The 72089-nt window shown below is 42.3% G+C and overlaps 1 long non-coding RNA gene across 1 annotated transcript; it reads left to right on the forward strand.

The window, feature by feature from the left end:
* The first annotated feature begins 26772 nt into the window (after positions 1-26772).
* LOC143419461 (uncharacterized) lies at positions 26773-34628 on the forward strand. Its single transcript, XR_013099440.1, has 2 exons — positions 26773-30307; positions 30609-34628. It is a non-coding gene; the product is annotated as an uncharacterized LOC143419461 (long non-coding RNA).
* The last annotated feature ends 37461 nt before the right edge of the window (positions 34629-72089 follow it).

Below are 72089 nucleotides of genomic sequence, written 5' to 3' on the forward strand. Positions count from 1 at the left end.
GGTCTGGGTTGCTCTGCTGCTTTAGGAGGATGTCCACCCATCAGGTCATGTCCTGAAGCTCAAGAGCACTCAGGCAGCAGGACAATGACCCCAAACACAGCAGAGATCCACGGGTGAGAGAACAAGCTCCATACGGAGGCGTGGAAGCTGCTGTAAAACAGCTGAGGGACCTTTGAAATGATGGTTTTGACTTCAGTGACATCCGGTAAGGTCACGGCTGTAAAATGCTCTGACGGCTCATTTCTATCCATAAAAACGGAGGCGGTGTGCGAGCTACAGGAGGGTGGAGCCTGCTTTTATTTCACCTCTGGATGTGACAGACGCGATCAGCATAAATGCTTTTTAAGTTACAGGTGAATTAACTGCAGAATCTTAATGCTGATAAAAAAATCCAAATAAATCTGCAGTTATGAATGTATTTAAATGGTCCCATCTGTTTTCCTGCTGAGCCCTCTGAGGTGCAGAGCTGAAGCGAACAGTCGGAGCAGGCGGAGGGGAAAAATACATTTCATTACTTTGCTTTGTGGCATTTTTTCCACGTCATTACAAAGCAGTAATGGGCGATCACAGGGAGAAACAGATTGCTCCGCTACTCGCATCCAACAGGCCTCATTTTAATGTGCCACCATTACGCGACTCACTGCTTTGTTACAGTCGAGTATGAGCGCCTCCCTGCCTCCTCCCTGTTTTTATGAATCTGTATAGAGAGAGTAGACGTTACTTGGATCTGACACGAGACAAATGTTTCATTCAAATGTTGCTTTCGCATATTGTGGAGGAAGTAATGAATTCCTGTGCGGCGGCGGCGGGCCCGGTTCACCGTGTCAATCCTGAGCACGCCGCGGGCACAGCTCCACAGCAGCAAAATTAAATTTAATGTTCCATTCGCTGCGGGAAAGGTGCATAAATCAAAGCTTTTGATTTGCATGGACTGTGGCGAGCCACCTCATCCCATGCAAAAATAAACCAGGACAGAATATGATGTCACGGCAAAAACAATGTAATCTCAGAGCCACTAATAAAAACAAGCAACAGGCGGGGCCGTTTAATTCAGACCGCTGCTCTCATGTCAAGTTTATTATTAAAAACATGGCTCCCGCCTGCCCTCTGCTTTCATTTAAAGGAGGAAAACGGCAGCTGCTTGAAAAGTTTAATTTTGCTGCCCTGAAGAAAGAAAAATGAAAGTTTCAACCTTTCAATCATCAAAATAACAGAAAGGAGATGGTTCAATAAGAGCATTTCAAAATAAAAGCCTACAGTCGAATTATCATCTACTGATTATTTTCATTATTGGTTAATATTCACAGTTAGTGTTGGAATAATGAAATAATAGTTGAAATTCTCAGATAATTATATGTAAGTGTTAGATATTAATTCAAATTGTGGAATACCAGATTAACCCATACGGAAAAGAAATAGTAAAAACTTATATGTGATTTACTCATGAAAGTGGCCACTTTCGCATTACTTTCATATATTGTTTTAGTAAGTATCCAAAACATACAAGTTTCATTATATAATTTTTCAAGGGATCTTATATCTGTTTTCACTCTTGTATGCTTTTCATACAAGTTTCACACAAGACAGATACAAACTTTATAAGATTTATATATATCTTTTCCATATGGGAACTCTTTGCTAAAAGTTGAATAAATCAATAAAACATATGCCACTTTTGGCAAATTATTAATTGCTGGACAGCAAGCTACAAAATAATACTGATTACCCAAAATTATGAACAAACAAACGTTTAACCAAACAGAAAAACACAGCTGGCAGATGGTACAAAGTGATTCAGACCTCAACAAAGTAAAGTTTCCTCAGTCCCTCATTCTGTGCTATGACACATGTTTCTCTCGTAGCATTACTAAAGGGAAGCATGTAATGCAAAAACTACACATACATCTATACCACATTGTGGATGATATCCAATTATATTTATCTAAAAATCTGCATTAGGAGCAGCATGGAGTCACGTAGAGGAGTTTCACCCTGGAGACTCGGGTTTGTTTTTGTTCACTCTCTTAGGTTTTACTTGGTTGTTAGATTTAAGGACTGAAAACTATTTAGGAGCAGTTCCTGATTAGCACTGAAATAGACCGCTCAACGGAGCTAACAAAAATAATGTTATGACTAAATCTAAAAATCTTTCATTTCCAGTTTGCTGTCCTGCCAAACTTATTCTCATCACAGATCATGAAATAATGTCAGAACCAGCCAGAAGACGGTGGTTCACCTCCTGTTTGGACCTTTGTGTTTTCTTGGTATGGATTCAGTTTAAGTGGACAATCATGGAATAAAATGCAGAGAAAACTTTAATTCATACTCAAACATAACTGAGCTATAACAAGCTTTGATCTTCATGTATTGAAATTACACTCATCGTGGGATTACGACTGTCATTTTCTAACAGATATAATCAGATGATATTTTTACCACGTTTCTGTAAGTACGCACAGACGGATGAATCCAGCGATTATCAGGCTGATCTTTGATGTTTCCATTCCTGTAAACTAATGTCGAATGGCTCTGCATGCCCTCACCAAATTACACACACACACACACACACACACACACACACACACACACACACACACACACACACACACACACACACACACACGTCCGAAGGCCCATTAGGAATCAGCCCTGATCAATACCCAGTGAATTAGAGTGCTACTGATCTGATTAACTCCCCATTATTTTCTAGCAGGCGTATTCAGGATGCATGATGAGGAAATATCCCACTTTCTTTTTCTTTAAATGAAACACACTTTGTGGCCCACGCTCACTTTATGTCCGATTCATCTTCCCTGATGGCAAGGCGAAACGAGGGTTCAAGACGACGTGTTCCTCCTTTAAGGGTTTTACAAGTTTCCTCTAACAGCGTGTACGAACGCTCCGATGTGGATGGATGAAGAGCGGCTGATGGCTGATTCTCAGACTCTAATTAAGGATGCAGATGTCTGACTTGCAGCAATGCAGTGAAATGCCACGCGGTGGATTTGTTTTGCCAAAGGAATGTGCAAGATGACTAATAATAAGAATTATTGCTTTCTGAGATCAGAGTATTAGGAAACATCTATTTTATCCGACTGTTTCAGATACTTGTTCTTGATTACAGTCTTTTTGAATATGAAGAGGCCAAACTCACAATTTAAAAACTTTTTCAGAGATTCTTTGTCTAATTTGAATGAAAAATAAGTATTTTCTAAACAAAAAGCAACAGAAAAAAAATTTGTAGTTTAACATGTATTATGACAGTGTATGGATACCCAAAGCCCTCTGAAGTTAGTACTATTTATCACACAGGTTTCTTAGAGCCATAGTTGGGAGTTAAATAGGTTAGACGTAGCAAAATCTTTCAAAAAGGACGTGTTCATCTTCAAACTGACTTTGATTTTTCAGATGACTAATGAGTAGGGATGGGTACGGTTCTGACATAAACGGTAGTAACCAGACCGAAAAGCAGCGCACATTTCGGTGCTTTATTTCGGTGCTTTATTTCGGTGCTTTTTTTACCTGAGCTGTGATACACTTCTAGCCAATCATTTTACATTTCCGAGGATAGTAGGCGGGGCCAGGTACATACGTTCTTTTAGAGCAGAGCTACAGATTAAAAATGCCCAAGGCGAAGCGGTCAAAGTCTGGCTGTACTTCACAGCAAAAGATGCAAACTCAGCAGCCTGCAACAAGTGCTTTAAGCTGATACTGTGATACTGTCAAAGGAGGTAACACCTCAAATCCGATGAAACACCTGGCGACGCATAGCGTTTTTTTAAAAGCCGAGAAATGCGCCGTATTTGATAGCTTGCTGCGAGACCTCACGCCGTGCACATCTACTGCGGGTGGGTTGCCTGTTATCGGACCCCGGAGTTAGCAACATCCCCCAAAAACACGAAGAGGAGAGTCCTGGCCCCTAGCCCTGCCAGTGTAGCAGAAATGATGAGGATGATGATGGCAGCAGCAGTCATTCTTCTCTGCGTGAGTAGCTTAATGTTGTTCGTGTGTAATTTACGTTGAGTAGGCTAACCACGTTATTACATTAATGCAGGTAAGGTGAACTAGCAAACACCATCATAGCTACATGCGGCTGTCTTCTTGTTTGATGGCAGATACTCCCTTCACCCTGGCCAAAAAGGCTAAAATGACCAAAGAAAAAGTGGAAAACAGCTAAACATGAGAGGTTTTTGGACAAAGTTTGTGTTTTTTTCCCCATTGTTTAAGCACTGCTTCCAGCCAAGAGTGATACCATATATGCCCTATAGCTGCAGAAAAGGCTAACATTGTTATCTTTTTACAAAAAAACAGTTAAACATGAGAGGTTTAGGACAAAGTTTGTGTTTTTTCCATTGATTAAGCACTGCTTCCAGCCAAGAGTGATACCATATATGCCCCATAGCTGCAGAAAAGGCTAACATTGTTACCTTTTTACAAAAAAACCAGCTGAACATGAGAGGTTTTTGGACCAATTTTGTGTTCTCCATTCTTTAAGCACCGGTTTGAGCACCGTTTGAGCACCGGCACCGTTTCAAAAGTACCGATTTGGCACCGGTATCGGATAAAACCTAAATGATACCCATCCCTACTAATGAGGGAATATTTATAGACTTTCTTTATCTTATTAGAGTTAGACACTTAGATTGTAGGTTAGACTTAAGATAAGATTACAGTTTGCGTTAAAAATGATAAATTTACTCGATTGTCAAACACTTTCCCTTCCTGGAGTGTCAAATAATGCACTTTTGGCAGATCGCGTGGAGATGAGAGGAGTGTGGACCCAAGAGCAGGCACTGACGACTGACTTACTGAGTGAGAGCTTAATTTACAGTGGGAGGCGACATACAAACAAAAGCAGAGAATGGCAGTAACTTAAACTAAACTGAACTGGGAACGCTAACAAGAAACATATAACCAGAGACGAAGAACTAGGAAAAACCTGCAACGCAGCGGGAACAACAACAGGGGAATGCAGATGAAACACGGGAGATTTCAAGTAGGTGAACCAGCGACAAGCAGAGGAAAACACAGGGCCTAAATACACAGGCAGGACAAGGAGAGGATGGGGAATGGGTGGGAACACACCTGGGACAAATCAGACATCACAAGAAAAAGGAAGCAAAGCAGAATACACTGACATAAGATAAGGACTATCAAAGTAAAACAGGAAGCACGAGACATTCGCAAAGACGCAGGATCAGAGACACGGATTTGACACTGTCAGTGCGCCCCAGGGCAGCTGTGGCTACAATGTAGCTTGCCATCACTAGTGTGTGAATGTGTGTGTGTGTGTGGGTGAATGACTGAATGTAGTGTAAAGCGCTTTGGGGTCCTTAGGGACTGAGTAAAGCGCTATACAAATACAGGCCATTTACCATTTACTGAGACATGACTGACTGGATATGCAACATGGAACAAGGTGACCAAAACTGTCTCACTGTCACACATAAGCTGTTGGCCAACAGCAGACTGCAGTCCTGTTTTAAAGACCTGGAGCCATTTTTAAATTTCACTTCCTCTTACTGGTTTGGTCACCAAAGACTTCGTATTTAGTAGTGATGGGATTTCCGGCTCTTTTTAGAGAACCGGCTCTTTCGGCTCGGCTCACTAAAAAGAGCCCGAACCGGCTCTTCAGGTTGTTTTGTTGCTTTAAATAATTTATTATTAACAACAATATAAAATTTTGCACAAAAGGAATTACTAATGTAAAAAAATGTGGTTTTATTTATATATGTTTATATAGAAATATATGCGGTGGCCCCTTGAGACAAAGAACGTACAAACTTGGTACTTGCTGGCTTGTGTAGCCACTAGGTAACAAAAGCTCAACACTGCGCCCAGCATCCTGGAGCACTTCTGTTGTCTTTTGTACGTGTTTCGGAGTTTTTACGTGTTTTGGAGTTTGTATGTGCTTTGTCTGTAGGGGCCACTGTAAATATACTTTTATTTATTCACTCCACAAATAAATCATATAATACAAAAAACAACTATTCACAGTTCAACTTTTAACTATTTAAATTTTCAGCTTTTTCCTTTTAAACAAATTTAAAGTGAAACAACACAAAACACTGCAAACCACAACACAATTAAATATAAATTAAAATATGAAAACAAAAAGAACATGCATATTCTCTGTCATATGGACCTACATGAATAAACTTTCTGTATCCTTTATCATCTGCAACTGAAAATAGTTGTGGATAATTACTATACCTTTCTAATGTGACATTGTTGTCCCTGGCTCTCTTTCTCTCTCTCTCCCTCCCACTTTGTTCCTGTGCTACTGAGTGTAACTTCCGCCCCTCCCCCCTCTTCCCAGTGCAAAGCACAAGGCTCACGTGCGGAGTGAAGAGAAAAAAGTGCGAGAGAGAGGGTGAGAGAAAGAAAAAAAACACGGCTCGCGATAAGGAGCCGGCTCGCGTCGTTCACTTCAAAGACCCGGCTCTAAGAGCCGCTTCGTTCGCGACCGACACATCACTAGTATTTAGAGTTAGTCTTTGAAAACCACTCATTATAAAAATGACTCTGGATTAGCTGCTAAGTATAAGCCAAAACCCCACTAGATTAGACCTAGTGCCTTTTTTTGTTTTTTTTTCTTTCCTTTTTTTTCTTGCCCGTCGCCCGTTTGGTTCTTTTGCCATCAGAATTGTTGTCTAAAGGCAAAGAAAGATGCCCAACGGATTTACTTTACCAAATGGTCTATTTGATTCACCTTTGCTTTTATTGTTTATTTTAATTTATTTTCACTTGCTACACACGGGACAGACATGACTGGGGAAAAGAAAAGGGAGAAAGAAAGAGGGAAAGAAAAACAGCGGGGAAGAGGAACGGTGATAAAGGGCAAAAAACAAAAACCAACAAGACAAACAGACAAAAAATACATATATCAATCACCTGGATCACCTGTTGAGAAAGAAAAAAGGGAAAACAAGCAAAAAAAAGAGAGCAATATACTAAACAACATCATCGCCAATGTTCCCTCTAAGCTGCGCACGTGCGCAATTGTACACTGCTGGCACGTCTCTGCGCAGAAAAAATCTGCGTTGCGCAGAAAAAAAAAACTAACCTGAATTGAAATTAAAGTAGATACGTTAACAATTCTGGCAATTCTGGCAGTGTTAGTCAGTAAGTGACTGGCTGCTCCAGTATGGGAATGATGCCACCTTATCCCATAGTCCAGCCAATCACGCGATTCACATTTGTATATATACGCAGCTAATCAGCGTCGTTGACAGGCTATGACAGCGTGCTTATGTGCCGACGCCGGTGTTTTAGCTAGCAAAGCGGCTGATGTGGAGTGAAGCCACATTAATGACAACGTGTACAACCATTGGAGATGTGAGCAGGACAGACGGAACAATTGACGGAAAAAGTGTGGACTTTATACCAGTTTTTAAATTGTGTTGATAGGCCACGTAAAACCAGAGTTGTGATAAAAATATCTGCAATGTTTGGTTTTCTTCCTGAATACTGTCGTTGTTTATATTTACTGCGGGGAGAAACGGTAAAAACTGCGTTTTATACGGAAAACACTCGAAAGCCTGGGAGCAAAAACAAAACCAAAAAACCCCGCCCTTTCCTATTGGTCGAAAAATGTACCATGTCGACCAATCAAAGCATGGCTTTTAGTTGTTTAGGGAGGGGGAAGTTTTATGAGCGATGGCGGTGTTTTGACATGTGAGAGATTTGCGACGTTTAGCGCAAATCTTGCGTAGTTAGTGTGTTTTGTTGTGTAGTTCGTGTGTAGTGTAGTCAATAGTTTTGTTGTGTGTGTCAGAACAATGAGGCGACTGCTGAATGTTACAGGTGTTACAGGATTGATACATCTCCTGTTGCCAGGCCTGCAGGTATCAGGCTGTTGTTCTCCTTTATCTCATAGTGGACAGAAATGATTTTTTGGAGTGGCACAAATAATTTCTGTGGCATCAAATTTGATGCAGAACAGCTGATTGTTCTGTAAATAGTTTGAAATGTTTATTTAAAAAAACGCCTTGGCTGCATTTAAAAAAATAGCTGCAAAAAACTTTGTTGTTTACAAAATTCAGTAACTTTTTTGAAGAAGTAACTATATAATTAATTGCCCAGCACTGGTCATTATATACTGTATTTTGCAGACAGAGTTACAGGACTCTCTCCCAGACCACAGACTCATAATACAAGTCAGAGCTTTATTTGTGTTTTCAAAATTGGAGTTCAAGTTATTTTTACTTCCAATAGTGTTAACATGCTACACAGGTCATGAACAAGATTTTTATAAAATTTTCATTGTAAGTGGGCTAAAGCAGTTAATTAAAAGTAGTCTAACATAAATGTAAATGCTGTAATTTGATTATTTTAATAAACCATGTAACTTGGATGGATTCGATCCTGGCGTGACCACAGTGCACACGTCTGCTGTTGCTCACAGTGGTCCAAGGGGCCGCTCAAGGAGTTTTTGTGTTCGCTCAGACACATGAAAAATTAGAGGGAACATTGATCATTGCGATAATCTATGTGAATATAACAGTAAATACTAAATATTGAATATTATTGTGCAGCACGTAGGATTGACAGCGCACAGTGTGCTTTGAGGTAGAAGCCAAAAAGGGTGTAGTTTGTGTGTGTGTGTACACCTGTGAGCATGAACGCGCTTGTATTTAAAAGGTTCCTTCATGTAATGATCTGCTAGAGGGTGTGGAGGGCCATAGCCCCGTCCTCCAAGGCATGAAGCAGGTATGGAGGAGATCCAGGCTCCAGACATCCAGAGGCCCCCAGAGCACAAGAGACCAAGGAAGACCAACGGAGGGGCAAAAAAAAAGAAAACTACTTGATTTGGTTTCACTGCCACAAACTAGTCAATTAAAATTAGCTGCTAATAGGTTAAGTCTAGTCACTAAAACTACTTAGAGTACCTAAGCCTAAGTAGCTTGGTTAGTTTTAGTGACCAAAAACTAGTCAGCAGGATTTAGACACCATAAAACTATGAAGCTAGTTAGAATTAGCCACTATAAATTACTACAGATACCAGTCAAAATTCCAGCTCAGTAATGCTGTAACCAGGTGTGCCATACACATCTGTGGGAGCCCCTCCAAGAACACGTCTCTGTACATTCCAATGCATTCTGCTCTGTGGGCTGTAGAAGCTGTTACCTGCAGAAAAGGAGAAACGTTGATCTGATCTGCAGGTTTACATCGTTCTCTGTGATTTGAACCTGCAGTCATGGCTCTGCAAACGAAGCCCCACCTCCGGTCCTGAATCCTGAACTCTGCTCCTCGCAGAGGATTCCGGGGCAGATGCAGGTTATTGAAATGAAATGGATCTGCTCTAAATCTGCTTTTCTTCCCCTGCTGCTCTAAAAGCGCTGAGGAAGAGGAGCTGAGGAAGACGAGAAGCGTGGGGAGAAGCCAAGTCCTCCCGAGGCATGATGGGATTAGTGGCGGGGGGCTATAGAGCGATTGCGGCGGCCCTGGATGGAGAGGTTCAGGTGTAGTGCTCACCCCTGTAGTTAAAGAGATTATAAACAATGAAGATAATCTAAAGAAAAGTTCCTGCACTCCACACACGCCGTGAAAACTCGGACGCTCCTCCAACAAATTCCCAGAAAAGGCTTTTTATTGTATAAGTGTGGCGCGGCAGGCAGGCCGTACAGGTGGCCGCGTGCTCGCCCTGTGATCCCGGCAGCTCCACTCGCCTCCACAAACCTAATAACACACACAGGAGGGATGACAGGCTTTTATATTAAAAGCCATATATTCTGATTAATTCCTCTCTTTGTGAACGCCACGCTTTGAGAACGAGGAGCAGAGAGGAGCTCAGCAAAGGCTTCACTGCTGCTTCATCTCATCAAAAACGCGGATGTTTTTCATCAAACCAACCACTCTGCAAACTACACATGATGAGGACTTCCTGTTGGTTTACAGTTGCCACGGCGACCACAGCATATGAAACCTGATAAAGACAGTCTTTCATTAAAGGTCACTGACCGAAAGTCACGTTACAAAGTCAGAAAACCAAATCATCCAAATCAACTCAAACACTGACAGATAAAGCAACACAGCAACTAAAGCTACCATCCATTACATCCAGCTTCGGCAATTAAACTAGTGGCAATGATTGCCAAACCCAGCTAATGCAACCAAAGAAATCCACCAATAACCACTAATACTGATGCAAGACCAACAACTAGCAACACTAGCCGCTGCAACTAAATACATGCCTGTAAAAAACCACGACTGCAATGAAGCGTGGCAACTCCTGAAAGTCACACCTGCAACTACGACCAACAGGTCCAGCTAACTCAAGTACACCACCCACTGCAACGAAATATGAGCTGTGCGCCATGACAAGTAAAACTAGAACAGCTACTGCAGCTCCAACAATCACTCATTACCACACTTACAGCAACAGTTTCTCCTATTGAACCAGGTACCGCAACTTAAATACACCACCCATTACCTCTACAGTAACTATATGACTTCTGCAACTACCTGCAACCAAATAAACTGCATGAGCAACATGAATCTTTGGCATGTGAAAGATCAGCATTGGGCTGTCTGCTGTTAGTGGATCACAGACAAACTGAAACGGCTGTATTGCTCGACAGCGCAGAAGCTGCGAGGACAGTCTGAACTCTCTGGGTTTACGTGTGGTATGTAATGAGAGGGATTAATATTCAGGGCTCAGCTCAGGTTGCATTTCATTATGAGCTGATGTGAAAAATCAGAAACACTCTCAGGGTTTTTGTGTCCACATAAAGTCTGCAGCTGCTTCTTTCACCTCCAGCTTCACACGATTAATGGATCATTTCGGTGGTCTCGCTGCTTAATTTGGACCATTTATGTTTCAGAGCAGCGACATGTTTCCCGATTATGAGGGATGCTGTGAAGGCAGCAACTTTTGAGCATCATGAAAAGAGCGAACCATCTGTGATATTCCCCACGCTGCAGAAAATAACTGTTAACGTCCATATGTCTGCACACAGAGGGGAGGCTGCTGTGCAGAGAGAGTGGAGACTTTAGCGAATCACAGACAGTGTAAAAGATCCTCATGGCCATCGTGATGTCACACGCTGGTTTATGAAGTCCCACGGTGAGCTTTTTCAACGTTGCCACCTTGGTGATTGGAAACCACACATGCTGGTTGACGAGTCATTCGCCACTGACCATAACCCATTTCATCCTCCTGACTATGAAAATAATCAGAAATAAACTTATCATCATTTTTATTCATTATGAGCTGAAACTGGTGAGTGAGGCCATAATAGGATCAGGAGACTATTCACTGAGGTCACAGGAAGAGGGAGCAGAGGGTTGTCCTTTCATCAACTTATATATATTTATATAACATTTAGGACATGTGACGTTAATGATGACGATGCAGGGTCTAGTGAATAAGACCCAGACATGCAGAGCTAGAGACCGCTCTGCAACCATCTGGCAACAACCGTCGTGGGTTACAAATTTTAATTTCCCTGATTTGTTCCAAGTGTTGCTGGAGGATGATGGCAGCCTCTGGGAAAATGATTACTAAAGTGTTAGCCACTCAGGTGTAACTCACACTTTAGGTGATAGCAGTAATGTGACAGGAAAAACTCAATTTATGCTCCTGTCTCAACTGCTGTCAGATATGGTTACAGAACAATAACAATAATCCAGCTGTGGCTTGAGTCCTTGAATGAACTTTGAGGTTTTTCCACATTTTTTTTGCATCAAATCTTGGACTTTTGGGCTTCATTGGTGCGGGTCAGTTCTGCACCTACCTTACTTATGGATGATTTATAGAAGGATTTATTTCGGATAACTTTGCGACCTTCGTTACCAGCCTCCAGGTACCGGCTTACAAAAGGCTTCCAGAGACTCATATCTGAAGACTTCGGAGAGCATCTCCGAAGGACTCCATAAAAATCCCCAAATATTCACTTTATCTAAGAAAAGCAGCTGATATTCTGTAGATGATTATAAGTAAAATAAAATCTATTGCATCTTGTGATCAAATTAAACAGCTTTTAACTAAATTCTGCTTTTAGCATGAAGGTCATTGTTGAGTTTTTGTTGTGCGTGAGGCTGAGCTCTGCAGAGACAGGAGGAGGAGGAGGTGGTGGTGGGGGAGGAAGGCTGTGAGAAAAACACACAAGCTCATACACCAGCGATTCAAATCAATTTCAAAGCAGAGCCGGAAGAAATTTCTGTACCAACGAGCCCGAGGTTCCTCGTTTGGAGAAGAACAAGTTCACAGAAGTAAAACGAGGAGGTGGGGGAGGAAATGAGAAAGAGAGAGGGAGGAAAAAAAACTTCTCTGGATTCCAACTTGCAAATAAAAAAGCAAAGCAATCAATCATGTCGGAGAGCCCTCATTCCTGGCCGCTCCTTCCAGGCAGCGGCAGAATGAAATCGGACAAGACTAGAATATGCAAACTTACTCGCTCTTTCTGGACGGCAGGGAGAGGTGGAGGGGGAGGTGGAGGTCTGCAAAGACAAATGGGCATTCCTGAGGACAGCACACAGGCCTGCTAAAAGTTTACTGTCACAAACACTAATTAATCACCGCAGCAGCCGCTATTAATCATATATTAATGGGATGGTCTCTTTACTTTGGCCCGTCCAGGCCTCCTCGCGGCCTCTGCGGCCCCTCGAAGCATCCAGGACTCAATTAATCTTCTTGCACCTCCGCCTGCTGCAGACAGACACTTCAGTGAAAGCAGGCAAACAGAGAGGATGTTTAAAATGTCCATATTTCAGCGGGGATTTTTGGGGACATTTAATCACCTGTGGGTTAATATCCCTGCAGACCCTCAGATACATCGTACCACCATCCCAACCCTCACAGAAAAGGTGAGAGGGACGACTTGGCAGATCATTTTTGCTGATTTCTTTCTGATTGTTGGAAACACTAATGCTGATTCAGACATGAGGTTTATTTATATAGCCCCACACAATAACAGTTGGCTCAAGGCACTTTGTATTGTAAGGTAAAGACCTACACAGACAAACCTGGACAATCACATGAGCCCTTATGAGCAAATGCTTTGGCGACAGTGGGAAGAAAAAACTCTTTCAACAGGAACCTGCAGCAGAACCAGGCCCAGGGAAGGGGGGTCATCTGCGGTGACCAGTTGGGATTCAGGACTACAACCAGAATACAGCTCACTGCAGTCATCTGAGTCAGATCTCAATAGCTTTGAGACAGGTTGCCTACCACCAGGCAGCCTGTGCAATCTGCTCATGTTCAACATTGGTCGTCCAGAAGGGGAGGGTGTTGTTCTTGTCCTTTTCCTGTATAATGTTTCCTGTTTCCAATGTCCTCGGTTTACAGGAGGACGAAGACACAAACACAGACTCTGGATAGAGAATAAAGTGAAAACACATAATTATTGATATTCGTGGAAAAAGTCCAAAACACAAATACCAGGTTCCAAACAGGAAGGCAGGGAAGTGATTAGGAGCAAAAAACAGCTGAGGCCACCGGTGAACACAATCTAGGTAATGGGACAAGGAGAAGATAAAATTAATAATACAAAGCACTACCAAAATAAAACAGGAAGTCACTGAATAATAAATAAACTAACAAATAATGAAATAAATCAAACAGTGAACAAATGTGGACTTTATCCAGCTACAGCACTGACTCTAGGCTGGTGTGACGCTGTGCGATCGTTCCTATGTGTTTGTAATCCACAGTCACATGTCATCCTCACCTGGTTCCTGCACCGCTCCACTCACTGTAACAGAGCACGATGTCAGACGTGTGTTCCTAGCAGTGAACCCCAGGAAGGCGGCCGGTCCAGATGGAGTACCTGGCAAGGTACTAAGAGCATGCGCACACCAGCTCACCCTTATCTTCACCAGACTCTTCAACCTCTCACTGGATCAGGCAGCCATCCCATCCTGTCTAAAATCAGCCACAATCATCCCAGTGCCGAAGAAGTCTCTCATCTCCAGCCTGAATGATTACCGCCCTGTGGCCCTCACACTGGTAATCATGAATTGCTTTGAGAGACTAGTCCTTCAGTACATCAAGGATTACCTCCCCCCAGAATTCGACCCCCACCAGTTTGCATACCGTGCAAACAGATCCACAGAAGACGCCATTGCCACAGCTCTCCACGCTGTGCTGAGTCACCTAGAGCAGCGGCAAAGCTACGTCCGAATGCTCTTTGTGGACTACAGCTCAGCCTTTAATACAATTGTAATGGAGACCAGGGGTTCCATTACCTGGTTGGTATTGTTAATAATAAATTGTTGGATTGGGAATTTAAAATAGGGTAATAAAGAAAACACATTAGTTCTTATGGAGTCTTTTATTAGGTTATTTGACATACGATTAAATTGACAGCTTGTAACGGAAAAGAGACAGTGGGACTGGCCATCCTACCTGTGTCAGAGAAGAGCCAAAGTTAGAGCTGCTTGCAGTTAATCATTTATCAATAACCTATACATATGTGAAATGAGAACTTGTAAAGGTACTCACCGGTCCTGGTTGCTTCTTGCAGGATGTGGAGCAAAAGAGTGAAAGCGGCTCAATCACCTGTTTAAGAGCTCTTGGAGCAGACCAGTGTGCCGGGTTAGGGAGTATGGTTAAAGAGGGATTTAATTTAGATAGAAATGGGTGAAGCTTATGTTATTGGTTTGTTTATAGTATGTGTTAGAAATATGTATATGTTTGTGATGTGCTTTAATGTTATTGTATGTTTGTTTTTGTGGAGGGTTATGTGTTCATTTTGATTAGTTACTTGGGCTATTCCGGATGCTCACCTGAAAAGGTAGAGTATAAAAGGAAGCCATTTTGTTTAGTTGTAGTTAGTGTTTCTGCTGTTATCATGCGCCTTCTTTAATACAGTGCCAATCCATGGATGTATTTTACTCCAGTCTCGCGTCATATTATTGGACAGAACCTATGACCGCCGGCCAAAACTGACAACAATCATCCCGGACATCCTAATCATCAAACTGGTCACTCTTGGCCTCCCTCCTCTCACATGTGCCTGGATAAAGGATTTCCTCACAAACCGGCCCCAGACTGTAAGACTCGGCCCTCATCTCTCCTCCACTCGCACACTGAGCACCGGCTCCCCACAGGGCTGTGTGCTGAGCCCCCTCCTGTATTCTCTCTACACCCACGACTGCAGTTCGACCCACAACAACACTCTCATCATCAAGTTTGCTGATGACACCACGGTAGTTGGACTCATCTCGAAGGGAGACGAGGCAGAGTACAGAGAGGAAGTCCTGAAGCTGGCAGCATGGTGTTCAGAAAACAACCTGGCACTGAACACTAAGAAAACCAAAGAGCTCATTGTTGACTTCAGGAGACACAGCACCGACTTGGCCCCCCTCTACATCAACGGGGACTGTGTGGAGAGGGTCCACACTTTCCGGTTCCTTGGTGTCCTCATCTCTGCTGACATCTCCTGGACAGGAAACATCTCAGCGGTAATCATGAAGGCCCAACAGTGGCTGCAAGTACAAGCTGAACTCCAACCTGCTGCTGACCTTCTACCGCTCGTCCATTGAGAGCCTGCTAACCTACTGCATCATGGTATGGTACGGCAGCTGCACCAAAGCAGATAGAGTGAGGCTTCAGAGTGTGGTCAAGACAGCACAAAAGATCATCGGCTGCCCTCTCCCCTCCCTGATGGACATTTATTCCTCCCGCTGCCTCAGCAGAGCAGCAAACATTATCAAGGACAGCTCCCACCCTGGCTTCAACATGTTCAGCCTGCTTCCCTCAGGGAAGCGCTACAGGTGCATCAACACAAAAACCCACAGACTCAAAAACAGTTTCTTCCCCAAAGCGATAACCACCCTGAACTCACACATGCACAGATAACACAGCCCCCCACTTCCCACTTCCTCTATGGACCACCACTGTGCAATACCAATTCCATGTGCAATAACTCAACTGTGTATACATAACACTATTTATTACATATTACTTAAGTCTTGTATATTGTACATTTTATATATATATGTTTTTCCCTATGTTAATACTGTCCATATGTACATACCGCTGCAGAACTGTACCCCCCCCCCCCCCTCCAGCATGTTTACACTGAGTAGGAGATGCTCTGTATCTCATTGTACAACTGTATAGTGACAATAAAGGCATTCTATTCTATTCTAACCAGCAGTAAAAAGACTGTAAATAAATAAATGACTGCACACTTTGTGTCCTGTTGTCCTCACGGTCTGTTATGGAGATACTTTTGCTTTTTTCAACCTTCGTGACTTAGAGGATTACAGATACAGATACAATATGGCGCCAATCAGTGACATCACCAAACAAGCGTGTCCCAGCGTGACACACACTTCGAACACTGGTGGTCTTTGGTCATCAAACTGACCTCAGGTATGCAGTATCAGTACACTCCTCTCAGCTGTTGGGGACAGAGCGGGTTTCATTACATCAGCTTTCCTCTCGCCTCCACCTGTGTGGCGAGCGGACAGGTTGGGGCTTCCCGTGAGCTGCTGCGTGCCACAGTGAGTGTGACCTGTGAGCTTCCTGCACAGAAATGTTTATCGCACGGCGGCATTAATAAACTGCAGGAGTGCATTAAACAGTGCAGGTGTCAGTGCATGCTGATGGAGAGAGCTGCACATCGTCCCCGCTGTATGCAGATCAGCCCGAGGTCAGGCCGCTCGCCGAACTCTGAACTACTGCACTCACATACTAATGTACACACACACACACGCACACACACAGACACACACACACACAGAGCTACTGTATGAAACTGCAAAAACTCCCACTGATACAGATCAGCAGGCCGCTGTAACGCGTCGATAAGTCATTCTTTATATGAGTGGAGGCGAAACGTCACAGAAACATTGTTCCTGTAATCTGAATGTGTTCACGGTGCAGACGATCAAAAATTCATTTTTATCATTTAAATTCAATAAATAGAAATATTAAAGCCTGTTATTGTCCTAAAAGTTTACTATGGCAGCCCAAACACAAAAAATACTTCCTGTAGTAAATTTATATTTTGCTAGCAAGCACGGAGTTGACTAACCAGAACAAAGGGAACTTTAAGGGAGGCGGTGTCTTAACGAAACAGGAGCTAAAGGGGCTCATCACCAACGATGATGACACCGCCTACAGGGATGAGGTCCAGCGACTGTCAGAATGGTGTAACTACAATAACCTCACCCTAAACACCAAGAAAGTGGTCATGGACGTCCGAAAAACAAGAACTGATCCCCCTCCCCTATCCATAAAAGGTGACTATGTGGAGAGGGTGTCCTCCTTTAAGTTCCTCGGCACCCACATATCCGAGGACTTATGCTGGTGCACAAACATATCAGCCCTAGTAAAGAAAGCCCAGCAGCGCCTCCATTTCTTGAGGGTTCTGAGATGGAACAGGCTGCAGACTGAACTCCTAGTGTCCTTCTACCGTGCCACTATCGAGAGTGTGCTGGTGCACGCCATCCCTGTGTGGTACGCTGGTTGCACAACAGCTGACAAGAAGAGATTACAGAGGGTCATCAGAACTGCAGAGAAGGTGATCGGCTGTCCACTCCCCTCCCTGGACTTAATTGCCAGCTCAAGATGTCTCTCCAGAGCCAGGGCAATTATAAAGGACCACCTCCATCCTAACCACCACCTCTTCAACATCCTGTCCTCTGGAAAAAGGCTCAGATCCATCAGGTGCAAAACCAACAGACTAAAGAACAGCTTCTTCCCGTGGGCTGTCAGAACTCTTAATACAAACTAAGAGTGTGTAAAGACTTCCCCAACACATCCACCCTGACACTGCTGTTGATCATCTATGTGCAATATCTCAGTCTTTCCATGTTCTGTGCAATATTTTTGGCTCATGTGCAATTATTTTGGTCCACACCATGTATATAGTTCCACTCACATATGTATACATATACACTGTTTTTTTATTTTTATTTTATTTTATTCTATTTATTTAATTATTTATTTATTTTCCGCCTTTGTTGTATATTGGTTTCTCTTCTTCTTACTTTAAGCAAGCAAGCAAGCAATTTATTTATATAGCGCTTTCAGATCAGCCACGAGCTGAACACAAAGTGCTGTACACTTGACATGCCAAACATGATACATTGAGCATGTTAAAAAAAATGAGAAAAATAGTAATAATAATATAAGATAAGTAATATATATATAAACACATTTAAAACAATAAAATCAGCACATTAGATTAAAACAATAAAATCAGGGTCAGACTGTGTCATAAGCCAAAGAGTAAAAATGAGTTTTAAGACGTGTTTTAAAAGTGGACAGTGAAGGGGCCTCTCTAATGTGCTGGGAAAGATTGTTCCACAGATTAGGAGCAGCAATAGAGAAGGCCCTGTCCCCTCTGAGCTTCCTCTTGGACCTGGGTACCTCCAGGAGCAGCTTGTCAGCTGACCTGAGAGACCTGGGGGGTGAGTAAGGATGCAGAAGCTCAGAGAGGTAAGTTGGGGCAAGACCATTTAAACATTTAAACACAAACATGAGAATTTTAAAGTGAACTCTAAGATATACAGGCAGCCAATGGAGTGAAGCCAGGACGGGAGTTATGTGCTCTCTTTTACGAGTTCTGGTTAAAAGTCGTGCAGCAGAATTTTGGACCAGCTGCAGACGAGAGAGAAGATGCTGACTAACTCCACAATATAGTGCATTACAGTAATCTAAACGACATGAAATAAAAGCATGGATTACCGTTTCAAGATGCGGCTGAGATAAAATAGGTCTTATCTTTGCCAAGCGCCTTAGATGATAAAAACTGGACTTGACAGTACCCCTAATTTGACTATCTAATTTAAAATCACTGTCCATCTTAAAACCCAGGTTTGTAACAACAGATTTAAAATACTCTGCCAGGGGTCCCAAATCAATAGCGGAGGGTTCACAAGGTCCACTAGGACCAAACAGAATGACCTCAGTTTTGCTGGAATTGCATCTTAGAAAGTTTAGGGACATCCAAGATTTAATGTCTTCTAGACATGCTAAAAGTGGCTTAATAGAGAAGGCATCGTTCTGCTTCAGAGGCAGATAGATCTGACAGTCGTCAGCATAGCAGTGGAAGGATATTCCATGCCTTCTGAGGATGGTTCCCAGGGGCTGTAAATATAATGAAAAAAGCAGAGGCCCTAAAATTGAGCCCTGCGGGACCCCAGACTGAAAAGTGGCAGAGGAAGACTCATACCCTAAAAAGTTAACACTAAAAGTTCTGTCGCAAAGATAAGACCTAAACCATTTCAAAGAAGTACCACGAATGCCTGCAAGATGGTGCAAGCGAGACAGTAAAATGTTGTGATCTACAGTGTCAAAGGCAGCTGTTAGGTCAAGGAGGACAAGAACAACATGATTTCCAGAGTCACAGGAAAGGAGGATATCATTAAAAACCTTTAAGAGTGCTGACTCCGTGCTATGCAAGTTTTTAAAACCTGATTGAAAGACCTCCAGGATACCATTCTCATTTAAAAAATCCATCAATTGGCAATGTACAATTTTCTCTAAGATTTTAGACATAAAAGACAACTTGGAGATAGGTCTGTAGTTAGCCAATACAGTGTGGTCCAGGGCAGGTTTCTTAAGCAAGGGTTGTACTACCGCATGCTTAAAATTAGCAGGGACTACACCAGATATTAAACTGCTGTTTATAACACTAAGAACAGCCTGGCCTATGCTAGGAAAAATCTCCTTAAAAAATTGTGGTGGGACAGGATCATTTGGGGAACCAGAGGGCCTCAGGTGGCCAACCACATCCTCTAAATAAGAAAGAGACACAGGCTCAAACTGGTTAAAAACAGCAGAGTAAGGGATCAAGACAGAGGGGTCAGACTCAGGAGAAGAAATGAGAGCCCGCGTGGTTGCAACCTTCTCAATGAAAAAACACATAAAATCATTAGACAGTTTATGAGAGGCCTCCAAACAGTCACTTTGTGGAGCATTTAAGACTAAGTCAATAGATTTAAATAACACACGTGGATTGTGACTGTTGGAGGAAATGATCTTTGAGAAGTATTTTCTTTTAGCCTCTTTGATTGCATCCTGATAGAGGCGCCAGCAGTCCTTTAGGATTTGAAGAGACACCTGCAGTTTGTCCCTCTTCCATCTGCGTTCAGCTCTACGACACTCCCTCCTCACAGTCCGAGTGGCGTCATTAAACCAAGGATCGGTTTTAGCCTTGGGCTTCCTGGTTTTTAATGGTGCCACAGAGTCCAGAATGGTTAGGCAAGAAGATTGAAACCAGGAGCTGAGGTTCTCTGTGTCCAAGGGAGTACGATCGGCGGGGATAGACAGCTGGTTAAAAGCAGTTGAGAACTGGGCAGCAGTGAAAGGGTTAATAATCCGACAGCGGCGAACAGGAGCACCGGTTTGAGCTGTAGTGCGTGAAAACACAGCATCAAATAATACAGCCATATGGTCAGAGAAAGCAGTGTCAGTCACTTCCACATTAGACACAGGTAGACTGTGTGACAAGACCAGGTCTAGTGTGTGTCCGTGTTCATGTGTGGGACCAGGTACGGACTGGACCAGATTAAAAGAGTCAATGAGGCTTAAAAACTCCTTCACCAGAGGTTTATCAGGACAGCAGACATGGATATTAAAATCTCCCACAATAAGAACATGATCGTAGTTGGGCATAATCCCAGCTAGAAATTCTGAAAAGTCATTTATGAAATTCTTATTGTATTTAGGGGGACGATAAATAACAGCAAAGAGCACAGAGTTAGAGCGATTAACTTCAAAACACGTGAGCTCAAAGCTGGAAAACAAGGGCTGTAAAACACACTGTTTACATTTAAAATCCTTTTTAAAAACAACCGCCGTACCTCCTCCTCTCCCTGATGTCCTTGGTGTGTTAAAATAGGAACAACCCGCTGGTAAGAGTTCAGATAAAGTACTGGACTCACCAGTATTAAGCCAAGTCTCCGTGACACACATGAAGTCTAGTTTCCAGGAGGTGAATAACTCATTCAGAATAAAAGATTTGTTCACCAGCGATCTGGCGTTTACCAGCCCAATCCTGACAGGAGCTGGGGATGAGGTAAAAACCCCAGCGGCACAGGGGGTCTGACACAGCGGCCTCAGATTGCGGAGGTTCGCCCGGCGCACGTTGAGCCGAGGGGGACAGGGGTCACGGAGGAGCGGCGCATCATCCTGGCAGACCACGGGGATGAGGCAGGAACCCACGGGGTCCAGGAAACGTCGGTGCACAAAAACTCCAGGAAATAATCTCTGTATTCCTTTGACGGTAGTGGGATGGTGTGCTAAAGAGATCTTGAGTTTAACCAGCCGACCACTGCGCCTACCCCGACGTCTTCGGGGAGGTAGCATGACTGCACGGCATGGGCAAGTTGGGATATGTGACAGCAACGGACACCATGAATTCTGACCTCCGTTAGAAAATGGAGCTGTATTTTGTCCAGAACTTCGGAGGTTCAGAAGCGATTGGCGATCGTACACCAGTAATGACCCGATTTCTTGAGTGACACACGACAGGAGCAATATAAAAACAAACAAAACTGACAGCGACAGACGAGCAGCCACATACACCGGCGCCATCTTTGCAATTTAACACCTTTGTGGTTCAGCTACCCAATTTTGCTGTGCAAGAAACTGCACAATGACAATAAAAAGCTCTAAGTCTCTCTAAGTCTAAAGCAGATTTCCAGCTGCACGTCTGAGTATAGGTCTGTAAATACTTTCCTGACAACTTCATGGATCATACTGAATAATAATATGATGTTTGTTTTATAACTTATACTTATTATTATTGTCAGCTGATAAACGAACTCTTTCTCTGACCATAAAGATCGCTATGATCCTTCGTATCTTGAGTGTGAAGGTGTAAACATAAATCTAAATGTTCCTTGTGGCACACGAACATCTACGACACCTCCTGAGTACAAAATCCTTTTCCTATTAAACAACCTAAAAGATTACAGACTGCACCTTAAAGATTTGTGCGATCTTGGCGAGATTCAGATTTCAGAGTAGGTCGCTGGCTGATAAACAACAAACTGCTAAAATATTCCAGGTGGAATACTCGTGCTCTAACTTATAGATTTGATCTTAATTCATTAACAAAATGGATAATTAAATAAAATATTCACACATAATCAAAAACTGTTTTCATTGGTTTTTATTTACTCCCTTTTCTGTCTGTGAATCACATAAATCTTCTGAACATGTTATGTGCAGTGCACTGTACTGCAGACCCATAAAAATAATAATCAATGAAAATAATCCTTATATACACACTGAGCTATAAAAATGTCTCAAAGCAGAAACAATACAATCTTCAATAATCATCAGAGTCTCTTATTTTTCTCAGTAAACTGAATCTTTGAGTTTTGGATGGCTAGTCAGACACAGACAGACATTGAAGACTTTTTCCTTCGTTTATGAGTAAAAACTAATAAAAACAATCACTCGTGCTTCATGATGCGGTGAATCGGGTCACAGCGTGTTTGCCACCTTGTAAAAGCTGCTGGCAGCTCTGCGGCAATCGCCGCTCCTCCGCCGATGCCTCATTAAGTGAATGGTGCTAAATGAAGCGTGGCCTCGCTTTACACCTGCAGGATGCGCCGCTCAGGAGAATAAAGCAAATGGAGCATCACGTTGGAGAGCGGCCTTGCCACAAGTTTAACACACAGCCTGACAGACTGTTGGCACTCAAAGTCTCGGCTAATGGGCCCCGAAGGAGCTCAATGATTTTACATCCAGCGGTTAAACAAAGCCACGTCACTCGGTGCAGAAACCACAGCGGCTCATTCCTGATGTCACTAATGCCAAAAATCTTCCTGTTTCTGAGGTGACCACATACACCTGAAGTCCTTCTTTTCTGTACAGACAGAAACATCCAAGAACATGATGCTATACGTCTTCATGTCTGGGGTGAAAAAGTCCTGTTCTGCTGTTGTTCGAGTTATCAGCTCTCCTTTGAACGCTCTTCATTTGTATTTCCAGCTCGTAGCAGGTCCTTAAAGGTATGCTGATGATCCTGCCGTGATTGAGTCAGACCTCTGGCTGTTCCACACCTTCAGTGAACACATCAGAAATGTAAAAATGTCCTCCAGCTCTCATCTATCATAGCCTGAGTGGGAGTAAACCAGCGCTGCCCCCCCCTCATGTCTTTGAATGATCCTTGCAGGACGTCTGTTAATACCTTTTAATCTGATAACTTACGGACGGGAATCATAGTCCAATCGGAGACGGATGATCATAATTACGCACTTAGGCAGCCATCAGACTAATCAGGGCATGTAAAACCAAAGTCCAAAACGGAGCCGCACTTCCATCCACGACCTCCACGCCGCCATACTTAGTAATAACGGCCCCCGAGCGGAGGGATGACATAATAAACATGCGACCCCGTGGCCGGGTTTGTCACAGAGATGTCCTTTAACGGCGTAGACACTCTCTAATTGGTTTGCCTCTTTCACGGGGAGAGCAGCCCTCCCTGTAATTACCCACCAAAAGCCGCCATGGAGCGTGCCGCCGTGTACGTCCGGGCTGATGGGCGCACTCGCTGTCCTTCAGTACATTACCCTGAGATCACCTGAGGAGGGTGACACAGATAGATCTCCCTCATGTGCCCCATGGGGGGAGTGTGATGGCTTAAAAGCAAGGTAGCCACGGGAGACCCATTGACCTGAGGACAGGAGATGGAGGGAGGAGCGGGAGGAGAGGGGTAGAGGACGGGAGAGGACAGCTATCTGAGCGCTGCTGTCAGAGCACCTCTGTGAAGGCTGTCAGTGCTGCTTTAATCAAGGACACAGAACTGCAGAACCACCCGAGATCCTGCTCTGCAGAGGAGGAGGCCCGCTGAAGGAAACTGTCATCCTAGCTCATCGTTTACGGTTTTTTCATCAAGAACCAGAAGATCTCAAAGAACCTGCAAAAATGAGGATGAAGTCTGGCGCTGACACGGGCACTCAGTGACCCATGTTTAGCTTGTTGGGAGCTACAAATGTTCACCTGGTTCAATAAAGTGGAAACACTACTGAAGGAGGAGCACACGGCTGGAGCTTAACTGGACATGGTTAAATGTGATTTGATTGACTGAAGTATTAAATATTTATTTCATGCATTGAAAATATTTTGTTAAAGTTAAAAAAGAATAAAATACCCCTTTACTGTTATTATACATGTACAACAACATTGTGGGCTGATAAAAGCTGATTTCATTTGATTTGACAAATTTGGCAGAGTGCATTTTAGACAAGCTTAAAGAAGGATGGACGCTGGCTGACCGCTAGCTTCAGTCTGTACATCAGGACAATGAAAGAACAAAAACTCATTATTATTGTAATCATTTATATAGGTAAATTTTACATAGAGACTCAAGACTAAAGCATTAGCAGATTTAGTCTAATGTGGAACTAGCCATAAGACAATAACCAAACATTTGTAGCATCATTACATTTAGGTAGCAAGAGTGACTGCCATAATGTTTCTACTGTGTAGAGAATCAACCTGGAATACTAACTGAAAATGTAACTATTTACCTGGGATGTTAAGTGAAATACAAAGTAATTTCTTGGATGTTATTTCAAATAAAAGTAGTTAGCTCTAATGTAAAGCAGTTACCTGGAATGTTAACTGAAATATGAAGTAGCTAGCTTGGGAGCTAAATCACATATAAAGTAATTGGCCAGGATGATAGTTCGCTCCTATACTAACTGAAATATAGCAAGTATAGAAATTTAGCTGAAATAGATGCCCAACAGATACCGGACCATCAGACTGTGGATTCATTGTGGACCCGAGGCAGAATGGCACATTGAACCCTTCTATTTACTTAGTCAAACCAGTTGTCACTGAAGGACAGCTGGACTCTGGACTTGTTGAAAACAGTGAGTAAAACATGCTGTAAAATTATACTTAATTTGTAAATTTGCCTTGTACAATATGGGCATAGAAAAAAGGATTTTATGTGCTGTTTTTGAAAAAATGGAAATGTGGTGGAAGTTAGCTCCTTATTGCATGTTAGCATTAGCTAAAGTTAATTCTTCTTAGCTGACAACCTTAAGAGGTAAAAAAAATGCAGAAACTTTAGTTAACCCTTTGGGGTCAACAGACGCGCTGGCGCGTCAAAATCACATGACCAATTTAAGACGACACAGCTACAAGATGCAGCGACTCAGAGTTTCCATTTCAACTTGGGTCGAAAGTGCAGACTTCAAACTACATACCAGTTTTTGAATTGTGTCGATGGGCCACGGAAAACCAGAGTTATGATAAAAAAAATACACGCGACGTTTTTTTCTGAATAAAACAGTGGTGTTTACAGCAGGAAGAATGGCAAAAAAGGCGTTTTCTACAGACGTCGCTAGCAAACAGTCTCCGCTTGCGAGTGAAAAGAGAAAAAGAAAAAAACACCCCTTCCCTATTGGTGTTAAAGTTTACCATGTCAGCCAATCAAAAAATGATAAGGCAACATGTGGCACTTGTTTGTTTAGGGAGAAGGGGAAGTTTTAGGAGGGACACCCGCTAAGGAAAGCGGGCGAGCGAAAGAAAGAGAGCGAGCGAGTTTTCATATGTGAGACATTAGTGACGTTTAGCGTGTTTGGAGGCTGTAGTTAGCGTGTTGAGTAGTTATTGTTTTGTATTGTGTGTCAGTTATACTGCTGAATGTCACAGTTGCTCCAAAACAAATTCTGTTCCCACATGGAAAACAGGAGTGATACACCTGGTATTATACTCAACACAAACTATTTTTTTTGGACTGGCACAAATCATTTGTGTGCCTTCTTATTTGATGCAGAACACCTGCTTGTTCTGTAAATAGATTTAAATGGTTATATAAATGATACCAATGATACCAAACAAGGCAAGATAAACAGTTTTTAAAGATGAAATAACGAGGGAAAATCAAAAGTAGTCAAAAACGGCCAATTATACCCTGGACCCCAGAGGGTTAATCCCATGTTTTAAAATGTAAATGATACACTACATGTATAAAGGCTAATTTACCCCATGGAGCCCTGCTCTCACATACTGGGTTAATAAAACTCGTAACCATAAGATGTATAAATGGGTTTATTCTTGTACCTCCACTCCACAGTGGCCAAATTCTTGACCCCGGTGAACAGGTGATCGTTTCCACCTCTGTCTCCTCTTTGGTCCCTAAAACATATCAGAAAAAGATTAATTTGCAAAAATTTAAATTAGCTGTACGTAGGAGGCAATATACAAAAAAAACGTGGGACCCGCCAAATGAACTAGTTCACAGGCGATGACTTCTTATTAAAATTATATTAAAAAAACATCTCTAACCAAATGCCAAAAGCCTAACAACACAGCCACTTTAAGCTTTGAACTTTTGCTCCTTCAGATTTTCATATACTTACATTTAAAACTGTACTCCTCGCCTGCTTCGTCTGCCATTTATACAGGAACAGAAATCTCGTTTAGCCCACAATGAATCCTGGGATATGGTGGGCCATGAAGGATACAAGTGACCTGTCCTTCAAATCCGGGGAAGCGGAGGATGCATTTGTGGGCCGCATTTAGAGGAGCCTTTGAACTTGGACAGCCTTCATCGATTCGCTGTGACGTAATAAGCCCCTGAAATTGCCCCCGGAGCTCCAGTTCAGTCACAGCTACATATATCATATATGTTGTAGAGAATCGCTCACACGGCTGCCAGGACGAAAGCTTTCGAAGTACAGACAGCTACATATATTTTCTTCTGGATGGGTAAACAAAGCCGCTGTGTGGGTGAACAACAATAAAGCGTTCATCATTAAAGCAAAGGTAAGGGCTACACAGCTAGCTTAAACAAACTACCATGTGGAAATCTTAGGTTTTGTTGACTTGGACATTGTCGAGAAGGGAAATTATTTTACTGCTATAGTTAAATAATTGTCATCATTACCATTGCATTAATAATAAAATCTGGAGTTTATATTGCATTCAGGGGTTAAACAGTGTCTCTTTCAGAAAGACTGAGTTGCAGGCTGACAGGAAGTTGTATGCAGAAGTGAAAGCAGGAAGTTATTTTGAGCCGCAGGCTAAGACGAGGCTTTAACAATTTAACAGATAGCTTTAAGAAGGCCTTAAGCAGTTATGACTATTTTATACACAATGCATATCTGTGCTTATTAAAGAGTTGGAGCTCGGTCAATTAATTGGGGGTCGGAAGCTTTGTTCGGCGCGATGTTCGGACAATCTATTGTGCAAGTGACTTGGAGCCATAGAAGGAATTGCAATACATGCTTACAAAACACTTATATATCAGATCATTTTATATTAAGGTTTTAGTAGAGGTTCTTGGTTAAAACATTTATTTAGTAGAAGACATACACATAGTCTCAGTGAGCCTCTGGTCTGGTAAAAGGTCAGAAGTGCGAGAGGTGACATCGAGGCTGAGTGAGGTCGTGACACACACACACTTTAAATTAGATTTATTTAGAGGAACCGTCCTTGTTGTCTCGGCAAGAAAGAGGAACAATTCATTTTAAGATAAGAACGGAAAGTACCAAGCCATGAAAATAGAAGATGATTTTCTGGGTGAAAAGTCATGATGATGTTGATCTGATCTATGTATAAAATGTACCGGTGACGCATGAAGGGGCGTCAGTAAACAAACCCTGATGCTATAAAATATCTGTTCATGCTTTGATTAAGTCGAAGACTACTTCCTGTCTGCGTACAGAGTTGTCTTCCCACGCGTGTATTCATTAAAATCATCGTTTGACTTCACCCGGCCGGATCGGTGTGGTTATTCTTCGATCACCTCTTGTACCCTTCCTCAATATTGAATCTTAACATTTGGGGGCTTCGTCCGGTTATTGAGGAGGGAGAGTTGGAGGTTTAGACGGAGAAATCCGGGGTCTTAGGTGGTCTGACGGGCAGACATGAATTCCAGTGGTCTAAGTGAGTGGACATAAGCCGGCTTATCCAAAAGGTAAGGCACTACCTGTTGAATTATTTCCAAAGTGTGCCAAATTGGATATGATAAAATTTAAGTCTACTCACTGAAGTTACTGGTGGATGTCTGTTTTGATTTTGATGAGAATGTCATGACAGTACTGAGGATTTAAAGCAGTTGGACTGCTGGAAAGGATTTAATGCGGTTGGACCGCGGGAAGCAGTTGGACTGCTGGAAATGATTTTAGTATATTAGGGAATTTGGTTATTTTTTGGTTATAAGGTTGGACCTGCTTCAGTCTTACACTTTGTTGGGTGTTTTATTGTTGTTTCAAAGTATTATAAATTATTTTAGAACGCCAGTTGGACTGGTAGGAAGCGCAGAGCCCGGAGGTTACGCTCCCTCCTTGTCGTGGACGCGCGACATTGACCTCTCGGCGAAGAGGGATAGTTCAGTGTGGTTTAACTGTGGGGTACAGGGCATCCTGGAATTAAACTAGGAGTTAGAATCTCCTTACCGTTTGGAACGGTATCTGCGCTTTTTTGGGCAGCAAAGGTTGGACCTTGGGTGTTGGACACTTTTAAATTGAGTTAGGGATTTTAGAAATGAGGCCAGAAACTGTTGGACAGATACTGGTTAATTGATTACAAAAAGTTGGACTTTATCGGTTAGACCGTTAACTGAAATTTGTCTAAATTGGTTAGGCGCTAAAGCTGACAGATCTGACAGTAGTTGTAAATATAAGACGTCTTTGTAATAAGAGATCTCTGTGTGAAAGGAGTCTGAGGCAATGCTGGAGCTATTTTTAGACGGTGTGTGTGTGAGTGAAAATGCAAATGAGTAAGCAGTGAACTGTTTAAGCCACAGTTGGTTTTACAAATACTGCTGCAAACATTGTTGAGTGTGTGTTTCAAATGCCATTTATGTTTATTAGAGGACTATAAATAAAGTTTTGAGTTGCCGTAGTGGATGTATAGTAATTGACTGAGTTTGGATGTAGATATATAAATATATTGAGTGCACTGTATATACTTAAGACTAACACATCACTTTCAGTAGTAACTTTTCTCCAGCATTAGTTGCTGGTGGGTTTTATTTTTTCAATTTCTTGTGTGTGCGGTGAGAATTAATGGAGGTTTCAATTTTTTGTTTGTTTGTTTTTTACTTGCTCTTTTTGATTATGACAAGCATGTCTAAAATACTCTTAGGAAAGTGTGTTGAGTTATATTCCTTAACTCTAGTCACAGTTTAAGTGTGAATGCGGTGACTAGAAGCTTTGACATGATGAATAAAGGTGTGAGAGGTATTTCTTGGGTGATGTAAAGTAGGACGTTTTAAAGTTTGAAAGTGTTTTTAATTTGAGAGAGGCATGAGTGATGTTATAAGAGTTTAGTTTATTTAAAAGGTGTGTGTGAGAGGATTATGAAATCATTGTGTGAATAATGCTACATTTTAGGTCAAAAGTTAGTAGAATTACAGAGGGTTTGTAGATTGTAAATACAAAATAAGTTTGATTAGCCTGGAGAAACAGCAAAGCAGCTTGAGCTGCTCTGAGCAGCTGCGTGCTGTGTGTGTGTAACAGGAAATGGTGTGGGTGACAGGAAGTTTGCATGCCCATATAAGGTGACGAGTGAGCACCCAGAGAGAGAAACAGATGAGTTAAACTCTAGGCAGATAAAGCGAATGGAGGTTTTGAGAAAAGAAATGAAAAGGATATTAATTGTATGTTTTAGTGTGTCAACACAGATTACAGATAAATGAAGGTGGACTTCTCTCAACTTGGAATTTTGAGTACGGCGCCAAAACCACTAGAGTAGCATAATTGGGGGAAAACAGGCCAGATTTTGGCTTAAAATTTTACAGCTTGACCTCGCACTTGTCCCCATCCTGAGAAGAAGCTCAAAGGACAGTTAATCTCCTGATGAAGACCGACAGAACATCGTGGACTTGAGAAGAATTACTAGCAGGCAAAAGACAGTGCAACGGAAACCACACTGACGACACCAGCAGCAGCATGAAAGGAACCACGAGGTGGAAACATGTACTGTAAATTACAGGCTGGGCAGTTGAACAGTGGGATAATGAACGGTGGTAAAGCACTGGACACTGATTGTCAGATTTGTCTTGCTTGGAGTAATCTTGAAAGGGACGAGTGAAAGGATCAACAGACAAGAAGAAACCACGTGATGAACCATGCACGGTGGACAGCAGGCTGGTAAGAACAGTGTGACATGACTGTTTAAAGGCACTGAATGTGGTATTTTGCCAGGCTGGGACTTGATCCAAAAGGAAAATACTGAAGAGAAACAGAGAAGAAACAGACTGTGTTTGCTGGAATTCAAGACAACAAAAGGACACTGAGAGAAGAGGACGGTGACCAGTGAGAGGTGAAGCTGGACGACTTCGACTGTGAGAATACAGGGTGTAATTGGACTGAAAGTGAAGCTTGAACTCATGATGGTTTAGAGATGTCCACCGTCACAAACAAAGAGGTAAACAAGAATAGAAAACATACATAGACAAAGTGTTACATGTGAAATTATTTCTGGAAAGAATCAGAAGTGAGATAGTTTTGAATTAAGAAATCAGAGAAAAGATGCATGAATTAAACCTGACTATAACATATAGAGGCAATGAAGAAAGCAGCTTACACTCACTGAACATTAACAAAATACATAGGAAAAGCAATGAAGACCTGCTTACACGTATATACATAACATAAGTTGGGATTTCTGACCAGACAAAGGGAAACGGGTAGTTTAAGTATATATGAAAATAATGAAAATGTCTCAGTTGTGTTTCTATAGGGGCGAAACAGATCTGGATCAATTTTCCACGTGCAGCGGTCGGAAGAGACCTGTAGGTTAACTTGACTGGACATGCCAAGGCAAGTTTCTGGTTGAATTGTTTACAGCGCCATGTCTCCATAAACCTGACAAGTGGGCCCTAGCTTCTGGCTGAGGAGCATGAAAGCTGTTAATAAGGTGGGAACTTAAAATTTGGGTTAGCAAATTTGGGAAAGAAACTGACGGCTTAAGTGGAGAATTGTGCAGGAGTCTGACACACTGCAAAAGCAACATATGCAAATTCACATACACAAGCAGAAAATGCATTAACCTTATGAAGACAAGACAAGCTCATCGAGATTAATGCATAAATACAGATTAAACTTGGCTAAGAACACAAACATATGCAATGAAGAACAGCTTGCTATTTTGTATGAATGATACAATGGTGTGAATGTTTAATAAAATACATTTGTGTTTGTAATTGAGGAATAGAAGAAGCCATATGACAAAGGGGGTTATGTTTTATGCTGAATTGAAGTATGTTACAGAGCATAAGGGGGTGATTGTTGTGTGCAAATTGTGTGGTTTTAATGAGACTTTTGGTGTATTGAGGAGGTGAAATTATGTGGTGGCAAGACTTGTGTGTTTAAGGTTGTTGAGGTTGTTGTGGTGAGGGGTTGATTCTGTCAGTTAGGTTGTTGTTGTTATTTTTGTTTTTAATAGAGGGAGTTTTAGGAAACATGGACATGTCTGGGAGGGGCCCATTATTTTGTAACAGTGCACTTAAAGAAAACCTGTCAGGTGATTTTGTTTTGTTTTTATGAGCTAACAATCAGCTCTATTTTTCATTTCTGTTTTAAGCAGGCCTGCAACAGTGAATAACGGCGCTGAAAATTCTCGGGAGGAGCAAATATAAGGGGGCTTTCCAGATTACAATTGGCTGAGGAGAAAGCTACCTGTGGGGACTGATCAAGGTCGTAAGTCCCTGTAAAAAGGATTTTATGCGAGTCAATCCAGTCCAAAAGCATAAAGAAATATTTTCCTATGGAAAATAAAAAATGACGGAGCTCATTTTGCTGAGGGTGGAGTATCTGATCGTGCGGGAGGCTCCACTATCAGCAAATACATGGTGTGACTGCATGTGAGTGAATGTGAGACTGTATGTGAGTGAGGATGAATTAATGTGGACAAACAATTTGTTTTTACCAGAGAAGATTTCTGTTTTGTTTTATTAGGTGGGGTTAGATTATGGGATTATAGTATATTGTTGGGAGAAGGCCAAATGCTAAAGGGGAAATATTTTTTGATGTAACTCAGTTATCATTAATTGAAGAAACATATGACTGATAACTGTTCTGTTTTAAGTTTATTTTATGACATACATTGGATCATGAGTGGGGAAACTGAGCATTTTTAAGTTTTGTATAGTATCTTGACACATGAAATGTATCAAGATAAAGGGGGGTTTAGGGTTTAATAATTTAATTGTTTAATAATTTAGGATCATTTTAGGACCTTTTGGGTTTTTGATCATTTGGATATGGTAAAACTGAAACTGTTATTTTTAAGTTAAGGTTAAAGGATTAAAAGTGAACTTGTCACGGTTTGCGAGGCAAGCCGTGTGGAGTTGTAGAAAAGGACCCAAAAGGCGGCAGCTCTGGTGCAGGTGAATATTTATTTACAACGGTGGGCACAAAACAGCACTGGTGGAAAAACAAGAAACCGGAAACCTAAACTGGGTAAGCTAATAACACAAACCAGAAACGAGACGCAGGGAGACCGAGGGGAAACAACATAGACGAACCAGCAACTACCATAACAGAAGACACAACTTAAATACACCCAGAGAAAGTACGGGGAGAACATAGATATAACAGGCTGGGGGAAACATGGAATAAATACAAAGAGAGACGAGAGCTCATAAATACACAGAGGGGCACAAGGGGGTAAGAGTCACAAAGGGAAAAACACTTAGGGAACACCACAATAGGACACCTGAGAAAACCTGGCCTAAATAAGGAGCGAAAATACAAGGAACCAAGAATACTGGGCCAACATGGCCCAGGACCATGACAGAACTGAATCCTGTTTAGAAGATACAATGCTGGTTTTTCAAAGCTGTGAATAAATCTTAGAGGGAAAATTAGTGAGGGTTGAAGGAGTAGAACAGGTTTGATTTTTTGATCTTTAGAAGAAGTGGTTATAATGTAGGCTTACACATACAGATATTACATGGAAGGTATTTTTAGGATAAAGGGGGAGCTTCTACGTAGAAATGATTTTTATACATATTGCATTTTGTGCTTTTAAAGGAGTTGTGGCTCAAATTTGTCTCTGGAGGGTCACGAGCCTTTGGCTAGCGCTATGATTAGCCAATCTACTGTGAGGATAATATGAGTTCATGAAGGATTGCACACGCTTACAGACACCGAGTTAAGAAACACACATGACAGTATTGATTCCAGGCAAAAGGCCTCAAATTCATTTAGCTTTTAACTGAACTTAAAAAAGGACCAAAGAGGAAGGAAAGCATATATTTTGGTTAAGTCTGATACATTAGAATTAGAAGGTATTGTTACATTAAAGGGAGCAAATGAAATAAAAAGGCTATACCAAAATGGGTTATAACATAGGAAATGTGAGGTTAAAATGAAGTTAACACATAGGAGTTGTTTCAAGGCAGCATTTAGCTATGATGAAATGTATACAGGAGTAATTGCTTATATGCTTAAACTTAATTGATTAAAGTGGTTGTTTTCTTTTGGAGTAGAGGAACTTGCAGCAGCGACAATTTGTGCACAGGATGTTGATGATCAGATAAGGGAAAGTAGAGCGAGCAACTGGACGTGAAACCAGCGCTTAAAGAATTTTAAAGTGATGAGTAACGTTGAAGAATATACATAAATACAAGTCAATAAGTTAAGAAGATAATTAGGATCAGGCTTTTGATTAAAGAGTCCCAGATAGGATAAGTTAGGGAGGTGCAGGAAAAGGTGTTTTGTTTCTTTTGCAGAAGATCGATCTCGGCGACCACAGGAGGGGCGAGGATCCTGGAGATCTCGAGGTTCGAGACCACCAGAGAAGGGTCTGCGTGAGGACACAATGTATTGTGACCTCTGGTGTTCCAGAGGTCATGAGGGGGAGTGTCGAGAAGGGAAATTATTTTACTGCTATAGTTAAATAATTGTCATCATTACCATTGCATTAATAATAAAATCTGGAGTTTATATTGCATTCAGGGGTTAAACAGTGTCTCTTTCAGAAAGACTGAGTTGCAGGCTGACAGGAAGTTGTATGCAGAAGTGAAAGCAGGAAGTTATTTTGAGCCGCAGGCTAAGACGAGGCTTTAACAATTTAACAGATAGCTTTAAGAAGGCCTTAAGCAGTTATGACTATTTTATACACAATGCATATCTGTGCTTATTAAAGAGTTGGAGCTCGGTCAATTAATTGGGGGTCGGAAGCTTTGTTCGGCGCGATGTTCGGACAATCTATTGTGCAAGTGACTTGGAGCCATAGAAGGAATTGCAATACATGCTTACAAAACACTTATATATCAGATCATTTTATATTAAGGTTTTAGTAGAGGTTCTTGGTTAAAACATTTATTTAGTAGAAGACATACACATAGTCTCAGTGAGCCTCTGGTCTGGTAAAAGGTCAGAAGTGCGAGAGGTGACATCGAGGCTGAGTGAGGTCGTGACACACACACACTTTAAATTAGATTTATTTAGAGGAACCGTCCTTGTTGTCTCGGCAAGAAAGAGGAACAATTCATTTTAAGATAAGAACGGAAAGTACCAAGCCATGAAAATAGAAGATGATTTTCTGGGTGAAAAGTCATGATGATGTTGATCTGATCTATGTATAAAATGTACCGGTGACGCATGAAGGGGCGTCAGTAAACAAACCCTGATGCTATAAAATATCTGTTCATGCTTTGATTAAGTCGAAGACTACTTCCTGTCTGCGTACAGAGTTGTCTTCCCACGCGTGTATTCATTAAAATCATCGTTTGACTTCACCCGGCCGGATCGGTGTGGTTATTCTTCGATCACCTCTTGTACCCTTCCTCAATATTGAATCTTAACAACATAAACAGTGTAGGGCCAGAAAAGTTCTGGTAGGATTAATTTGTCACATTAAGTAAATGAATCCTACAGTTTAAATGAGCCACGCTGACAGCCAAGGTCACTGAATTTGGCCTGGAAGGCGGGGTCAGGAGAGGTGTGCTCACCTGTTGGTGCCACACTCTACTATCTGTCATATTTACTAAGTTAAACTCAAAGATGTTCAAAAGACCACAGTACTGTTTTTGCCTGCCAGGTGGGCGTGTCCCAGCAGCTTTGATGTCAGGTGAAAACTATGGATGGATCAACAATCATGACAGTTAAAAAATTTAACATTTAAACCAGACAAACTGTGATACACTTTTTCAGGTCTTAGCCGCAGAATGCTATCAACAGGTTTAAATGCCAGAAGTTTGACGATGTTCTGATCGTCGTGCTGAATTTGTGGCGTATCTAGTTAAGAAATAAACCCGTTTGTTTGGGCGTCACACAGCTCTTGATGTCCACGCCTGACTGTGGGAGAGTGTCACGGGTGCAGCAGCTGTTTGGCTTCGTGGAGCTCCTCTGTGTTTGTAGGACTTCATGTCCTGGATGGACGAGCGGTTTGGTTCAGCGCACAGGAGAAACGGGGGTCTGTGTGGTAATGTTAACGTGAATGTTGTGATTGGTTGGGCAGGGGGCCTTTGATGACACGCTTAATGAGAGGTCTGAGGGAGCAGCTCAGCGGGGCGAGGGGGGAGACCTCCCACATCAAACGGAGACCCCGTCCCCCTCTGACTCCTCCCCCTCCCTGCAGACCCTCACAGAGAGGCAGCGAGCGTCCATGTCAGCACATGAATACAAACACTGAGCTCTCGCTGGAGTCCAGCTTTTATGATTCTGCTTTATTCTGGTGCATTTCTCTACCATCTGTACGTTTCACACGTTAGCCTTTACAAACAGCTCTGAAATATTTACATCTTTTGTTTTGCACACAGTGAATTTAGGTTTAGCAGTAAAACTAAATTACATTTTTAATTATCTCTCATTATTTTTCTGTCTGTGAAGAGACAGAGATATGGATAAATATTGCTCATTTGCTACAAAAGGGGAAACGAGTCTTGGAGCTGGAGTATTTTGAGTTGAGGATGTGAAATTTACCAAGAGCAGATCAGAATTATTATACTACTGATACTGGGCTACATGACTAATAACAAATAATGACATTCATAATTACAGTAAAGTGTATTATTTAAAATTGTTTCAAGATTTTCCATTATAATAAAAATACTGAGCGAAAGCATGGCAAAAACTATATCCCGCCTTTCATATAATAATGCTCCTCACAATAATAAGATAAAATTATTTGAGATGTCTGTGATATTATGAAAATTAACTTAATTTGATTATGAGATCCTAAACTAAAAATTCTCATTATTGGAGATACAAGTTATTTGTTTTCACAGTTAAAAACACATTTTTTACTCCATGAATACTTAAAATACAATGTAAATGCATGTTCACGTACTTATACTGAGTTATCTGCACTTTATGCACTCACACTTACTTCAATTAATACTTATGTGACCTGTTATTTTATTTTTCTTCTGAAACAGTGAGCACAAAATCTTTGGATTGATATTGTTCAACTTTATATCGTTCATTTATTCATGTTGTTATAATTATTATTTTAATATTTAATCATCAACATCATAAAAATGTTTCTTGTAATGAGGTTGTCAATCTGCTTGTCCAACAGCTTTTTCATAAAAGTGACTGAAAACCATAATTAATGACTTCAGAACATTTCAGAATTTATCTGTTACAGATAAAGAAAACAGTATTGATAAAACGTTTTTAAAGTAACACTAAAGCCATTTTATTCCATTTGAATTTCCTGCAGGTCCCAATTTGTCAGGTGGCCCACCTGACAAATTGGGACTGTTGTGGAGGGCTGCAGCAGTCACCTCATAAAGACACAAAATTAATATTGATCAGAACTCAGTTGAGGTTATTGGTGCAGCCCTCCACAACAGCTCCAATTTAAGGTTAGTTAAATGATTAGGTTAGTTAAGTTAAATGCACTTTCTAAAACTATCAAATATTTATAACAGGTACATGAACATGACTTCTGACCTTGAGTCTTTAATATACATTACTACATTATACAATGTTAGGCTACAGGAGCCAAATGTGTCCTGTTAATAGCAAAAGTGTTACACAGTGAACCACATCAACCCTCAATGAACCAAAGAATTACACTAATTACTTTTTTCGTGCCTCTCTACCCATATATGGCACATTGTTTTCCAAGTTAAAACTTCACATATACTATATTTCAGAATTTCTAATGCAGATAACAAGTTTGTGAGCTTCCTGCAGCTCTCACATTATGAAGTTCTGAGCCGTGATCCAAATTAGCAGCGTGTCAGATGTAATGATGGATGTGCATACGAGTCAAATAAACTGAGCGCTCCACGTTACTGCACAAGTACAAACACAGTGGTTCACATGTGTGGATGGGAGGCTCTGTGTGCGAGCCGCGCTCTCACAAGTTTACTCAGCTTGGGAATTACATGTTACAGATGGCTGCTTCACGAGGGGAACGGGCTAAAGTCACGGGGGAAAATATTATTGCAGCGCTGACCTCTGTTTGAAAGTGCTCTAAATGTGAGTGTTTTCTGGGAGTCCTGTAGTCCTGACCTCATCAGCCTCATCAAAGCCTGACCCCCCCTCGCTCTCTGACCTCACCCTCACATCGTGTTTAAACACAAAAGTACGAACACGTGATAATGACGGAGAGGTTACGCACACACCTGAACCTCCTCTGGGTTTTTGCATCAAATAAACTTCAAACTTAAAGAACTTTTTCTCAAACGTCAAGTGTCTATTTGAGGACACGGAGGAGCCCAGCGTGTTTTCTCAAAGAGCAAAAATCCCTGTGGTATTTACTTTCGAGCACGCTCCAGTGCTGGACATCCCTCCACAAATTAACATCAAAGTGTGTGTGCTGAAGGAAATGCTTGGGAAGTATATTTTAAAACTCAGTGTGACTTCACTCTCCCGCCATCAGCTGGAAGACGAGGTCGAGACGAAAGAGGAGGAGGAAGAGTTTCTCACCAAATACCAGAGAAGACGGTCTTCGTGTTTGATGTGAATCTAGGAGGTTTTTAAGGATATCCACAAAGTAATGCCATCTGTTCCTGTGCTACTGAGTGTAACTACCGCCCCTACCCCTCTTCCCAGCATAAAGCACAAGGCTCGCATGCTGAGTGAAGCGAAAAAAGTGCGAGAGAGAGGGTGAGAGAAAGAAAAAAATAAGGAGCCGGCTCACGTCGTTCACGTCAAAGATCCGGCCCTAAGAGCCATTTCGTTCGTGACCGACCCATCACTAAAAGAGAGCCAGGGACAACAATGTCACATTAGAAAGGTATAGTAATCATCCACAACTATATTCAGTTGCGGATGATAAAGGATTCAGAAAGTTTATTCATGCAGGTCCATATGACAGAGAATATGCATGTTCTTTTAGTTTTCATATTATAATTTATATTTAATTGTGTTGTGGTTTGCATTGTTTTGTGTTGTTTCACTTTAAATTTGTTTAAAAGGAAAAAGCTGAAAATTTAAATAGTTAAAAGTTGAAATGTGAATAGTTGTTTTTTGTATTATATGATTTATTTATTACATTTTATGTGGAGTGAAAAAATAAAAGTATATTTACGGTGGCCCCTACAGACAAAGCACATACAAACTTCAAAACACGTAAAAACTCAAAACATGTACAAAACACAGCAGAAGTGCTCCAGAATGCTAGGCGCAGTGTTGAGCTTTTGTTACCAAGTGGCTACACAAGCCAGCAAGTACCAACAACCTGATTTGGTGTGTGGTAGTAACAGGTAAATGAACATTTTTTAAAAATTATTTGAATATATATGAGTGGCAGGCACGGTGGCACGGTGGTTAGCACTGTTGCCGCACAGCAAGAAGGTCCTGAGTTCAATTCCACCATCAGGCCGGGGTCTTTCTGTGTGGAGTTTGCATGTTCTCCCCGTGTTTGCGTGGCTTCCTCCCACCGTCCAAAGACATGCAGCTTGTGGGAATAGGTTAATCGGATAATCCAAATTGCCACTAGGTGTGAATGGTTGTCTGTCCTTGTGTGTTAGCCCTGCGACAGACTGGCGACCTGTCCAGGGTGTACCCTGCCTCTCGCCCTACGACATATATAAATAAAACCACTTTTTTTTTACATTAGTAGTTCCTTTTGTGCATAATTTTATATTATTGTTAATAATAAATTAATGAAAGCAACAAAACAACCCAAAGAGCCGGTTTGGAGCCAAAAGAGACGTTCTCTAAAAAGAGCTGGAAATACCATCACTAGTGCAAATCTGAGATAAAGGAGATGTGTTATTGCAATTGCAAACAATAAAAAATAACATTAATGTAACATCACTCCACTTTCTGCATTTTTGTTTCATGTGATGATAAGCTGAATAAAATTAGAGATTTATTTAATTGTACCTTGTTTGAAGATGACCTCATCTTTCATTGTGGCTCATTGTGTAAATCTTGGATTCCACGATTAATGAGTAATAACAGCTTTATTCATTTCTATGCTGATGACAGTTATTCATTTATCAGCTTTCCCTGTTTCAAAATAAGGCATCTTTATCTTGTCCTGGGCCTCAGTTCATGCTCTGCTAAAACGAGCTGAGCCTTGTCATCCTAAGCAAGTTTTCTTCTGATTGGCAAACAGAAGTGTGTGGGAGTTGCCCCTCTGTGAAATCGCACAGTCATTACACACATCCTACAGTAAAAAAAAGAAGGTAAATTTGGCTCATAGTGATTACTGTACAAACACTGAGCTCATTATTAGAAACTTCGGTCACGAACAGGAGAGATGTGACAGGAAATCAGGACAAACAGCATTGGTCAACTTCAATGAAAATACAGAGTCATTTCAGGCATATGTTAAATTGCAAGTTTATGCTGTTATCAGATTCTTTTCACAGTTTAATGAAACCTTTAGTAGTTTTAAAAATTTTTAGTTTAATTAAGAGTTGGTTGATTACTGCGGGGGAACTTTCACTCCCAGGCTTTTAGGGATGAATAAGCTGAAAAATTACTTTTTTAGGGTGTTGTCCTCCCACAGGATCTGAAAATGGAAAATTATTTGGTGTTCTGCCTCTCCTCCTCTTCCTTGTTCATAAAGCTCATTTAACACATCTCTCTGGCCCCATTCATTGTCCCGCCTAACCAACAGGCCTCAGTGATTTTATTTATTCTCCTCAGCCAGATTAGAAGCTGCATGGAAATCCCATCGCAGCTAATTGTATAAAGCCATTAAAGTCAGGCAGAGTTATTTGGTTTTAAGTGTGCGCGCTGCAATTTGTTCAACATTTAGGCTAATGATATTAAAGTCGATCCATTAAGCAGGTGGGAGGGCGTGTGTGTATCGTGTGTGTGTGGTGTGTGGGGGCAGCAGCTGCTCGGCCATGGATTGACTTAACCTTTGTTACTTTGATGGCCTTTGTGTTTTACACTTGCCCAAAAAACAGGGGCAGATGTCCCTGAATTCACCCCCCACCTCCCAAACACACACACACACACACACATACACACACAGGTTGAGTTAACCTAATGACGCACACACCGGCATCAGCTGGTTAAAGCGAGTGATGTAGTGAATAAGTGGGCGGCACGGCGATGCTGCTCAGTAATGAATAGTTCATTTTATTAGGGACCTCCAGTGATTTTCCACCTCAGCATTTGTGTGTGAGATAAAAGTATGAAGCTGGTGGTCTGCTTATATTGCCCCCTGGAGGCTGGGATCACAGACTGTCTATAAAAGATGGACATACCTTCTAGGTCTAACAAGTGAGACCTTAAACCTTTCTTTTTATTCACCAGCAGGGGGCGAAAAGCAGGTCTATGAGAAAATGAGCTTCTTTGTCAGCTGATCTCTGAGCTTGGTAATCATGTTTAAATAAAACATGATTTGGATATTATGGTCACATTAGAGTAAAAAAAAAAAAACGGGATGAAATTTGAAGTGAAGCAAAAGCTTTCCAGCATTTTCTGTGGAATTTACACTCCAAAAGCACTTGTTGCTATTAATCATGAACCTTTAGACATTAAAAAACAAAACAAAAGAGTCAAGCACTGCAGTTCCTCTAGCCTCCACTAGAGGTTGCCTTGAAGAGTAAGCTCATTGGAGTTGAAGCCCTTTTTAAGGAATTTTTAACCCAATTGCTCTGAGCTCCAATTTTGATGAGAGAAATTAGGATTTTACTTTAATTGCTGATGGCTAGTTAGCATTTGTGTCTGTGTGTTGCTTTCACAGTCTATGCTAACCAGGCTAACTAGCATTAGCTGATAACTCAGTCTTCCAATCTCTCGTCCAAATATGGTTATTTCTGTGTCTTTAAGTGCAACATGGCAGTATGCAAAACACTAGCTTTACAGAAGTTGAGGCTTCAAAATGTTGTATCCAGAAAACAATGGGTGGCACAGTTCATCTTTTATATACAGTCTATATTCACGCTCCTAAAAAGTATGAAAACAGTGGCAATTTAAAAAAATATATATCAGAATTAAGACTTTTTAATCAGATTCACATCACAATCCATTTCCCCTTTGGCCTCACTATTGCCTCCCTCCCTGCCTCCTCCCTCCCTCCCTGCAATGAATGCTAACTAGTCGGAGAATGAGAGCAAGCCAAAGGCTGCAGTGTTGTTGTGATCCACTCAGGCAGATCAGCATTTGACTGAGAAGTTTTTAATAGCCCTCTGGAGTTGCTCCATAAATAGCTTGGCTCTGGCCACTATTTGTCCCTGTTTCCTTTCTTTTGAGAGGCAGACCATTGTGTGCCACGCCACCAAGCCAAAGCAATCATTTCCACTGCTTTGGGCAATCGGGGCGAGCATGAACCCTCTTGATTTATCATTGAGTCTCTATTAAAATGAACGGGTCAGATTATGGCTCAGCATCTCCTAATCAAACTGTGTTCATTCGCCCATTATTCATCCGTTGTTAGAGCCGCAAACAAAAGCAAGATGTGCTCGTGTTTTCATCCAGAAGTGAGAGAGTAATTTCTTTATTTGGGAGCCGTGTTTCTCCACAGGCTCCAGACTTTAATCATGTCTTGCCTCTCTTTCACCTTGTTCTCCATCCAATAAACCCGTCCACTAGAAGTTATTGCCTTATTTGCACCAGAAAACAGCAAAGCTGGATTTGGGTTGATTGTCACATTTTTCTCAGTGAGGCTGGAACAACAGCAACACTGGTCGATTGTTCAGCGTGGTTAGAAAGTTCGTGCAGGTGACCTCATGCGGTCATGTGAACAGTGCATATAAAATCTGTGCTGTTGTCATGTTCATTAGGTTGGCTGACATTCAAAAGCAAGAAAATGGAGAAGCTTGTTGCACATGTTTGACCTCAGAAAGGCTTCCAGTTTAGAACTAAAAAGGTAGTTTTCAGTACATAAACTGAACCCCTCATTAATGGAAAATGATGATTTTTTTTTACCATATTAATGAAAATTTTCAGCTAATTATGAAAACAATGATCATACAGAGGACACAAATCACAGTTTTCTGTTTAGAGTGCTGCCTCTGATAATAATGTTTCTACAGGCAGACCTGTCACTCTTAAATCTGCTAATCCAAGTATTCATTGGTGATCTGTCTGAGTTACAATTTTAACCATAAACTGTATATAAAAGATGTGACCAAATGTGACACTCACTATTGGGTTTTGAAGTTTTAACTTTAGTTTTATTGACATCACTCCCTTTTTTGGCAACAAAACTGGTGATATTTGGAGTTATTAGCTAATGCTAGCAAGGTTAGCAAGCTGTATCTCACAGACTATCTGTTCCTATAAAATCACTCAGATAACTGCTGATTAGTGCTCAGTGACTTTCAAATAAAATGCTAGCTTAGACTGGACAGTCAGTAGAAGTAAGTATACAACTTATTAGATGCTATTAGACGCTACCCACACATACATATATACACCCATACAGTTGTTATGAAGGAGCAAACATTTTGTGCTTTAACGAACAAGAATATAATTTAAACATGAATAATAACAAGAATAATAACAATAATAATAGTAGACGATCAACAACGGAGACCTGTGGAACACCATGACCTGTAAGAAAACACTCTGTGTGCTTTCTGGTTTTTGTTACTCACAGTGATCTCTGATGGTTCAGGTGTAAAATCCTTTAGGTCAGACCTTTAGAGGGTATTTGTGCATGTCGACTCGTGTTTCTTAACATAAACCCCTCATTATATACATACAGGTGTTATGAAGAGAAAAATGATCTACAGATACCAAACTTTTTGTATCGCGCTGTAAATGTTTATTTCTGCTGTAAAGCTTTAACATGGGAGTGTGTGGGGACTGACTCACTGCTGGAGCCTCTAGTGGACACTAGAGGAACTGCAGGTTTTGCTGGAGGCTTGGTTTGAACTGAGGTCTGAGACCTAATACAAATTAGTGAAATACGACTGGGTTATGACCAGTGATGGGAATAATGTCGTTATAAGTAACTGCGTTACTGATGGCACTACTTTTTTTCAGTAATGGGTAATCTAACTAATTACCATTTCTATCGTTACAACGCCGTTACCGTTATTTACAAGAAAATGCAGTGTGGACACGCTAGTATTTTTCACCACAGACAGTTGAAGCTGTTTTCTTTTTCCTGGGAGCTAGGGGGGGGGGGGGGGGGGTAAAACAATCGCACGAGTGCTGCTGATTGGCTGAGGAAGAATAAAGTAGGCGTGGTAAACCAATCACGTGACCAATTTAAGATGACAAAGCAACAAGACGCTACATACCTACGGGGTGCTACGGGGCGATCGTGGCTCAAGAGTTGGGAGTTCGCCTTGTAATCGGAAGGTTGCCGGTTCAAGCCCCGGCTTGGACAGTCTCGGTCGTTGTGTCCTTGGGCAAGACACTTCACCCGTTGCCTACTGGTGGTGGTCAGAGGGCCCGGTGGCGCCAGTGTCCGGCAGCCTCGCCTCTGTCAGTGCGCCCCAGGGTGGCTGTGGCTACAATGTAGCTTGCCATCACCAGTGTGTGAATGGGTGGATGACTGGATATGTAAAGCGCTTTGGGGTCCTTAGGGACTAGTAAAGCGCTATATAAATACAGGCCATTTACATACCATTTTTTAATTTGCGTTGATAGTCCATGGAAAACCAGAGTCATGATACAAAAAAAATATATGCTGTGGTTTTTCCTGAATAGTATTGTCACGTTTACTGTCTAAGAACAGTGCTAGTGGGTGGCTGTAGCTCAGGTGGCAGAGCAAGTCAGCCACTAATCAGAAGGTCGGTGGTTTGATCCCAGGCTGCCTCCTGGCTGCATGCCAAATATCCTTGGGCAAGATACTAACCCCATGTTTGCCTACTGGTGGTGGTCAGAGGGCCCCAGGGCAGCTGTGGCTACAATGTAGCTTGCTATCGCCTGTGTGTGTGAATGACTGAATGTAGTGTAAAGCGCTATACAAATGCAGGCCATTTACCATTTAAGCACTCTCTGTTTACGACCAGAAAACGAAAAACACCCCTTTCTTATTGGTGGAAAAACATTAAAAAAAAAACGTACCATGTCGACCAATCAAGAAATGATATGCCAACATGGCATTTGGTTGTTTTAGGAAGAGGGGGACGTTTTAGGAGTGAGGTGTGAAGGTGTGGTTTGAGAGAGAGAGAGTTTTCAGATGTAAAAGATTTGTGACTTTTAGTGTGTTTGGAGTGTGTAGTTAGTGTGTTATGTAGTTAGTGTGTAGTGTAGTCGATAATTTTGTTTTGTGTGTCAGAAAAACGAGGCGACTGGTGAATGTCACAGGTGCTGCCAAAAAGCCACCGAGGGCAGACTGTAAACAGTGTCTCCAGGTGGAAAAACAGAAGGAGTGATACACCTGTTGTCAGGCTTGCAGGTATCAGGCTTCTGATGTTCTCCTTTGTCTTATAGTGGAGAGAATTAATTTTTTAGAGTGGCGCAAATAATTTGTGTGGCCTCCTTTTTGATGCAGGACACCTGATTGTTCTCTAAATAGCTTGAAATGGTTATAAAAAACGCCTTGGCTACATTTTTAGATAAATAGCTGCATATAACTTTATTGTTTGCAAAACTTGTGCATAGGTTTTAAAATATACAATTTAAATTTGCATTTCAAGTTATGTAAATGGTTTGTTGTGGCTGTTGTTACAGTAAAAAATATAACTTTTTCTACTCGGATTTTAGGTTTTCGTCTGATTTTAGATCAATTGTGTTAATACAGTATGTCAAAATGAAAACATAACTGTAAATTCAGACATGTGAGGTTGTGCCGAAAAGAATGATACCAAACAAGGCAAGAAGGTGAAATGTAGAGGTCAAATAAAAAGTAGTCAAAAATGGCCAATTACACCCTGGACCGCAGAGTGTTAAACTTTTTTTTTTAACGCAATAGTTACTTTTCCTAGTAATTAGTTACTTTTAGAATATTGTAACTCAGCTACTAACTCAGTTACTTTTTTGAATAAGTAACTACTAACATTAACTAATTACTTTAAAAAAATAACTTGCCTAGCACTGGTTATGACATCATTAATACTTCTTTTTGTGCTTCTTTCTTCCTCACACTTCATTTGGAGAGACTGAACATGTCTTCACTCGTCATAAAGGTTTTGTTTAAAAATTCTGACCCTCTATAAAAGCTGCTCTTTCTGAGAATATCTACAGATGAAAAAATGTGACCTCTTGAGACTTCTTTGAAGCAAACAAGGAGCTCAGCATTAACAAAGTTCTGAACAAACAATGAAAAACATTCTTTTTTCTTCCCCATGACTGAATCTACAGAGTTCTCCAAGCGAGGCGTCTGAGACGCTGTGATAGAGGTTTAAACCGTCCGTCCTGTTTCAACGCATAAGGCTGGACATGAGTGTTTACACCATCAGCTGCAGCTGAACGGCCTGCAGGTTGTAGCACTACTGTGGCTGTAAACAGACCAGAGGAGCGGCGCCGTATTTACATGATGGCGGTATGTAGACGCCCAGAGCCTCTGACCTCACAGCACTGTGATGTCACACATCCCAGCTGTCCCTGTGTGAACTTCCTGTGAACTCCTGACAGTGACGGCGTACCTGCGAATGAATCCTCCTCCTGCACCGTCCTCTGGGTGGGTGGTCCCTGCTTTCACAGCCACAGGAGGAGGAGCAGCGGCCATTATTATGGACACAGAGGGGGGCTGAAGGCATTCATTAAGGAAATTAGCTCAACAAGGCAGCTTTATGTCCATCACCAACACATAGCCTCTCTGCAGTGTCCGCACAGAGCGCTCAGCAGATGGTCGGAGAGCCTTTCTGATGGTGAAGCTCAGCTGACAGCAGGAAATAAGGCTGGAAACCTCCATCATCTTCAGGAGGATCTGTGAGAAGGATCTTTGTGTTTGCTTGAAACACATCAGGGCTTACATTTCTAGCTGCTAGATCAAAAAAATGAGTTAAGGAGATTTTTGCTGATTCTGCTCACCTCTTTGACAAACTGCCAAAGGAAGACGATCCAAACGTTGCTTTCATGTTTATAGGAGTAAAATATGCTCCTATAAACTCTTATTTGGGTCCGCAGACCTCTCATCCTCTTTTTTTTTAGAAACATGCTTCTCACCAGGAAACAGACAGAGGCAAGAACATGATTTCTGCATAATCATAGATCTGTATTTTACATAATTCTTGTCTTTTCTTTGTGGGATCAAATGTATAGAGTAAGAGATTTATTTAACAAATCTGGGTGTTTAATCATCTCTGGCCGTCTGACAGATAGGCCTGGGAAAACTGAAGCCATCAAATGAACCGATCATGTTGCAGCAGTGCTGACACAGACCTCAGTCCTGACAGTCAGAGCGGGAAAGCGCTGCTCGTGCTGTTCTGTGTTGAGTCGTTCCTGCACGCACTCAGAGACGTTTCCTGTGATGCTCGGCGTGCTTTAACGAGAGCCGGTGCAGCTGTTAGAGGAGACGTTCCCGGGTTAGTGTGCGCTGTAAAGGATGTGATGAATTCACGGCGCTGTTGCAGCAGTCAAATAAAAGCTTACTATGAAAACATGGTGTAAAACTGCCTGTTTTATTGGAACAAGTGTTACCATTATGTTGTGGACAATATTACGGTGCCGCCGCCTGTGAAAAATGGCCACGATGATGTGCAGACCGCCTGCGCCCCACCCGCTTTATTACCACAAACAGCGGCAGTTAATTGTGCGACTGTGTGCTCGCCATCGCCGCTTTATGAAGAAAGTAGCTCAGCTTTGATTACACACGACACGTCTCAGTTCAGCAAACATCCACAAACCGGATGAGCGTCCTGTGGCACCTCTTGCTGCTAATCGCACACAATCATGTGACAGAACAAGAGCCAATCAGACAGCATCCTGCAGGTTAAAGAGGTGAGAGAGAGAGTGTCACAGCTCCAGGTCAGTGATGCTGTAATTATGACCACAGAGCAGGTACTCGTTTGGCCCCGCCCACTGGCTGCTCACCTCTGACTGTGTTGCTAACCAAATTAAAAGCTGTCCGAGGTCGCCGCAGGTTTGATGGATAAATTCTATTCATGTGAGCGAGGGCTAGATTCAATTCCAGCGTCATCAGCGTGATAAATAGGAGCCACGGTTATTAAGGGCCCTTCAGTTACTGGGTCACTTAAAGTGAGTGACAGTGCCCTGAGAAATTGCTGCTTTATTTAATTGCATTAATTAAAGTGCTGATGTGTTTTTGCCTTTTCGGGCGCCGCCGCTCGCCCGTATCGACGTGGCTGCCATGTTTGATGAATAACCTGCTTTAACATACATGTTTCAGAGGTCATGATAAGAGAGCGCATCATTCACCGCTCAAGCCGCCCTTCTCATAAACTCCAGATGTGGACCAATTTGACCCCTACGCCGCTCAAGGCCATTTTCAGCAGCAGACTTGCAGTGATTGGCTGCTAAACTGCTTAAACCACGTCAAATGTGATGTGATTAAACTCAAAGATGTGAGATTCCTGCTTCTCCTCCCGCTGGCAGCTGTGGATGTTTGCAGGTTTCCAAAATCACTCCAACGCCTGTATCAGTGAGAGTGACACAAGGAAGAACATCACTTCCTGTTCCTGTATTGATCCGTCCAACATCTCGAGCATTATAGAAGCAAACATTGCTGCAGAAATCGTCCATCGGGGCTTCAAGCTGTGACCCTGGCTCAGAGCTCAGATCCATCCTCCTCATGCAAACTGAACCTGACCAGTCATTGTATCAGTCTGCTGCCTCTGAGGAAGCATTCAGGACCCGTACTTCCTGTTCCTGCTCCCTTCAGTATTTACAAATGTGGACAAAATTTTATCTCATTAAATGCAGCTCTGTTTTTTCCCCCACAGGATGTTCACCTGCATCACATGATCACAGCCCCAGTTCTACAGAAACTGGAACACTGCCGGTACCAAACAAAAGATGACATAAACATTTTACAAAGAGCAGGCACAGTGAAGGCTGTCATTACGTCGTCCAATCAGCTCTCACTGCCCCGCCCGGAAGGCCCGATGCAGGTGGAGGCTTTAAAACATCACGACTCCTGAGTCGATCCAACCAACGCTCCGACTTTAAACACAAGAAGAAGCTGGCCTGCATCCCCGTCAGGAACACCTCCGAGTGCTCCCTGCGGCGCGCCTCAGTATTCGTGCCGGGCTAGAAGGCTGAGCGCCGTAGCACCTCGTTAAAATACCAGCCGGGGCCGTAGAGCACAGTTTGTGTTAGCTGATAAGCCTGAATGGGCTTTAATGGCTGCAGTTACCCGTCACACTAATATTATTGTTACACACTGTGATGTGACAGACGGCTCATATCAGCTGGCGACTCTCCGCTAGGCGGGCGGGAGAATGACATCATCAACAGCAGAATGCATAAATTTAAAAACGCAGCTCAAATTTTCCGCCCCATCATAACGAGCTCAACCTTACAGTGAGGAAATAAAGGTAACACAGTTGTGCTTCATTTTCTCATCTCAAAATGTGTTTCATTTTTATAGTAAATATGAAAAAAAAACAGGAACTTTTGTGTTTATTGCTTATATATTACTTCATTACTGCGGTGTGGTATATGTGAGGAGAACTCTTCATCAGCAAGAAAAGCTCTAAAAAACCTTTATGCCCTCCCAATCCTTCCAGATTACAGTGTTTGTTGGGCCGATTCTGGGCCCCGGCCTTATGTTCCACACCAATGTATATCAAAGAACCTTTTTTTTGTGCGTGTTTAAATGTTAATTTTTATTGTCTCTTCTTTTCTTTCTTCTGTGAGTTGGGTCTCTGTCCCTCTTATAGCTTATTTCCTGTTTTATTTTGAAGGGTCAGCTTCTCTTTTAGTTTTGTCTTTACTTCCTTCCGCTGTGTCAGGTTGTTGATGTGATCGGTAATAATAACTTCCTGTAGTTTGACCCAGGTTTCAGTTGAACCGTGTCATCACTGAGAGTCAGCGCATCTGCAGCTTTCATAATGAAAAGCTTTAGTGAGCAGCACATACAGGAGGTGAAGGACACAAATTAAACATGTGGTTTACATGGAGGCGTTAAAGCTGTGGGATACGATGATCAGGTTCAGTGAACTTTCATTTTGCACACAAACAGCAAAAATATGCAGATGATCGCAGATGTGATAAAATCAGAGGAATCTACACGTGTCCGAGTCCGATTTACAGGAAAACACTGAAGTTAATGGAGAGCGTGTCCCGCTGCACTAATTACACGCTCGGACCATGAAATTCTAATCAGCCTGCGACTTGAGAGCAGAAATTCATTTTTCCAGCAGAAGTGTGTAAATACTCGGAGGACGATGATGATCTGCTCCTTAGAGGCCTGTGATTGAGAGAAAAAAGGGACCTGTTGAAAAAGAAGCCATTTCATTAAGTAGCTAACAAAATACAAATCTCAATAACTCACGAAATAATTGTGCAACCTTCATTAGGCATTCCATCTGGGCAATTAGCTTCTTTTTAGCCGCGGGGAGTTATAAATGAGTGGCCGGTAATTGAAGCTAGCAGGCAGCGAGAGGCTGAGATGAAGTGAATTACACGATGTCATTAAAATAAATACATCAAATAATTGTGAGACGGAAAATAAATGGACTGAACGTGTGTAATTGTTCTTTCAGATTAGCTCCCGCGCTGAGACAGAGGCAGGATCTTCTCATGCTTTCACACCTACTGAATGGTGGCGCCGCAGGCGGCGCTATGGCTCCTCATGGAGGACCTGCTGCTTCTTGCTGCTCCGCTGCAGAGGACGAATCTCATCTCTGGTTGCACGTGCTGAGGCCGCGGCGCTGAGGCCTCCATTGTGCCGGCACGTCTTTGTCCTCTCTCGCTGATTACTTTCTTGATTTGCCTAAAAAAAAAAAAATGTGGGGATTCCTACCCTTTTTTACCTTGAACTCTGCAGAGGAGCCTGCGGTTGAAACATTTCCACTTGAATTGATGGTGACCTGATTTATGGGCCTTATTGCGCCGTATAATTAATTTTATGCATATGACTTCCTTTACAATTACCGCGCGGGCCGATTGGAGAAGTTCACTGCGTATATGAAGCCATCAATAACTGCAGATTCATCAGGGGCGGGCTGAACATCTGCAGCAGATTTCCTGAAAAAGGGCAAACGCTTCAGGATGACTGAGCGCCCTAAAACAGCCGACAGAACAAACGTGAAGGAGATTTACAGACTCGGAGCACCCGCCGCTCGGCTTAAAACACCAAACGTCTGAGATTTGGATTCATTAACCTTCTATATACAGCTCGTTGTGACATCACATCAGCAGCAGCTGTGAGACAGACCAGCATGCTGAAAACACTGTTACACCAAAGATGCTGATTTTAATTATGACTGATTTTATTTGGAGGGCCGAAGCTGCCAATTCTGACAATTGTAAAAAGGAAAATATATGATGTACTAATAAAACTAATCGCACCATATACAAATAATAAATGAATAAATAAATAAATAAATAAATAAATAAATAAATAAATAAATTTTCTGCTTTATCTTGTATGTTATCATTATGTATACATTTATTCCTCTAATAATTTAATAATTCCATTTTTACTTTTTAATTCATCAGATTTTTAGTTGATGTCTTGTGTTTCTTTTGCTCATTGTTTTTTGTTTGGTTATAAAATATTTTGAAGGACTCACTTCAAATGCAAAATTAAAAAGTTGGTGTAATCATCAAGTGAAATGTCAGATTTCAAGGTAATTAAGAACCCGTGCCTGCTGAAATATTAAAACAACAACAACAACAACAACAAAAAACCCTCCCAACTCATTTGGATGCATTAAATGGTAATTAATATAATGTTTTAGTAATTTATTGTGTCATTTTTTAAGCCCTATTATTTTGCCACTTTTGGACCTCCTTAATGTTGAGATAAAGAAATCTGGACTGGAATTGTGTATTTAACAATCTTCAAACATTCTTTTTTATTTATTGGGACTACATGAAGGTTAGTTTACACCGGAATTAGTTTGATATCGAACATCTGTGGAAAACGCCGCTCTGTGGTTGGAGGTTTGAAGGTTTTTTGCATTTAAGCCCCCGTACACTCATTGAGAAGATGCCATAAGTTCATTACAAATTCACATTTTACAGCCACAGTCTGAAGACTGAACCTGGTTCCTGTGAACTTCAGAGTGTGACATAGAGGATATTTCTGTTGATTCACAAGATGCATTCTGGGAAAGCTGGAAATATCAAAGGTTTGATTTATGGCTACGCTTAGTGACCAGGATCATCTTTCATGGCGTGATGGCAAAAGTATTTCAGATGGTTTCTTTAAATATATTAAAAGGTTGTAGTTTTAATTGTTGGGGAGTGAGCCAGACTTCCTGTTTTCTGAGTCACCTGAAGGTGAAACGAGTCACTGACAGGTACGCTCAGACCGCTGAGCGTTACAGCGACAGGTGACGCTGATGTGTCTGAGCGTTTCCTCTCAGGTGTCACTCAGGAGAAGCGTGCCTCGTGATTGGACGTGGGGGCCAGCGGCTCAGGTCCAATCCTGAGACACGCTGAGTAAGAAGGTGACGAGCAGACAGAGAGGTCAGGAATAATGAAGAGCGAGAGATCCACTCAGGTACAACACAAAGAAAAATACATCAGCTCCAAGTTTTCAGGCCAAACACTCGATCATTGCTTTCATTTGTAGAAATTGGTTTATTTTTAGTTTATTTAGAGAAAAATCCCAAACTAATCCCAAGCTAATGTGCTAAGGCTGATTTGCTTTTTGTGCATCAAATGTTTGTGATGAGGTGAGCTGTCAATGCTGCTGGCGTCACTCATTCCTGCACAAGGTGTCCTCAGGTGTGCTTTTTAACCCTTAACCTTGACCTTAAACCTGCCCACCTGGTGGAAGCAGGAAGAATGACAGCAATAATGAAAGTACCTGAAACAACCCCATAAAACACAGAGAGGAGGCTCACCCAAGAAACTCATTGGCCAACGAGCGACAGTGTTCTTCAGTGTGGATCTAGCGCTCACCTTTCAGCTTGAGCCTTCATAGCGGGATTTCATGGGTGAGGAGTTTGCTTGACTGTTTGTGTCCTGCTTCCGAGCTTTGAAGCTTTAAGTTTTGTACTTTGTTTTCGGTTTCATGGAAAAAATGTGAAATAGTTGCAGAAAACATCTGCGTGTTTATGTACATGGACACTTTGTAAGTGGTTGGGTTTTTTGTCCATGTCCAAATATTTTTGTACTGCCTAAAGTAGAAATTATGCAGTACAGCCAAATATAAAAGTCAAACATCTCAGCGGCTGAAGGAAGATATGCTGGCCACAGAACATGAGGATGAGGGCTTGTGCACCCAGGGCGCTGTCTTACAGGAGCACCGTGCTGCAGGAGGAGGAGCACAGCTCAGGTGTTGTCGCCGATCAAAGTATCAGCTGTGAAATGAGACTGCCAGCGAGCTAAAGGTCAGGAGGGAAAAAAGTTACCTTGAGTGCACGCAGAGGCGGCAGTGGTTGTCCCGGATTAATCTGGGAATCATTATCATGCATCTGTATGTGAATAAATCCAAGGAGCAGATACATTTCTCGATTAATTCAGCAGCACTGAGGGCATCTGCTGCCTTTCCACATGAGAGAGAGACAGAGGCGGCAGGAAACACAGCATCCACGCACCACCGGCCAAAAAGATTAGAATATATGTGTGCATTTATATTACCTCCTTTACTGTCAGCTAAATTATTCATGTCATCCAAGATTCCATTCAGTCCCAGCGAGTTTCCTGCTGCAGGTCATTCTAATACAGAGCTCCTGTGCTCACATTAACATGTTCCTCTGCACAGTTTGTCATTGTTTCGCAGAAGCACAGGCTGATGTGCTGCTGAGTGGATAAGAGATTTCAATTATGTGGACTAAACATGATGATGTCAGGAGTCAGAGCAGGATTTACACTGCGTGGTGGAGCCGGAAACGTGCAGCCGAAGATAATCTGGGTTTATGTCGTTCGTGGAGGCCTTTTTCAACTGATTTAATACTTTAATGCACATTTAAATGCACGAAGTTAAGGATGTGAAGGGGTGTATGTAAGTCAAAGGTCAAGCTGCAAAATGAAGACTAAAGCTGCAGTTCCTCTAACGTCCAGCAGAGACTCCAGCAGTGAGTCAGTACTGTAGGCTCCAATGTTAAAACTTTAACATGATGTGTTTTACACCCAAACCAGAGTTTTTCTGGAAGCAGTGCATCACAGAGTGTTTTCTTATAGGCTGTGGTGTTCCACAGGGCTCTATTATCGATCCTCTAGCTGCTAATTTAGCATTTTTGCTAAAGTGACCACAGTTCTGTACCATTTGCATTGTAGGCGCTTGTGCCTGTTGCTGTATTCTGCAGAAAGATAGGCATCACCACTCACAGAAAACCTCCACATCAGTGCTGATACAGGAGGAGAAGTTTCATCTTTTCCATGCATTGCACGACCTCTTTCTGTATCATCTGTGAACCTCTGTAGCTTCTGGGCTGACGCGATCATAAACTCATGTGTTGAATGTCGGTGGAGGTGGCTCCAGCAGAGCGGCACCCATGCAAGGTGGTTACATATATTGAGGGGTGTACAACAAGCTGAAACGGCACCAAAGGGAGTCTTTCTTTGTCTCACACAGTGTCACTTGTGAAGGCGAGATTGGTGTTAGGCTTGTTTAGACATTAACCTCCTAAGACCCAAACTTTTTCATGGCATGCATTTTTAATTTCTCCTTGCTATTGGGCTGATTGGGACCTGATGAATGTAAAAACAAAGAATTACGTGATTTTGTTTTTTTACCTGAGTTCTGTTTCTGAGAAAAATGAGATCCACATATGAGGACGTTCGTTTTAAATTCCGATAGAACAGTGGCAGTATAATGTCCTCGTAAGTGAATATCAGACCCTTGTAGAACAAAATTTAGTTTTTTGGTCTAGACAACCCAAAATGTGATGTCCACATATGTGGACGCGAGATCCTAGGAGGTTAAAGAAAGTCCTGCCATGTTTGTTGATGGCTGAGTAGTCAGAAGAAGAGATTCTGTGTGCTGATGGTGGCGTGGACCAGAGGTGGCATTTCCTCTGGGGATCAGATTTGATGCTGCTCTATGGACAGCAGAGCCTCACCTGGACGTACGTGAAAGCTCTTGAACGCTGGGCTGAGCGTCGATGAAACGCCGCCGCCACCACAGAAGAGCTTCCTGTGAAACAGGAACAGATGGCCCGAGCAAAACAGCTCATTTGGACCCCAACAAAGAGCCACCAATGATTTAATGATCATTTCTCATTCAGCCATTATTTCTATGGGCAGATAATCAACTGACACACAATCTTTCATTTGTTGCGAGGCTCGTGCACGGGCAGAAGGAGCTCGCAGGAGCGTCGCCTCCTTCCCGCCGTGAACGATGATGCTGATTAGAAGCTGTTTTTATGACGCACCTCTTTCAATTAAAGGCCTCGTAATGAATGCGTCCCCTGACAGGTGTTTTTGTTGTCGCCGCTCTGATTTACATGGCAGACTAATTTGGTGGAGAGGCTGATATAAAGCAGGTCCCCCCCCCCAACCACCCACCTCCACCCCGCCTCCGTGTAAAGTCCTGCTCCGAATGTGTTCCCATGTAAACACACAACAACGCGCAGGTGATGCAGCGCCGGGCTAATGAGTTGTGCAGGTGAAGCTGCTGCAAGAGGCGCAGCAGACCTGAGGTGCAGGTTAATTAATGAAGTGGCGGGGGCTTCCTGGCGCCCCGGGCGGAGGGTCGCAGCACCGACAGATGCCCCATTACAATGTTAATGATCGCAGGGCGCGGGTCACGTAATCATATTCAAAGCTTTTCTACAGATAACAATCAGGAGCGCACACGCCGCTGATGGCCTCGCTGATGAGGAGCTGCTTCAGAGCATATGTGGCCAACCCTGCCCAGCCCCACCCGCTCTCTCCCACCTCCACCATCGCTGGCTGAATGGCTGAGGTCCCGGAGGACCGATCAATGCGATCAGGGCCCGATAAGATCTGCTGGCGGCATGCGCTTCGCACTCTCAGCGGGGATCCATCAGCAGCTCTGCAGGTCCCCAACACCCGCAACACCTCCACCCACAGCTCACAGCGACACTATTCAACATGTCAGAGCTGAGACTGAAGCATCAATACCTGCAGGATTAAAAACACTTTCAGGTAAAAACTTCTCCACCCTCAATAAACACGAAGCAGTGAAATAGATAAAATTGTTTATTTATTCAAATAATTATGGGCATAAAAGTTTCATAACTTATATTTTTGTTTTTGTATTAATTTATTTATTCAGAGAAGGCTTGCAGAGTGTGTGGAGCTTTTATTTGTTATTTTCTCATTTTTATATATTTTATGTTGGTGCTTCTTGGGATTATAAATTCATTTATTGTAATCTGAATTTCATGTATTATTTAAGGATTATTGCGTATTTGTGTTAATTTGTTGTTTCAGTCATTATTATATACAATATATATTTACTATAACATTAATTTTACAGTTTTTTTTATTTGCTTGATTGAAAATTTGAACTGGCCCCATGTTTTATAACAGTGCATACAAAATATTTAATTGAATTTATTTATTTTTTATTTGTATTTAATTGTGTGTTATCCACTGATTTCATGTTTGTTGCATCCTTAAAGTTTTAATTATTTATTTATTTTAAATTATTTATTTATTGTATTTTAAATATTTAAAGAAAGAAGAAGAATAGACTAGAGTAGAATAGAATAGAACCTTATTAATCCTTTGGGGAAGTCCCCTCAGGGAAATTATGATTCCAGTTCACATTATATACAAATAAGAAAAAAATACCAAGCGGAAATAAAAGATTAAGAACAAAAATATTAGCAGCAGTGAGAATTTAAGAGATGATAATTAAAGTAAGTGTAAAGACATCATAAATATAATGAGCGAATGAATACATCTGTTATCTGCTGCTTTGTTTCAGCAACTCCTGACCAATCAGAGCCTCTCGTTTGCCGACAACATTTCTTCCTACTTTTTTCTCTGTGTTAATTAATATGAATCCACCTCTCGGCCTCTGTGTTCCTTCAAGTCACACTGTTTGAATTAAAGCTCGAGCAGCGCTTGGAGCTTCAGCCACAGGTGCTCTGAGCGCTACCTCCAGCCTCACAGCTTTCAGGACACAGGAGCTGTGCTCCACTGTCGATTCGTGGAGGGTTTCTGCTGCTGAAGGTCCGGATCTGTCACAGATGAGGGAGGATTCAGCCCTCCTCCCTCTGTAATCTGGGCCTAGACTGGAGCCTTTTCACTGCTTCGAGGACATTTCCATTAGTCGAATGCAGAAGTGAGGACCAGAGGAGGACGTCTTCCAACTGTAAAATAATTCATCTCGAGCATGCGGCTGCATCAGAGGGGGTGGGGTGAGCATTGGCCCGTGATGTGGAAAAAATGAAGAGAGGCCAGGAGGCAAAGCGGGTGAAATTTATTTTTCAACCTCTGTCAGGAAGGTGCATTAATCTAAGAACGGGGTGCGAGTCCTCGGTCGGCGGCCACTCCCCTGCTCCCTCATCCCAAACATTAAATATCACCTGCCGTGATTAATCCCAACTTAATTAAATCAATCAGCCAGACAATAGCCAGCCAATGAGCTATGTAATCATTCACGTAGTAAATTAAAAGAAGGGAAGGCTCCTCGGCACGCTCCTCCTGACAGAGATGGAGAGCGTGGAGCAGGAGGTCCCTGAAACTCAGCTGCAGGAGGAGCACGAGGAGAACGCACGTATCAATTACAGCCGCCGCCATTAGTCACAGAAAATTAATCGCCGACTGTTTTGATGATTGAGTCGTCGTTTTGGTCATTTTCTGAGGAGGACAGTCAGACGCTAGACGGCTTCCTGCATCACGTGACGGGAACGTGAAGATCTCCGTCTGAAGGAGGCCGTGCAGGACGATGAGTCGAAGGTGGAATGGTTTCAAAGGAGGAGTACACCAAAACCACGAAAGGTGAACTTAAAGAAGTCGTTCCAGTTTAGTAAAGATTTAATTCACTTTTTTTAAAACTGCTAAATCTCATGCTTGAGGATTTGCTCTTTGGCTCTTTTGGGGTTGGAGGCCCAGAGCAGAACGACCACCAGTTCTGAAGAAAGATTTGATGTGAGCGGCATCCTGCGTGTACAGAGGAGAAACTTTCTGTTTGCTGCTTTCAGCCTATCAGATTTCAGGATTCAATGCTTTTCTTCATCATGTGACCTGCAGATCTTTGAGGTGTGTGGGTTGGATCTGAGCTTTGATGTTACACTGAGCTCAGTTTATTTGATAAAAATAAAAACTGCAGGGACGGGAAGCCGGACTTTGAGCCAGGCACACATAAACACCTGAACTCACCTTTACGGCTCCAGCACTCGGATGTTCATCTCAAAAATCAGAGAAATACAAATCCATCTGCAATCTTCTCAGGTTACCATAGTGACGTACCCCACCATCATAACCCTGAAAAATCTGGCCTCTGGGTGGAAATACAGATACACAGTCTGTGATCTGAGGAGGTCACGGGAAGTGTGTAACACACAGAGACACACACACACGGGCTGTGTAATAGGCAAACAGCAGCCACAGCTGGGATGTTAATGCCAGCAAACAGGATTATCCTCAGAAAGGATTTGTCTGCTAAGCATTTCCTCTTAATTAGATTTCTCAATCTCAGGGATGAATTGCCTTTTAGCGGCGAGCGCTGCCACTCAGGGAGCTGTTAGCTCCTTATAACTGAATTAAATGCATAATTAGTGATACAATTACATTTGCACAGGGGCTTTTGTATTTGTGTGAGTAAAGGAGATGGAGGTGGAGGGTGGGGAGAAGAGCTGACATGTGATCCATGAGGGAGAATGTGCAGCTCAGGAAGCTGCCAACAGGTGAACTGTGAGGAGACCACATGTGCATGCTGACAGGCGCCTCATATTCACTGTAACGGCCCACAGGATTCAACAGAGCAAAAAAATCTATGGTAACTGCTCCAAATTCAAACATCCAGGCTCAAACAAGACAGATGGTGATGACTGATGGGGTCACAGGGTCAGCATCAGAACCTGCAGTTCCTCTAATGTCCAGCAGAGGCAGCAGTGAGCCACTCCCCACAGACCACAGTGTTAAAACTTTAAAGCAGAAATAAACACGTTAACAGCCTGATACACAAACTCAATGTAAAAACTAAACTGGATATAAAGGTGGGATAAGTGGTATAAGTAAAACCTTTATCACACCTGAAACATCTGGACATTTGACATGATGTCAAAAGAGTCTTTCTTGAAGCAGTAACCATCAAAGATCAATGTGAGCCACAAAAACCAGAGCAGGGCATCGCAGAGTGTTTTCTTACAGGTCGAGGTGTTCCACAGGGCTCTTTCATCGATCCTCTACTTTTCTGAAATTATATTCTTCTTTGTCAAAGTCCAAAATGTTTCCTCCCTAATAACACCTGTACAGACAGAGAATGTTTTTATAACTCATCTGTTTAAATTGTAAGGCTTAAAAAGTTTGCATTATGAATGTGGCCTCTTTTACTGACAGATGGATGGTGACATCGGTGGCTGAAGCTGCTAGCTTCACCTGAACTGGACCTCTGACCGTGTTTGTGCTGTTGGAGCCATTTTTAATGACATCATGTGACCAATACTATGGCTGCTGTGAGGTTAATGTCCTAACAGAGCGTGCAAGAGAAATTAGTGTTACTGAGCACTAATTACCATGCATCTGTGTCTGTATGGATGCAAACTGATGACTAAGTGCTCCCTCCCTCCAGTTTAAATATGGTCATCTCTGGTGGCAACAAAAAATCTGCTTCACACCACACAACCAACAGCTGATGTCACAGGTGCTACGCCAGCCTTAGCATCTCTTTTCTTTTGCTGTTGTTTTGTGGTGAAAGTTTAAGAAACACCTGAAGACTGTCTGAAACAGGAACTTAAAGCACATGATTCATAAAATCTCCCTGCTCAGTAATGACTGACGCTCTGAAGGTCGGTGACATCAGGAATGACGCACGTGCTCTGTTTGTGCTGAAAAACAGGAAGAAAGAGCTTCTCCAGTGTGAGCTGCAGAAGGACCATGTGACCTCAGGTAGAGCTGCAGAAGTGACATCATCAACCAACAAGCACCAAAAACACCACAGTGATGAACTCTGAGCAGATTTATAGACCAATGAACGTCACGTCATGATTTCCACCACCTTCAGGCTCCGCCCCCTTGTGCCTCATTGAGCGGTCCTCCTCAGATGATTACGATCTCTCTCACTGACTGAGCAACACACTACATGTGCTCAGGTCTTCAAGAGGATCCGTCCCTGGGGTCACAGCGAGCCACAGGTGGGTCATCAGACCGCTCGCCGCCTCCCGCCACACGCCATCCAGTTTGTGAGCGATATATTCATTACCCATCAGCTCTTGATTAAAGATCTGGCGTCCATGACTGTCCCCGTGACATCTCCCTCTGTGGCCCCAACCCTTCCCCCCCACCAAGGCCCCACGCTGCCACGGTCATGTGACGGAGGATATTAATGGCCGCGCTCTCTCAACCACTTGACATGTTGCTCCAGCTGTCAGTCTGCTGCCGCCGCCGTATGAGTCTCTGGCTGGGAGAGTGCCAGCGGCGCGTTGACCCATCCGTCACTGTCAGCGAGCGGCCGGTGATGAATGGTCCACGGATGCGCGGCAAGGATGGAGGGGCGAGGTGCAAGCGGGGCGTGAGCTTGGGCGCGTGCACTGCACAGGAGCTGTGATTATGAATTCAACGGGAATCTGAGTAGGAGCCTCAGGGGTTAATGTGAGCACTACAGGAGCGGTCATGTGACAGGCTGAGGCTGGATATCACATTCATACACTTCTCATTTGTTTCCTTGGGTTTCATAAAGTTTCTGAGCGTGGTCACCGTGAAGGACTTGGAGGAACCTGCAAGAGCGGGTTTCACCTTGAGGAAAAATATCCCAAAACTTTCCCTGAAAAGTGGCTGAATAAATAAAACAGTCACCTCTGTGCAGCAATCGGCATGAAAAAGTGTTCCCACTGAATTAGGCAGGATTTGTGGGCACAGAGTAGCAGAATGACTTTGAATATTTCTTATCATGGTGCAATAATAATCTGTATATAATAATAATAATCATGTCTGTGTGGCAAAAACCTCTTTAACCCTTTAAGACCTACCATAGAACCAAGTCCGCCAGAGCTTATGTTATATTTTTACATGCTGTAGTGCCATTTTTTGGGAGCATTTCAAGTTGATATACATCAATACAACTGTTATAGCCCAAATTTTAATAATATGTATGCATTAAGTGCATAATAATTACATAAATTGCAAAAAAGTGCAATAAACTACAAAAAAAAAAATTGAAAACCGTTTTTGTTTTTTTAACATATATTTCTAGTTAGAGAAATTTAAGAGGCTTATCCCTCAAAACTGTAAATACAAAAAATTTGCACAAAATAGTTTCCACCACAGGAAATTTATTTTAAGTGTCTTCATAGTTTTATTTTTGAAATACATCAATTTTTATATACTGCAGGAAAAAGAAAATAAATATTATAGTGCAAATTTGCAAAAAAACAGCATATGCATCAAAATAAACTATTTCCAGCAGTGCAATATGAGTCCTAAGCATCCCAGAAATGACACAGAAAGTCATAAAGTCAAACATAACTTTTAAAAACACCAGTATAGGCTCATGAGGCCCTGATGGTAAAAAACTACATTTCTGCAAAATGACGTCACTTCCGGTTTCGGGCAGGTCATGGCGGACATGTGATAGTTCGTGCTGATGGACGTAGGAAGTGTTACAAACAGCTGATCGGATCGGCAAAGCGTGTTTCTGGAATATTATGTTTTTGTTGCTGCAAGTGCTTTTTATGTAGTTTTTGCAAACCTATATGTGGAAGGAAACTGTGAACTAGGACAAGCTGATGGCATAAGATGTAAGTACAACTCCTCCGGTTTCATATGAAAAAAAAATTATTGTGCTAGCTTACGTGGTTGCAGAGCTACCGGGATTTAAAAACAGTTATGCAAAACGGAGCGTGCCCGCTTCGACCGGCTTTAAAGGGTTAACAGTCACACGTTTAAACTCAGAACACCAGACTGTATATAAAAGATGGATGTAGCTACATGCAGTGACATATTGCTGTTCAATTCAGTTTTATTTATATAACACAAAATCACAACAACAGTCGCCTCAAGGTGTTTTATACTTTAAGGTAAAAACCCTATAATAATACAACTGAGAAAACCCTGCAATCAGACGACCCCCTATGAGCAAGAGCTTTGGTGACAGTGGGAAGCAAAAACTCCCTTTTAAGAGGAAGAAGCCTCCAGCAGAATCAAGCAACAGTCCCAGTGTTAGGGTTCCTGGGTCGGTGACCCAGTGTTTTGTGTTTTTGGTTATTTGATTTTGTTATTTCATTATATTCTAGCTTTGCTTTACAGGTTTTTCTTAGTTAAGGTCCTCTGGGTGGGGTTTGGTTAGAGTTTTAGTGTTTTGGTTTTCTGTCTGTGTTTCTTTAGTTGCTCTGTCTCCCCTATCACCTGTATCCCCTTGTCTAGTTCGCGTCTCTGTGTATCCTTAGTTCCTATATCCCCGTGTTCAGTCAGTGTTTGTGTCTGCCCTGGTCCCACGTCTCTGTTCCCTCTGTAGTGCCTGCATGTGAGTCTGTGTTATGTGTTTCCTGTTTTACTTTGAAGGTCTCTGTCTTATCTCAGTGTGTTCAGTTTATGCTTCCTTTGGTCTCGTCAGTTCTGATTTGCCCCAGCTGTGTTTCCCTCCTGTTATTCATTCCCTGATTGCTCCCTCTGTGTATTTAAGCCCTGTGTTTCTCTGTGTCTGTGTCGCGATCTACCGTTTACCTTGCTGTGTGTTCTGTCATTCCTCCAGTTTAAGGTTATTTTGAGTTTTTTCAGTTATGATATATTTTGAGTATCACATTAAAGCCATTTTGAGTTCACGACTGTCTCCGGAGTCTGCACCTTGGGTCCTATTCCTGTCTGCACACAGCCACACCTAACACCCAGTATGTCATTCTCTTTCTTTCTCTACGAAATCTAAACTCTGCTTTTACTTCAAAATGGTTCCTACCAGCCTGCAGTTCCTCTGAACAGAATTTTCAAAAAATATACTGCATTTCCCCTCTGATTTTTTTTAAGGAAACACATTTATTCCAGATAATTCAGAATTTGTTATTTCAATATTTGAGTTTTTCCTTCTAAATTATGAGATTTACACCTGTAACTGTTATTAAAGTATTTAATATGAGAATTTTTTTTCCATTAAATTTTTCTGATGTTATAATCCCTGAATTATTATATTTTTCTACATATCTTTATGTAAATGTATTTAAGAAGACAATATTCATTTTTATGATAATTGTACTTGTAATTGTAAGCAGAATATTTTGATTTTTAAAATCTCTAAGACTGTCCGGTCTTAGATGAGTGCTCCAGTGGTGGGAGAATAATTATATTTTTTAAAGACACATTTAAAATTCTTTGATAAATTGAGTTTTTTTTTCTGAAAGATTTATGATTTCAGGTTCCTGCTTGTGAATTTATAACTATAATTTAAAAAGATACTCAGCTTTTTTTTTTAACATGAATGTACATGCTGAAAAAAAAGGGGCGATCGTGGCTCAAGAGTTGGGAGTTCGCCTTGTAATCGGAAGGTTGCCGGTTCGAGCCCCGGCTTGGACAGTCTTGGTCGTTGTGTCCTTGGGCAAGACACTTCACCCGTTGCCTACTGGTGGTGGTCAGAGGGCCCGGTGGCGCCAGTGTCTGGCAGCCACCCCTCTGTCAGTGCGCCCCAGGGCAGCTGTGGCTACAATGTAGCTTGCCATCACCTGTGTGTGAATGGGTGGATGACTGGTGGTGTGAAGCACTTTGCTATACAAATACAGACCATTTAATATGAGATTTTTTTTTACCTTTATGACTTTCTAATCCCTCAAATAATCCAGGTTTTCTCTATATAGTATATCTATTTACTACTTTAAGGGAAATTCATGGAGGTTTCTGTGTGAAAAATGCCTCTATTTTAAGACAAAAATGTTCTAATTTAATCAAAGAGTGTCTCTGATCTTTCCTCTGACGTCTGCTGCTGGATGAAACCATCAATGACAGTAATGAAAGTGATTCTCTCTCAGTGTTGGGTCTGAACAGGCCGATGTGATCTCCTCTCTTTGAGCTGGAGTTTCGGTGCTAAAGAAGCATCAATGTTTAATTGACTTTCACCTCTCCTTGTCCACTGAGCTGATGTATGCAAAGCAGGAGGCAACTGTGCAACTGTCCACAACAAACACACGTCTTTAAGAGCCGAGATGATCCTTTAATCCAATTCCACACGGCAATCAAAGATGCATGAATCAGGCCCATTATGAGCGGACCTATGGCTGCGCCGGGCCTCCCTGCATGTCATTATTGGGGGGCTGTGCCTAACAAAGCTGCTTTTAATGAGATTCCACAAAGCTCCAAATCAGGATCCCCCCTCACTAATTCGCTTAAAAATCATTCATTCCCAAAGAGCGAGGAGCAAGGAGAGCATTTGTCCTCCCCACAACTTCAGCTTCAACCTTCACAGGCAGGAGGCCCCCGTCCTGTGTGTGTGTGTGTGTGTGTGTGTGTGTGTGTGTGTGTGTGTGTGTGTGTGTGCGTGTGTGTGTGTGGGGGGGGGGGGGGGGGGGGGGGTTGATTAACTCTAATGTCCTCAGTGTCCCTAAATGCAGATCTGGCAGCAGGAGGGGCTCCGGAGGATAACTCATCCCACGCAAAGCTAATAAAATCAAATAGTGCACGGCTAATGCTAGCAGCCTTTATGAATAGGAAAATAAATATGATATTCAATTACGAGTTTATACACACACACAGAATTCAATTTCTATCCATCTCTTCTATGAGGGTCGATCGGGCGCCTTTTCTGAGCTAAACAGAGAAATGAGAATATAAAATGGCATCAGTCACACGGAGCGTCGTAACGCAGCGCGCTGTCAGCCGACGCACGCCGCCCGAGGTGTTCACACGCACATCCACATGCCTTAAATTACCTCGGAGCGACCGGCTGTCAGAGCCAGTCGATACATCTCCCTCAGGTGAGTGTGCCACCAAGAAGGATGAACATATTGTAGCTCACGTCTTTCTCGAGCCATCCGTTATGATTGGGAAATTACAAATTGGAAGTTGGAGTGCAGACAGAGCGAGCAGAGGCAGATCCATCAAAGTGAAGCGTCACTGCTTTCGCTACAAATTATTTCACTTATCTAAGATGAAGTCCCGCAAACATTCATAAAGATTCAGTCTGTTTGCTGGATATTTCACATTTTCCAGAAGTGTTTTCTCTCTAATGTTCCCGCCATTTATTGAAGTGAAGTACCAACATGCCGAACATGTTTAATAAATCCAGTTTGTTCCAGATTCTTTGATCGTTCTCAGAATTTCTTTATTATTGGCTCACACGAGTCTTTTCTTAAAGGTGGCAGCGTTTAAATCATGGCACATTTACACAAACCCAACCAAGACTCGCTCTTTGCAATCTGCTTACACTCTCAGCCACTTTATTAGGTACACCTGTTTAACTGCAAATATGTAATCAGCCAATCACATGGCAGAAGCTCTGTGTGGCTGAGCATTGCATGGTTCCTGATCTGCTGCGATTTTACCACCAACCATCTTTTGAGCTCACAGAGTAAACATCCAGCCAGCAGCAGCTCTGTAGGAGGAAACGTCCTGCTGAGGTTGGAGGTCAGAGGAGAAAAGACAGACTGCTGCAAGCTGATAAGAAGGTAGTCATTACATCCAAGGTCTACAGAAGACCATCTCTGAACAGGCTACAGCAGCAGAAGACCACACAGATGGCAGGATCAGAGTTTGGATTAACACAAAAGCACAGATCTATCCTGCCTGTGTCAGCATTTCAGGCCACTGAGCATCGTTTAAACTCCACAGCCTGCCTGAGTGTTGTTGCTGACTAGGCACTTATGACCTCAGTGCACCATCTTCACCATCACAGAGACTGAGTTCACTCCACAGTCACAGTCTCAGTCCACTAGGTCACCTTTAGGATGCACCTGACACACCTGCAGCAGCTTATGATGATGTCAGATGATGTTGTGACATCACTGATTTCTGAGGAATGTTTCCAGCAGTGCTTCACAAAAGGAGCGCAACCCAGAAGGAACAAGGTGTACCTAATAAAATGTCCTGTTAGTGTATATAAATTGAATAGACTGTAAATAGAAGCAGCGTCTTTATCTTTATATAGGAGTTTTGGAGCTTGCTGCCTGCCTCTGACCTCGAGTCATCAGTCTAGCCTCAGTCATGTGGCTAGACTTAATATTAAACCTTTCCACTGGAGAGCACATCAGAGCCCGCAGGAATCAAACCGAAGTAAAGCTCTGATGTGAAACATTAACAGAGTCGAGTCAGCGGCAACGAGCTCAGAGGTCATATTCGGGCTGCTGATGTTCCTGTTACTGTGTGGGACTCAGGAATGTGAGCAGACTGAAGTCTTTGAGCTCTGTGAGGGAATCCAGATTACAGTGACGTGTTTATTATTATACATGTTTTAATTAAGTAAGAGCTTTTTACTTCAGTTATAAGTTTGTGTGAACTCAGAATAAAAAAAACAGCTCAACTAGCATCTCATAACATGTTTTAAAGCAGTGAGTTTTAAAGTGAAGGTAACTTATTAATGTTATTAAGGTAGAAACTAAAAAGCAGGAAACTAGTGATTGTGTGAATGCCTCACAGGCAATTACTTAAACTACTTCCTCAGTTTTTGTGCTATTTTCACTGTTCAAATTTTAAAAAATTATGCTCTTTCCGGCTATGCCTTTTGGTGCTCATAACTTCTATACTTTTAAGATGTTGAATTTTTTATGCAATTTTTCTGCCCATTTAAATGAATGGAACACATTATCAATGTGGTCACTTATTTGTGCTTGCCAGCCTGAGCTGTGTTTTAGCTCAGTGAGGTGAGCAGCCGTTCTCAGACCGGGAAGCCCGGGTTTAAATCCCGCCTATGGCAACATTTTTTTCAGTTAACAGTTAAACTTTTTTAACTCTTTTCAACACAAATTTCAGCTGCTTTACCTCTTTTCAGCTGAATTTTCAGCTTTTGCACCCCTTTTCAGCACAAATCCCACCCTTTTTAGCCGTTTTAAGCAGAAACCTCTTTTCAGCAGAAGTTCTGCTGATTCATCTCTTTTCAGCGCAGCCTTCTGCTTCTTTCCCTCTTTTCTGCAGAAATTCTGCTGATTGACCTCTTTTCAGCAGAATTTTCAGCTTCTTTCACCTGTTTTCAGCAGAATTTTCAGCTTCTTTCACCTGTTTTCAGCAGAATCTTCAGCTTCTTTACCTGTTTTCAGTGGAATTTTCAGTTTTTCCACCTCTTTTTAGTTACCTGAGAACCATTTTGGCTTGATGAATATCCACCTTAAGACCAGGGGGACTGGGTTTGAATCTAGCTCATGGCAACATTTCCTTTAAGCACACTGTTCAACTTTGTAACCCCTTTTAGTACAAATTTCAGCTTCTTTACCCCTTTTCAGCAGAATTTTTGGCTTTTTACCTCTTTTCAGCAAAAAATTCTGCTTCTTTACCTCTTTTCTGCAGAATATTCAGTTAATTCACCTCCTTTCAGCACATAGTGCTGTTTTCAGCAGGTTCCACTACAAGGCATTCACACAGCATTTTTGCAGGAAATGCAAATTTTTCCAGTAATCTGGTTGATTTGCATTTGAGTTCAGCTCAGTCCACAGAATGAAGGATTTATCTCAATCAGATGTTTGCATCTCTGCCAGTCATCTTTCTGTCAGTTGTGCATTTGACTAGTTAACATGGTCACCTGAGCTGAGAAGCTCAGAGATGATTGGTGGAGGTGGATGAGGCTCAGGCTGCGGTGTATCATGTGACCTCTCTGAGAGCAGCTCTGCTGTCACACATGCTGAGAGCTTCATGAAGCAACAGATGGGACTTCCTCCTCCTCACATCAGCCGGATTAGACCAACATCAGGTGTTTTGAAAGCTGCTGGACATCAAGGCGTTTGACTCAGACACACCCGGGAGGTCTGGGCGTGCTCCGTGGAAGAAAGGCGGTGAGAGGCTGCGGTGTCGCGGAGATCAGACCACCTGTCAGAGCTGGCCTGACGGGGTTCATGGGCGGCGTGGTTCTTAACTAAAGCGCCGACTTTCTTTAACTAAACTCTCCCATCTGTTGAGTGGCCATTGTCTGTTCAGTAATGCAGCTGCAGGGCTCCTCCTCCTCCTCTTATTCAAATACTGTTACTAACCACTGATTTATTCATTGGCTTTACACAGTCCACTATCCCACCCCCTCACACACAGACACAACCCCCCCCCCCCCCAAACACTCCAGTCGTCCTTTTACTGCCCGACACGTCTCATCCTGCTCTTTATTCCTGTCCACTCAGACCTCCCAGCACCCAGCTGTCACTCCAGACTCGCCTTCCTCGCTCTTCACTGCAAAACCCACACCCTCAGACTCCGGCCACAGCAGCGTGTCATAATCTCCTATCAATAATTCATTTGATTCAGCATGGAATCAGCTTTAAGAGCAAAAGATAACCCCTGAGATCCTCAGTGGAGCAAAAAAAAATTACATTCAAGTAACGATTAAATATTTTTAAAATACATTTTTAACCTTAGAAGATGAACTGGTTTCATAACATAAAATAAATCTGAAAACTTTATGGTACCTACATGTTTTCTTCAGCAAGAAAAAATTCATGATTTAAAGCTTTTTAAAAATTAAATCAGTGTCCGAAACACGTCCCCACTAAGCTGTGCTAATTTAGCCGCTTATTAGCAAATGCCAACCCACATTTCACCAACTGCAGTATTGATGCACCCACACTTTTATTCTATCTGTCAACATATTTAACTCATTATAACTCAGGGCTATGTTGGAGAGAGCCCACTGTTCTACTGCAGGACTAACATGACACTCACGTTAATCCAGAATCACCGTTAACCTGCCCAGTGCACGTCTTTGGACTGTGGGAGGAGGAGAACCCAGAGAGGACCCACGCAGAGAGGAAGCAGATGGATTCAGATCCTTCTCGCAGTGAGGTTGAAATGAATCCAATCCAGGGACCAAAAATAAATCCAATAAAAATACCAGAATGAAATATTTACTTAATTTATTTTCACTGACAGTTGTTAATCATGCTCACGTTAGTCCTTGCCCTGCTGTTAGTCTCGCTTTGAGTGCACCATCTCACACACAGGGAGGAGCAGACAGGACGGACAGGAGGAGAGAAATAATATCAATCAGACATTAAGTTTGTGTAAGAGCCATAAACGTTTACGCACACAGAACACGAAGAGAGAAAAGGGAAAGAAACACCATCGCTGAAGCGTCACGTACACTCATGCTGACCAGTCCGCACCAAACATGAAACATGGATGTTTCTGCAAAATTACAAAGAAAACCTGCAGACTGCTGTCGCTGTGAGCTTCCTCCAGGCTGTAACTCAGATACTTGAGCTAGCTTTTATGGCTCAGGTACGTGATGCCAGATAGAAACCGAATGTCAGATTGGTGTATCGAAGCCTAATAAAGTAGTTCTGGTCCCTAAAATAAATAAATAATAATATCAACATAAAGTCTAAAAATACAGGTCCCACATGGACATGAACCCCAGTCTCAAATTCAAATTCAAATTTTATTTGTCACACACACACAACCATACACAGTATGACATGGGGGTGAAATGCTTGTAGCTGTACAATGCCCGACCATTAAATGACAGAAGAAAAGTTCTACAATATTTACAATTTACTACAAAAATTTACAAATTAACTTAGGAATTTACAGTAAAGAATGTGCAAATAGCAGAAGAGATTATAAAGATAAGGATTATAAATTATAGGAATTATAGGATTATAGGAAATGTGTGGTGGTGCGTGTGGTGACGTGTGTGAGAGTCCAGTCTTATAGTGACGTGTTTGGGAGAGTCCAGTCCTACACCTGGTTCAGGCCCCGAATAGCCTGGGGGAAGAAGCTCCTCCTCATTCTCTCTGTTTTGGCCTTAAGGGAGCGGAAGCGCTTCCCAGACCTCAACAGTGAGAAGAGTCCATTGTTGGGATGGGAGAGGTCCATCATAATCTTCCTAGCTTTGGACTTGTACCGCTTGGTGTAGATGGACAGCAGGTCAGGGAGCTCTGATTGAATGATGCGTTCTGCCGAGCGCACCACCCTTTGCAGATCTCGTCTGTCCTGCTTGGTGCTGTTCCCAAACCAGGTGCAGATGTTTGACGTCAGGACGCTCTCGATGGTGCAGGAGTAGAAGTTCTTGAGCGCCTTCAGTGGCAGATGGAAGTCTCTAAGTCTTCTGAGGAAGAAGAGACGCTGACGGGCTTTCTTAACCAGGGTGTTGATGTGACAGGACCATGACAGGTCCTGAGTGATGTGGACACCCAGGTATCGGAAACTGTCCACTCTCTCCACTGGCGTGCCACTGATGATGAGGGGTTTGTAATTCCTCGCCTGCTTTGTAGTGAAGTCCACGATCAGCTCCTTAGTCTTGCTGATGTTTAGGAGGAGGTTATTCTCCTGGCACCAGGTCTCCAGGTTCCTAATCTCCTCCTCCTCCTTGTTGAAACTCCTGTTTGTTGTACTATTCTCAGTATTTTTCAGTTATTTTTTCTGTTTTGTTTCTTTTATTTTACATGTTTAATAAATCTGCCCTTTGACCTTCTGTGGACTTCGTGTCCATCTGAGGATGGGGCAGGTTAACCTCCTGATTAGATCTTTACTCTGGAAGGCAGGACAGGCATCTTGTCCCCCTGTGGGTGATCTGCTCCCTGCAGCCAGCCTCTTTGTGGCTGATTTCACGGCATATTCACCTCTATGTTAAGCCCTCAGTGAGCGTGAGGCTGACAGTCTGTCGTGGTCAGTATACTAGACAGATACCGCCACTTAACGCAGCCGACTGAGGGAAATATGGCCTCTTTTATGAAGGAGGATTTAAGTGATGAGTGAGCGTCATCGCCCATGAAGCTGTCAGCTGAAGAGCGGCGGTCAGTCGAGGTCAGACCCGAAACCATGGTGGGAATCAGCCATCAGAGTGGGCGGGGGACAAAAAGCCCACCCAGTCTTTAGCTGGACTTTAATTCGAGGCTGATTTTTGTTATGCAGCTCCCCCACCAGCGCCACCAGCCTTCACCCTGCCGGGCAGAGCAGTTTTACAAGCCCCCCTGCAGCCCATGAATAAAGGCTGACGGTGGCAAAGAGGCCCGGAGCTGCTGTCTGACTGCACACAGCACGTTGTAATAAAGTGGGCCATTCATTCTCTGCTTGCCGAGGAGGGGGGAGCGTTTCAGCTACACTGCGCGTGTATGAAGCACCGGCCTTGTCCAGCTGCTTTCACTTTAATTCATCTTCAGATTTGAGCTTTTCGGCCAACGTTTCCTGCCATATCCTTTGTGGCGGCTGCGGCGGTGGGATGAGATGATGAGGCGGATGAGTGGCCACTCTTCTTCTGCTGTTCGAGTGGAGAGTCGGAGCACTCAAAGACACTCAGGCCACAAGGACGGATCAGCAGCAAAGCACACAGAAAATACACAAATGTCACTCACTGAAGAGTTTTAGAGATCAGCCACTGCCCGCTCTCCTGAGTCAGCTCTGAGTTTTGTTTCATCTTTGCTCTCCGTCTGCTGCTCAGCTTCCTACTGATCCTCTACACTTGGTGCTCCTGCAGGTAAAACTTTAAATCTGAGCTGCAGATCGTTTTCCTCACTAAATAACTGCTCATTTAAAAGGTTGGTAACACACATGTTCCGGCTGCTGGCCCTTGGTTTTTTTCTAATACAGGGTGGATAATCCTGGACAGGAGCAGGTTTACTGAGACCAGTGAACACCGACAGAGCCATGTGCTGACACATTTAATGTGTCCGTCATCACTGAATAATTATAGATGACCAAAGGTCATAATGAAACTGACTAATTTTAATCATTTCAGGCAAACTGTATATTTAGTTTCACATATTCACATGAATCCCAGGAATTTTTAGCTTGGTGGGGGGATGCAGTCTCGTTGCTGTGTTTCCTTCCACATGATTACAGAGTAGTTGTTACTCAATAGCAGTAAAAGACACTAAATTTAACCCATTGTTAAAGAATCCTGCCTAAAATTCCTGGATCCCCATTAACTAAAAGTTTGTTGCCTGATGAAGAAGCAAATCATTTACTAACATTAATAACAGAACACTGAAGCACGGCAGTTCAGATCAACGAGAGGATCAATACGTTCTGATAACAGGACTAAATTGTCCTATCAGACAGAGACTGTTTGGACTCTTGGACGTTTGGGCAGCTCACAAGTGGAGTTCAGGAAGGTCTGCTGAATTATAAACAGGTGTAAATGCACATATTGTTTTGTGAGGCTGCAGGTATTTATTAAAGTCAAATAAAACAATCAAAATCAGAGCCACCTCTGCACACCTGAAAGACTCACGAACAGACGCTTTACTATGTTCTGTGTTACATCTTAGAGAAAAAGAAAAAAAGAAAACAAAAGATGAAAAGATGAAAGTCCATTTGTGATGTTGCACAGCTCTGTGTTCAACCAAACCAACAAAATGTTCATTAAAAAACAGGAAGCACTGAATCCTGCTCCCATCACTGTAAAAATCATTTTGCTGGCTGTAGTACATCCATGGTTTTTCTGGATCATGTTTTGGGAAACTATTCTTCCATCACTCTGATGCTCCATGTTAAGTTCTGCTCATTGCAGTAACGCTGAAGACCAGAAATATGTGGGAGTATGTGCTAAACTTGGTCTGAAGTTACAACGCCGAAACACATTTCTGGCACCGTGTTCAGCATGTAAATCACATCTGTATGCTTCATTTAAATATTCTCTTCCTAGTATCTGGTACTCTGAAAGGTAA

Source organism: Maylandia zebra, linkage group LG7 (genome assembly GCF_041146795.1).
Source record: "Maylandia zebra isolate NMK-2024a linkage group LG7, Mzebra_GT3a, whole genome shotgun sequence".
Classification (NCBI taxonomy): Eukaryota; Metazoa; Chordata; class Actinopteri; order Cichliformes; family Cichlidae; genus Maylandia; species Maylandia zebra.